Genomic DNA, 60,948 nt, shown 5'->3' with positions numbered 1-60,948 from the left:
AAATAAAAACATATTATGAAATATGAGTACTATGTGTCTAATAATATAGACTGATGAGTGACGAATATTTCTGTTCAAAATTGTTTTTTGTATATAATGCAATTGTATCATTGAAATTTGAATTCAAATTTAACGCACCCATAAAGTAGTGACCCACTTGTCTACCAATGCTTGACTTAATAATTTTTGATTATTGTTATTTTTACAATTATTCCTATTATATATGTTTATGTTAATATGATTTATTTTTATACATTTATGTTGCACATAATCACAAACCATACGCTAAGTAAAAAAAAGTACAATTTAGTGAAATGTCAAATTCTATATTATGGAAAACTGGATTATTTTTGCAAGTTTAAAACAAGATTGATTTAAATTTTTTCTTCGTTAGAATTTGTTAGTAGATTCTTAAAGTTTTCCTATAGTTTATTGTTTATTGGTATTTTATTGATTTAATATGATTTTAAGATGTTATACATTTTTTGAACTATTTATACTCGTATAAATGCTGTAATTGATTATCATTGCTGATGAGTGGTAATCATACTAAAAAACTAATAAATATACTATAGGGATTCTATTTATAACTTGTATACCTATATTGTTAAATAAAAACTGACTTTAATCTACAGATTTCAGAATCATAATAAATAGGTAAGTACTATAATATTCAATTTCAAACAGTCGTGAAAAGTAAATAATAATACATAAATATCCTATAATACAATAAAAATGATAATAGGTATATAGCCACTTGGTACAAACTCAGAGTTACAAATAAATAACGATAAACAATATTTTAATAATTGAAAAAAAAAACAATACCGGAGTATAATATATAATTTTTTCTAAATGATATTAAATAACAATAACAACAATAGTAAAATTAAAACGAGTAAAATAATTTTCGTATAATCGGAGGTCTTAAGTATAAAACATAATAATATGTAATTAATATCTTTCACAAAGTATACCAAACCTACTCATAATTTGATTTTCATTTTTGGAGTTGCAAACTTTCATCCACATCCTTCTCTTCTGCCGTTTAATCCTCTAACACAAAGTACGAACGAAAGGGGGTGGTAGATTAGAAGTTATGCGATGGAACGTTAAAAATGAAGCTTTATTGACAGCGGGCAGGTATTTTAAAATCTGATTGAAAAGTATATTTTTGGAAACCAATGTAGAATTTGAGTTTTAAGACAATTCGAAGGATTTTAGATGGTTAATACATTTTGGTATTGGAAACATTGGCATAACAATAATAATATTATTTCATTACAAAAATAAAATGTATTTGTTGGTTTTGGTGAATTTGTTTTTATTTGAGGATAATTTTATTCAGGTTACACCGAATAAAATTTATGATGAGTTGGTTATTTTAAGGTTTTTAATAACTTTCTTTAACAGTTTAACTAATAAATAGAATTTTGATTTTGCAGCGAAATAAACCGTTAAAGAGCTATTTAATTTAAATTTAAAAAAAATAAAAAAACGATAAAATAATTTTTTTTAAAGGTCACCGAAACGAAATAATTTAACCAGAAGTTATAAAATAGTAGGTAATAACCTAGCCAGTATAACATAAATTACATTTTCATGAAAATTATTTAAAAATCATCAAAAAATGTATTCAGGAGATAAAGTCAAAATTTAATAACTTAAAGTTTATTTCATAGTTCATTACAATATTACAAGGAAGATAAAATACGGATTTATAAATACCTATAGTCTTTTTAATCACTTTACTCAAAATGAATTTGCTGCAAAATTCTAGTTTTATATATAGTATTATTTATGTGATATCCCGTTACCTACGTTTTCGAAATCGAATATAATTAGCTGTCAATAAGTGCACATTACAAACCATAAATTTATAGATAGGTATTTAATAAAAATAAATAGTCATATTACGTATACAGTTTAGGCGAAATTGAATTTAAGTAAAATAAGTAAATATATAACAATACATATTGAAGAAAATATGACGAAACCACCAAAATAAGTAAATAACTAATATTTGACGTCATTGCGATGACGAGAATGGTTTGGTAGCGTGGTTGTGCTAGAGAGGGTCTGAACATTTCAAACGGGAATGTGTCGATTAAAGTCTTTTCTTTTAGAGGAAATCACCTAATTAGAAATATAATATAATATAAAGATAACAACTAACCACATTCTAAATAGGATGAGGGACTATTTATTATTTTTTATATCTATAATAATATAGGTATATTATAATATTAAACTGCACGACGTAACATCACTAAAATGTACATTCCATCGTAACAACAACAACAACAACAAAAATAATAATAATAAAATGTATAATATTATGTTTTAGGTAAGTGTAATATTATGGGTTTCTCATTGGTTGTCGTCAAATCGACTAACAGGAGTGAGATCGTTGTGATCCGTTGTGGTTGTGGTGTTGCGCTCGTTCAACGTGGACCAAGCGCAATGGATTTGAAAATGCAGTCTCGTCTCCAGCGAATAACCGGAGTAATTTTTTCTGCAAAAAAAAAAAAAATTGCCAAATAAGATAGAAAATACAATAAAATTCTAAAATGTTGAGGAAAACAATTTTTTAAAAAGCTTAAAAAAGTTAACATTTAAAATAAGTATAGATAACAATTTCCCCACATTTTTTAGTATATAGAAACCATTTTTAGCGGATCTAAATAATAATAATAATTATATGAGATCAAATATGATGTATTATGTTATTATATTGTCTATCATAACTACTACCATTTGTCACTTTCACGACATGGACATACAGTCTCAGATTGTAGTCATTTGTCATCAGACGTCTACCATCGATCGCTACTTACATTTTCTTATTAATAACTGTTAGTCCGTAGCAACCGTACTGTATTAAATACATACAGTTGCCATGTCTATCACTTTGTACTATAAATGAAATACATATACCACCAAATAATTGCAAATTATGTTTCGCTAATTGTAAATCTTCCAGCTTGGAATAAAAATTAATTTTTTTAGGGAAGGGGTAACTTTATGTATCTGACAACGCTGTCTAATCCACTTAAAAATATTACAGAATAATTAAAATTATTTTCACTAATTTTAAATATATTTTTATATATTTTATATCGCCGTTTATTAGCAAACTTTGTCTGATTGACAATTTACTTGTATATTCAAAAAAAATATAAATTTACATATGTATATATTTTGAACTGCACTTTAGTGAAACAAATATTGATTAATGAATGATAAAAATATTGAAACTACTTAGGAAAAATTCAGAAAATATTTTATTACGTGCCTGACTTTATCTATAACGGAAGGATTGAAGTCGCTTGCTACGCACCAGACGAGTCGTAATTTAGTTGTTTTTCATGTTACTTGCATTCACTGAATAAAAAGTCGCATTTGAATTATTATTTAGGATACTTTTATATGACACACGCTTTTTGCTGTATAAAAATGTAATAAATTGATTTTTCTGTTTCATGTTTAATGTATCAGTATGCTCATGCTTAACCGTTTTACAACCCCACATGCCTATTGCTAACCATTAAACAATAAGGGTTGTCGGGCTGCATAGAAAATGTATTAATTTAATGGTTCACTAAATTTTAATGGACCAATTTTAAATTTTAGTAAGTTACTAAATCATGTTTAAGGGAACATTAGCTCACTGTAATTCATTAAATGTTTATTGATCGTTTGTGCAACCCCGAATTAGTACTTATTTAATTTATTTAATCATTAATATTGTGTCACTTTTATCCACCCACTACCGAGATCATAATTGCATATCTGTAAAATTCCTTAATTGCTTACAATTATGCTTATGGTAAATAAAATAATTCCTATTGATTATATTGTGTATATTTTTCACTTTTACATTTTTTTTTTCTATTAAGAAAATATCTGGATGAGTCTAATAAAATTCTAAATTAAGTTTCCCGTCAAAAGATTCACAACAATTTGTAGTTTGTTCTAAAGCAAATGACAATTTTTGATAGAAAATTATATCAAATCGTAATAATATTATCTATTCGTACGAATGAGAATCAATTTGAAAAATAGATAAGTCATCATTATCAGAAACGATAGAAACAGTCTAGGTACAGTTTATTTGTGCTTAAATAAAAAAGTATGTTTTCCGTTCGCGCTAATTAACTTGCTTAAAAATTTTACAAAAACGACTTGGCGTAATTCATATTTTAAAGCATGTTTTACTCAAGTTATTTTTAAAAAGTGTATAGGTATGTTTAAAGTTTTGTGTATTATTGCGTAGACAGATTAATAACAAGTTTTATATCAGTATTATTTGTTGTACAATGAATAGGTACTGCGTTATCGGATATCGTTATTCGTCAAATCACCTCACAATAATGACTACAGTGTGATTTTATTAAAATATTTGTTACGTTACATATTTATCGTTTAAAACAATTATTTAGCAATATTTTTGTCTGTATTGGTTTTTTTTATTTTAAATTATAAAAATAAAGTTAACATCAAGTATAAGAGGGAAAAATACTTGTGCAAAATGGTTCACAAGTTTATATTGGCATATATTTCTTTTAAAAATTTTGAAATGTTGAACGGTGGTGTTGTTCGAATAAAATATGGCCAGCATAAATATTTATTTAAGATAAACATTATTAAAAGACATGGTATATGTTGCAAACATTTATTTTAATTTTTATAAAATATATAAATATTAATAAACTTACCTAGTACCTAATATACAAAACACAAATTAATTGTTTTCGCAATATTAAATTTTAATTTTATAGATGTAGACACATAGTCACGAATTGCGTAAAATCATTATAATACAATATATAGATTTAATTTTCTACATCATGTAAGCGTAAGGATTACACAATAATAACGATTATAACAATGTTATGTTATGTTATAGACATAAGTATGCGTCCTAGAAAAATTATTTTATCAGTAATGAATAATCACATAATTAATTCAAATTTTATTGTATCTGATGTCACCACAATACAAAAAAATATTTACCATATTACCATGCTCATAAAAATCTCTTCCTTTAAATGCTATATCTGTGTCTGATATTCATAAAATATTAAACTAAATAGATTTGACTACTTCTATACAAATGAAGATTTTTTATCGATTAACGACAAATTATTTATTTACTTGCCATGAAATTTATAATTTGTGTTTAGGTAGGAAATGATATATATTAATAGAACTTTTTCATATTGTCCAAAATATTTTATTCAGTTATTTGTAATTCACTGATTGATTAATAAACATTATATAACGTTAGTATTTTGTACTTTAAATGAGAAATCGACAGAAACATAACAATATGAACTTTCTTTATTGTATAAAGCAATGTAAAATATCAGTTTAATGTTGAAACCAAAATATATTATTGCTGATTTCGAATTAGCTATACCTGAATCATGTTACAAAAATGATATGATCATTTTCAGAAATTATAGGCTGTCGTTTTTTCTTGTCTCAAGCTTGGTACAGAAAAACTTCTAGCACTATGGTTAATATCAACTTATAAAGATAATAGGTAAGTGGTTAAGATATAAATTTGGCTTAACTTTTTTTAATCCAAATAAAGTTTCCGATTGTTTTTTTGATAATTCAATGTTGGAAATTCCTGACGATTCAAAACTTCAAGAATATGCAGTTTATTTAATAGATAACAATTTACATTGGAGAAAATGCCAATACTTCCCTCCAAAAATGTTGGTAATTTGTATTTTGTAACTCATTGAACTTGACCCGACAATAACTATGAATCTTTTCATACCATTTCAATAAATAATTTTATAAATCGCATTCTAATATTTTTACATTTACAAAGTAGTTTAAATAGATGTTTATATATTAAAACTAATCGTATTGTTAAAATTATTTTTAATATTCTGAAATATTTACAGATTAAAAAAAAAATTAAAAAGCAATTATTGATAATTATAAAAACCAAAAATTAACACGTTATGAATGTGTAAAAATGGTTGCATTTAATCATAATACAAATAAGGATGTTTTGAACAAAAAAATCTTAATTTATTTAAAATAAAATCTGTGAGATTGATTATTATTTAATATAATGTGTATCAGTGACAATAATTTTCAGAAAATTGGTGACAATGATTTAAAAAAAAAAATTTATCCGAAAAATATATTATTATACTAGTGTAACGTTAAAAATAAAAATTGATTATTATTATAATGTAAAATTTAATATCTTGTTAATAACAATTATTTAATTTTGATTTTTAAATTCAAATTTTAACGCATACCTATCATATTTTTAATTATAAATTACAGTAGTCAGTAAGTCGTTATTGTAAAATGTAAACAAACAACGCAAGAAAATTTGGAGCAAATAGGCTGTATTAAAATGAATTAATTTTGTTGATGCAAATGAATTATTTTTGAGTACACTGTATACTTTTTTATTAGGTAAGTAGCTGTAATTTATTATTGTTAAATTTGAAAGTAATAATTAATTATTACGTATGAAATACGATTTTGAGCGAAGATAGATCAAAAAAGCCAGTAGCTTGATTACATTTTTTTTAATATTAATTATTTTTTTTTTTTATATTTTATTTAAAATATTTGTAGAATTACAGTTGACTTTTTTTTTTAATTTCAGCGATAATAATATATGGATAGAAATATTTCTAGCTTTTTTCAGTTTCAATTAAGTCAATTTGCTACCAGAAACTTCTATTGATGATAATAGAATTAACTCAATCAATAAAGTACAAATTATTATTAAATATTTTAAAATAGCACTTTAATAGTTATAGCGTAATAATAATATATATATAGTTTTTAGTTTTTTATGTACTAGTGTACCTAGTTATCTCGGCTCAATCGCCAATAATCTCTATTTACCTATATATAGCCTTGCTCTATGATCAAATAAATATAGATTTTTATTTAATTATATCTATATGATTCCGTTAAGAACACACTATTTGTTTTCTCTTCCTGAGCTACGCACATTATAGTACATTTGAGTTCAGAAAAACTAATACCTATCGACATATTGGTTTTAAGATTTTTTACCTATTATAAACTTAAAAATAAGAATATTAATTTAGGTATCTCTAAAGCTTTTATTAATATTTTGATTTAAACTGAATTATAGCTAAGTAAGTAATTTATAATAACTGAAATATTCATAAACTTTTGCTTTTAAAATCTATTAAAACAAATTAGGATCAGATAAACGCCAATTGCTATGTTGCGGGTAAGTCAAAGAGAAAAAATAAATATAGAACTGATATTTTCTCCATGAAATTGTACCCAGACACCCAGTATGTAAATTATAAAAAAATAAAAATTTCTTTTCACTCGTACATTATACTAATAGAAAGTACCTATGTATAGCCATATAGATTAGGTTAGGTAGATCTATTACATCTAATAACAGTATTCTAAAATAAAGTAAATTAATTTGGGATTTTTGTTTTTGTAAAGTGTTTCATCAAAAATGGATTTGAGATTTTAGTTTTCATGATAGGTACCTATAATATTTCGATAACGTGGGGTTGGAATAACGTTAACATTATAGAGACAATACGAGATTATTTGCTATAACATCTATAACACTATACCGAGGTAGGTATATACTATATAAGGTTATAAAAGACCGTACTTTGCTATATCGAGGTAATACGCCGCTTTTTCCGGGTTGCCCTTAACTTTGTACAAAAACGCAAGCTCCACGTGCGCGTATGGTACCAGAAAACGGTCCTCTTTGATTTTCTTCTCCATCGATATGACAGACTTCAGACACTCTTCGGCGTGCAGAGGGCTGTTCATGATGCGTAGACACACGCCTTTCAGCAGACATCCAAGTGCCTTGTTATCGTACTCATATTCGCTGCTATATTGCCCTGTGCAGAAAAATAAACAAACATTAATATTACAGTATAATGGTGCTAGACTTTTTTTTTATAGTAAGAGAGAATAATTTTTTTCCAATATTCGTTGGGGAAGGAAGATATAATATTTCAATATCATCGTAATTCTTTACTTTAATTAAACATATTTTCTTATACATTACAATGATGCCCAACCTTTTTTCTTCGGCGGGCCACTTAGATAAACAATTATCTTCAAGCGGGCTACCAAATATAAAAGTACGAATAATCTTAATTTTAATCTAATGATATAATTTTGTTTTACATACTATATAGTAGTGTGCAATATATATATAAATACATTTTGTACTTATTTTCATATATTTTATTAACTAATCAAAAAAATTACAGATTGAAGTGCATATTGTACATATTAGGTATAGTTATTAATTTGTACGCTCTTTGTGCACGAGTGATATCGATATCAAATCGTAAAATGTATATTTGAAAATGTCCGACAGAAAAAATCGCTAATATAATGAGATAAAAATTCGTTTTTTAAAAATGTTCTCTTATTTTAAACATTTGTAACGGGCCACCTTTTTTAACTTCGCGGACCACATGTGGCCCGCGGGCCGTGGATTGGGCACCACGACTGTTGAACTACAAAACATCAAGAACCGAGGATATCGCTCTGTTGTATACTTGTATATAAGTACTAAGTAGTAATAGTATTAACACTATTAACTATAATAACTGACAATTTTACCTCAGATTGAAAAATTCAAATTTAACATTTGAATTCAATTTTAATCCGTTGGACACGAAAAATAATTTTTTAAATTTCTTTTTCTAATATTAATATGGTACTTTGGTTGAATTAATTTTGGTTAAAAATATACCGGCTAGTAATTATCTATAATAATAATAATAATAATTATTATTAATATTATTATTATTGTATATGATATTATCTATAATATTACTTTACTAATGTAAATTTTTATTATATTTTACGCGCTACGCGTATATAATAAAATTGTTGTCTATATATTTTTGAATTCTGCAGAAGTCTTTATAGTTATTATTTTTTGAATTACAAAATAAAAATTAAAAAAAGAAAACGATACCTAGATGTTTTCAAAAATAATGTTGATTATAAATTTCCGTTTTCTCCAATATACCTACCTATATGAATTGTCATAACTCATAATATATAATATGAGTAGTTACATCGTACATGACAGTGTTTACTTGCAATATAAGATTTTATAAATACACGAGCAGTTACGTTATAAAAATGATGTATTTTTGTATATCATTGCAAAATCTTGTTTTTTCGTAATTGCAGTTTATAATTTTACATTTTTACCAATTAGGTATTCTGAAAAATGATTTTTACTCGAATCTCCAAGTATCAAATATATATTACTACTTATTATTTTATTTTATATATAATCAATATATATTCAATGCTTCGCTGAAAATCTAATACATAAAAAATTATAGGTAGTTATTAAGTTATTTATTAAAAATTCCTTGAATATACACCACGATTTAAGATATTAAGAAAAATATTATCTTATATCGTGTTCTATGTACACAAGTTTATGTTATATTATAATATACATAAATGAAAATGTTAAGTATAAACATAAATATTTAAATTTATCAAATTATAGGTAGGTTACCAATACGTGGGGAAAATTTAGGAAGAGACTTGATAAGAGCCTAAACGTCTCTTTCTTATGGTCACAGTGTAAGTATCTACCATCGGTTAATACTTAATATCATTAATAATAAGAATGAGTGTGCCAACAGTATTTAACGATTTCCAAGGAGTCCCAAATGCGTCATACATCAGTTTGATAAAGTTGTTTTTTTCATTACCTACATTATTTACAACTGCGTCTTTGTTTATCTGTTCGTTAGATGTTTTTGTTATTGTTTTAAAATCAGTGACTAAGTGAATGTTGTTTTTATAATTTTTATGTCCGCCGCACAATTCGTGTTTTATAAAAAATTTAGCTTACAACGCTTAAATGTTTAGAGGCCTATCACAATACACTATTAATGCCTATGCAGATATAAAAAAATGTCCAGACAAAAAATGTATAAAACTCATTTATTTTTATTTTTTCTCATTTATTTTTTATTTGTACACGATAATTTTACGACTTTACTGTCACGACGATATCGTACAGTCGTCAACGTGTTTTTACTGAACAATTTCACTGAATAATCTGTGTGATTATTTATACGAAGTGAAATATTCACATTACCGAATAAGTATAAGGGCATAAAGTATAAATTATTTACTGAAGTATCTACGAACATATTATTTGACTTGAATGCATCTCAATAATGAAATATGAAAATAAGAATGACTTTGACAAACTCGTTAACTATATTTTAAACGATAAGTTCGGGAAAGAACGTTGTGGCTTTTAACTTTAAAGTAATAAATTACATTTCACAAAATAAATATTAAATTGGATACTATGAAAATGGTTTTTGAACATGACATTAAAAATAAGGTTTGTGTATTCAGAATTATTCATTTTACAAGACTTTAGAGTGGTAAAACATAAAGTTTGAGCTATTCCTTAGGTTGATTGAACGGTTCAGACAGATGATACTTACTTAAGATGAATGCTTTATGTGAACTATCAGTAGCTCCAAGATAATTTTTAAACGAACAAAAAATATACAAGACAATAAATTATGTTGGAAAACTTGAAATTATTATAATATAGTTGAATTTAAATGAATTTTGTTAATTAGTTTTAATTAGTAGTGACATCGAAATGATTTTAAAAAGAGACCCACGGAAAGTAAAGGCATGGTGATTGCTCTTTTGCGTTTTCTGAAATAAATACGGCCTTGGCTTATTATATAATTAATGATTTCTCAACATCCTATTGTTGATCATTTTACATATTTTTAATTATAGTATTTAAATGTCTATACATTCCCGAATCCCTGAGTCACACATTTTATCAATATGTGGTTTTGTAAGTGGTTTTATCAAAAATGTCGTTTTATGTCATATTTAGTGGTATAAATAATATACTCTCTTTTAATTGTATTGTTTATTGTGACATGAGGGCACTAGAAAAGGGAACTAAAATGATCTTTTTAATCTTTTCTCTGTAAGAACTATTCTGAGCGCCATTATATGAGTGCAAATTAAAAAAATTCTCATTACTTACTTAAAAATTGTAATTTTATTACTTTGTTTGTGATTGATGGCCTTTTTTATGTTCATTATTAGTACTTTTTATCTCTAAATTAGCACTCCATACTAATAATTTAATTCATGTGTAAATTTCTTATTTTTATTATTACCTAATTTTAAAATTTAAGCTGTAGCCTGTAGCACCCATTTATCTAGAATTAAAATTGTAATTATTATTATATGATAAATTACTTAATTTTAAATAAAAAAAAATGTTTTTGAAATAAAACAATATAAATATAGGTAATAGATAAATTAATTATATACTATTGTTTAGGACGTACATTACACGTTATATTAGTGTTTTGTTATAAAATAACAAAGTAAAATATAATATAATAAAATAAAATATTTATGTTTTAATTGAGAAAATTATTTTGATTAAACTAAAAAGCTTGGACGTACCAGCGTATATTAAAAAGAAAATTTCAAAGAGGACATGGTTTAAATGTGGTAGGATGACTGAATCTGTTTGTGTCCTCATATACGTTATCTACGTTGACCTTATATTTATATTAACTACAAATTGTTTTCAATGACAAACTGATTTGCACGTTATTTAGGATTTCAGGATAGTTGTTTTTACGCAGTTATAAAGTTAACTATAGAATTTTTAAGGGACAATTCTCTTGAACCTTGAAGTTCAAATAAATCTAAATTGTAATCAGTTTTAATGTAGTATCCAAATTATCAATATATATTATTATCTAAGGGATGTAGTGAATATATATTCATATATTTAATTAAAACATATCATATTAATTATTTTATGGAATTAAAATAAATACCGATTTGGCAGTTAAATAAATATACAATGCACTTAATGGAATTACAACGTGTTAGAAAAAAATTAAGGTATACTCTATTCATACATTTTTATAACCTACTGAGATACTATTTGATTTGAATTATAGGTAGAAAATGAATGGTAATAAAATATATCCTAAATAGATAGTTCTATTGTTGTATATTGCCTACTCAAGTAACATGAATGGATAACTTATACCTATATGAGTTGTCTCCTGATTTACCCTATGTATTATAATATTTTACTGTTAGCAAGAGGAGTGAAAAACCTAATATATTTAAATATATCTTTTACCTATATAGTAAACAGTACCTATACAGTTGCATACCATCTGGGAGTGGTTCTAAACTTCTAAAAACACTCATGGCTATACAATTTGCTTACAATTTTTAAATGTAGAAATAAAAATCCAAATATAGTTAAGTACATTGATACAATATCTATACTTAAAATGAATATAATATAATATACTACAAGTAAAATAGTAAATTGCATTCAAAAAGAAGAATTTAAATTTTAGTGCCTAGATATGTATACTTATAAAATTGAATTATTTAATGGATACATTCAAGTAAAATAAATATTAACTTAGCTTGAATAAACTTAACTTGACTATTTGAATACTTTCTATGATACGATTGATACAGTTGCTTTAGAAGAAATAATTTTAAGATATTATCATATGACGTAATATATTTAGATATTCTGTATATTACATTAAAAATAAATAAATAAATAAAACGAAGAAAAACAGTTTATATTGTTTCTAATTCTAAGTGATGAATATGATTGTGTTAGAATATTCTAAATCAGAATGCATTAAAAAATAATACACTGTGTTTTTTAAGAAATTCTGATTATTTGATACAGAATAACTAAACCTTAAAATGTATAATTTTATTTGTGCCTTATTGTTTTTGATTTAATCAATATGATAGGTAATTTAATTTAATTCAATTTAATTTTACGTCAAAATAGACACATAAATCATTTATAACGGATACTCGTTGTATATAAGTATTATGTAAAGAATATTTAAAGATTTTATTCAATTTTTTGTATGAAAATGAAATTATTATAGCAATATAGCACATTTATTAATATTAATAACGTAATTTTCAATGTTTAAGGATAATTATTGTGTTAGACTTCAAGATAATAGTTTTGAAAATATTTGCAATATCGCCTAATAGTTGCAATGTTATATAATATTTAAATTTTGTTTCACTGAAAATACATCATTATAAAAATATATAAAAAATAAGGTAGGTGATAAATAATCTCCTTGAGAAACACCAGAATACAAAGAAATAGAATCTGAGTACAAATTTTCATAATTTACTATTTGAAACCAATTTTTTTTTTTTGAGAATAATTTTATCATAAAAGAAGAAGGTTAATTATATAATAATACCATGATGTTTTAGTTTTCAATAGTAAATATTATTGTCAACTCAGTCGAAATCCTTTCAAAAAAGACTGTGTAGTGTGTATACTACATAATTAGATTGAGCATTTATAGAAAATATGTCAAATAAATGTGGTTTGGAAATTAGAATTGGCTAGGTTTGTCTTTCCCTGAAGCAAATTTATCAACAATTTAATTATTTGATTAGTGCATAATTTTACTGACTTATTAATCCATAAGTAAAGCCATATTAATTTTTTATACACTTTGAATTTAAACCGTTGAGAAAATTTATTAAAATCTTAAATTATTTTTTACAATGATGAGATTACGGGTTTTGTTAATTTGCATAAAAAAAAGTTTCGTTTATATCCAAAACACTTTTATTGCGCTAGAACGTAGGTATTATGTACGTGTTACTCTAAATTATATCTAGCTATAGCACAAGTTTTATGCAATTATATATTACTTTTTTATGTACATATATCGTTTTGGATAAAATAATCTTTATAAAAAAAGTTTTGCATATTTGATGATTATTCCATATTTTGATAACAAAATTTGACATTTATTGAAGTGGAATTAAATTACATTTTCAAAACTTAATAAATGTATAAAATAATATTTCATCTTGTTGAAAAGTCTAATATATATAACATTTTTTAGTTTATGAACCTATTATTGATTTATTTTTTTTTTATATAAACTAATATCAATATTATCGTTTTTAACGGGAAGTTAAAATTTTTTTCATAAGTATGTTAATCAATTTCACTAAAACATTTGTTTTGTAGAAAAAAAAATATATAATATACATAGTAATTAAGTTACTAAGCTTAATAAATAATAGTTAATCGTATAGGTAGGTAAAGGCGTGGCCCGGTAAAAAAAAAAGTACGGGATGCTACTTAATTTAAAGGGTAAATAACAAAAACGTTTGAAGCAAATTTAAAATATTGAAAATACGTTAAAAACGTACCTAAATAGATTAGGTTAAAATTGTACAATATTAGATTACTTAAAGTTTTAAAGTTGTATGGTGTAAGCCAAAAGGTAAAAAAAAAATTTGATGGTCTGTGATTACACATTTAAGTATTATATTTATTTACTGTATAAATATCGTAAATCCGATTTAACGATTGCAATATTGGTATAGTATTTGCACTGTGGTAAGTGTATGACTAAATACAAATACTAAGATATACCAGCTACTTAAGTGCAACACTCATATATTTATGTATCTCAGTTAGGTATACATTTTTATGTTCACCTCCAGTACAAAACTATAATATTAATAAAAAAATAAAAAATTACCAAGACAAATTAAAATATTCAAAAATTAAACCTTGAAAACTATTGAATTCAAGCAAAAAATATATTGTGCTATGTATTATTATAGATATTATATTATAATACCTATTATTATTATTATTGATACATAATAAAAGTAAAACTTGTATCATATACGATGAACTTACATGACATACTTTGTATTATGTTAATGTTACAATATGACTGAATGTAGAACATTTAAAGCATAATAGATTGAGGTATACCTACCAAATGTATAATATTTTATCAAGCAAGTCTGAACATTCGGATATTTTTTTTATGATATAATTAGTATAGCTTTTAATACTTTAATTTTGTTACAGGAAAATTTTTACTTCAACATGCCTGCTGGAAATTTCATTATTTGCTACAGTTGAAAGTCAGGTATAGGATATCTACCTTGTATAATCAATGATGTTTATCAGAAGTATAAAAACATTTGAGCTGGATAATTACTGAAGCGTTTATTTCTGTAGGTATACATTTTTAATTTATAATAACTATAAGAAGAACATTTTATGAATGTACACGGTCCGATGGTCAAAACCAGTCATACTCAACCTAGTCGACCTGTGAGCCAACAACATTTTTATAAGTCACAATAACACAAAATCAAATTTTACGCCAATAAAAAAATACGGTTATTGTTATTTGTCATTCATAAATCAACTATACGTCGTTTAGTAAAACGTATAGGTACATATACGTCGTTTAATTTAATTAATTTTTATTCTTCTTGAGTCATCTCCACTCAGGTTCCTTCATTTCTTAATAATGCGACATGAGCAATACATAATATTTAGATGGCCTGCGTAAAAAAAGTGTGACTGTTCAAAACATTTCGAATCGTTCAACGTTCAAGATGTCACTTTAAAGACAAAAAAGGCTGATCGATTATAGAACACGATATCATACACCCGGTCGTTGTATCGGGATTCAGCTGACGTGATTAATTCCACCACTAATTGACTTTGGACTTATTTAGTGACCGTATTTATTTAGCGCGGAACATAAATCGGTTACATTATACGCACGCGATGGTTAGAAACTCTAGAAGCTCTCGAAGCTCTAGAAAATGTAAAAATAAAAATCTATAATGACTAGTCCTGGCAAAAATTCTTAAGAAATGTCTACGCTCACTTGGTTTTACAACCATAATACGTCGAATGTCAATATTAGTATTATATTAGTAATACTATACAGTTTCGATAGAATGCAAACATAATATTATGCGTAGCATATTACTTTGTTTGACCAGTCTCTTTGTTACTTTGTTTGTAAAATCGCGATCGTCTTAAGATCGCGAATACACATTATAATTTATAATATAGTGCAGTAAAATTAATCGATACGTTAACACATGTCCATTGCATAATTTATAAACAAATAATAATAAATTGGTTAATAACACTGTACCAGGATTTTTCTCAAGGTCCTTCGTGTTTTTGTCAATGAGCCTGTACAGATTGTCGCACAGTGACTTGCGTTTGCCAAACACATTGAACAAGTTCCACAAGTACAGCAATTCAATGGCGGGCATGAACAGCCGGTTGTTTTGATTGGTAAACCTTTGAGATCTTTTCACGGCAAATTTTTCCATTGGTAACGATTTTCCCGCGATCCTCTGTTTGTATTTGGGCACGTCACTGCAGTGCACACAGGAATAATATGTGTTATAAACATTTACGAATATAATGACATCGTCTGAAGCTTTGACTTAACACGATAATATTAAATTAAACTAAAATAGTACCCAGGTAGTAATTACAGTATCTTTTATAAAAATAGAATGATTTGACGTTAAAAGCTACCGGTTTTTTCATAATGTTCGGATTTTTTTCAGTTCAAAGCCTCAACAATGATATATATATATATATAAAAAAACTTTAGCTCCAATATTATCATGTCGTGTAAAGTACTCGCTTACGCCATTAACTGGTTGACCGTATTGAGTTCGTCGCGGGACAGACAATTGTATCCTCGCATGAGCATGATACACGCGCGTTGATAGTTGTATGTAGTGCGTGACCACTTGCTCTGCTCCGCCAATTTGGCAGCGTACGTTTCTGCCCGTTTCCAATTTAATGCAACGCTAAAATGTATTGCATTATTATATATTCATAATAAATCAAAATATAATAAACATAACTGTCCATCATATTGTGTCGCAGGGTCAAATCACAAAATATGATAAATATTTTTCGTTTTTTATTACAGTATGCCGAAATCGAGTTTGATTAGCTGTTCTTTCGTTTCAAACTATTTAATGATGTTAAAACATTAATATAGATTATAACTCTTTTATCAGTAAACGCATAATCGTCTCGAAAACGAAAAGTATAAATATTTTTGAAAAATAGGTGATCTTTTATTTTTTACAGTTATTTTTTCCAGTTTTCTACTTTTTTAAAATATGACAAAACACATTTTCAATTTTTTAATCGTAAGCAGTATGATTCTAATCTAAAATAATATGATTATACGAACCAATTGGCCCAGCATAATTCCCAGTAGCATATGTGATGGAATTGAGGCCACGAGTCTTGGGAATCCACCGAAGTTGTGTACCACTTGATCGCGTCATCTACATTACCGCGCATAAACTCCAGACGCCCTTTAAAGTACAAGAACCACGCGCCGTTGGGATATAGCTGCACGCACGATCATGTAAATGTACAAAAATACAGCATAAAACGTCAGTTAAGTATTGATAGATATTATTTCACAAAATAATATGATTATTGATTAGGTACTATAAATAAACCTCAACAGCTAGGTTGCTAGATTTTTATATGTATCATGTATGTAAACCCTATGTTTAAGGTTTCCGGATTATAAAATTTAAGAATTATTTTAATTTAAATAATAATAAAAAATTTAATTTACATTTTATAACAAATGAGTGGCAACTGGCAAAGTATAAAAATTTTTTTAAGGAATCTAGTCAAATGACTAAATTTTATGAAATCTCTAATGTGGGGGGGGGGGGGGGTGGGGGCATTTCAATATACACTGAATTACTGTCTCTAGTGGTGACATAAACTTTCTTTGTTCCAAATGAGAACTTACCCTTTTCACTGTAAATTGTAAATCAGATAATATTTTTAAAATTTTAATATAACTAAATCGATTATTATTCAAGTTATAAAATAGTTCTTTATTTTTTTTTTATGGAAAAATAAAAAAAAATAATGTTTGATCTAGTACTTCTTACACTATAAATATTCTTATATATTTTTAATATACTAATACTAATTACTAAAATATCTCTCAACTCCATTATATTGAAGACCTATAAGATCATTAATTATAGGTTTAATTTAAATAACTCAAAAACTAATCGTTTAAATTTCGATTTAAATACATGCCGTGTGGATCATTATTATAAATTATAGGAGTATTAAATTTGAATCTAATGATAGGCATCAGTGTATACGAAAAACGATTCTGAACGAAGATGATTTGTCAGCGTAGGATATAATTTCCAGTGGTTGGTTATAAAGGTGGTTTATGTTTTAATGGCCTGAATACACTAAAATTTAAGTTCTTTTGTAATTCTTGTAAGCTAAATTTATGAAAAATCTTGTATTAAATTTTCAACTCTTAGCTACTTATGCAAAATTATTTATGAATTATACCTACAAAATAATTTGCAAATATTCATGATTTTGACTAATTTTTGTCAATATTTGAACTTCAAATGCTAATAAAATAAAAATTGTGCCTATGTATTCTTATAATTTTTTAATCAATATAAGAATAACTTATGAGAAACTTTTTACTAAATTTTCAAGTATTTTTATAGGGCCAATAAAATTTTATCGACACTTCAAAAAAAATTTTTCAAAAAAATTGAAAATTTCAGTTGTCTATAAATAGCTCAAAAAAATTCAAAATATTTTGAAAATTAAATCATGTAAAGAAAATGTCAATCTAAATAACTAGTGAAATTTTCAAGTATCTACGACTTACACTTTTTGAATAATAACAAATATTTAAAATCGTTAGAGGATAAATCGTTATCGTTACGCTATTTCGTAAAAATTTAAAATTCAAACGCACTTAAATTTTTTCCTATAATGATGCTTCGAATTTTCTCTATAGCTACTTGAAGAAAAACTTATGGAAAACTAAGAGTTGAAGTTTTTATTCTTAGATATAGACACGACAATTTTTATGATTTTTCAACTTCAAAATTACTCGCAAATTTTCGCGATTTTGACGTATTTCGTAAGAATTTGAACTATAAACGCTTATAAAAAAAATTGTGACTAACGATTTTTAAATTTTTTTAGCTACAATAAGAACAATTCATAAGGAACTTTATATTAAATTTTCAAGTTTTGTTGGTTATCCAAAATTTTTTTATTGACACTTCAAAAAATAATTCTCATAAAAATCTAAAATTTCAGTGGTCTATAAATAACTCAAAAAAAGTTGGAATTATTTGAAAATTTAACTGTATATAGTTAACACTAACATAAAAATTTGGTGAAAATTTCAAGTATTTACAGTTATAATTTTGTCTAAAACTGGTTTTGCGTATAAATTCCTGTTTTTCTGTTGCTTTTTTAGGGTTTTTCCTGACGCTTTTGAAAACTATTGGAAATTTGACCTCCTAAAGTACTAACTAGATTCACTTTCCTATAAGAAACGGGGCTAAGTTTAAAAATCGAAACACACTTTTACTGCTCCAAAACGTGGTGAAAGATAAAAAAAAAAATACACACATCATTGTAAAATCAATACATTCATCACTCCTTTCAGAATCTAAAAAATATGACCCTTAAGTTACTGAAAATTTCAAAAACCTTAATTTGACTAAATTCATTATTTGAACGAATTTAATTGTTATACTACTGTAGTCGGCGGTGGCAACCGAGAAAATACCTATTCCATAATTCTGTTATCGTACTTTATCACACTGTTTTTATATAAGAAAGCATTGGGTTGTTACAATTATACTTTAATTATTTTATAAAACAATGACTTAAAATATAAGCATAAATTAACATATAAGTATTGAATATTAATTTTTAAATAAATACGAATTGTACGATATCAATATATAAATATAAAATTAAAATATTTATGAAGGATGCATGAATTTAACAATATTTATCATACTCTTAATTTGAATACATAAATATTGTGATTGCTTAAATGTTTTTATCACCAGAGAAATGCATGTATTATAGACAATCCTGTTTACAGTATTGGTATACCAACACGATAATAGTTAAGTTTCAACGTAATTAATGTTTTAAATCATTATTTTATATAAAATCAAGAAAATATAGTATTGTAACACCGGACAATTAAATAATTTAAAAACATCGCGGAGTACAATAACGGAATCGCGGTATTTCCTGATCGTCGCCACCGCCCACCTGCGGCCACTGGGCACGAAATAAAAAAGTACTAAGGAAAATCTGGCAGTGAATAATTCTGTATAATATGACGTGTAAAATACAAGTACGTACTAACGTACTATGGTTAATAATTTGTACCTTAAGTTCGATTTAATTCGATAACCAAATTATTTTGTTTTGTTTGAAGAACTGTCACACTAATCTGTCTACCGGAAATATATAGGTACGTATACACTATACGTCAATACATATTTTCATAGCAGTATATTATACTTTAATAAATGAGTCACAGTGGCGTAATTATGTGGGGGAATTTGTGTATCATATCCCCTCTCTCTATGACCTTTTTTTTGTTTAAGACTGATTAACTACATTTATGTACTGATTTAACTAGGTATAAATATTATTATATATAGTCTATATTTTATAGAAATAACACAAAAATATTCGAAAGACTCATGCTAGCTGTACATAAATACTTTGTAGTAAACGCAAATGCATATAGGTATCATTATTGCAATGTTGCACAAATATACCTAGATGGTTATAAATTGCCGTAGTATTACCTACAAAAATAAACCATCGAGCAGTCAAGTATTACTTTATCGCCGATTGACGAATAAATAAAATGTAAGTCACTCCACCATCAAAAAAAAAAGACCAAAGTACGTCACTGGTAAGTCGTAAGATAATATATTCAGCAATGGAAACGAAACCTTACCGTTAGTTGTTGGCGCAGCGCTGCGTCGCAAAACTCCAAGTCACCCTCCTCTTGACTAAAAACGTACACCACGACCAGATGATAGGTGAGCATGGTAAGAACACATAGAACGTGTCGTAGTCCATGTGGCACTTGGTAACACAATTCAAGTTCGCCGAGGCCTTGTTCCTGCGGTTAGATTTTATTCTTAATATATAATATTTACATTCAGAAAAACAACACGTAGACTTTACGGTACTATTATTAATGGATAATTCAGGAAAAGATAGAACGTCAGTTTCTACATTTTTCTGATTAAATTTGGCGCATGATTAAAAAATAATAGTCAATATCAGTATTTTTCAGGAATCACGCATAAATAGTCTCATTTCTGTATTGGGTAGGTATAATAATGTTTTATAAATAATAATAAAAAAAGATTAAATTGATTTATTCCATTTACACACACACTTTCCAATAAAAGCACACAAAATAAAAATTAAGTCATCAGGGCATGGTAGCATGATAACCATCAAATAGTCGTTGGATTGATCATTTGCCTCTTTTGACTCCCATTACGATTACAGGGCTTCTCACTTGAATTTAGTGAGTAGGTGTTATGCATAACATGTTCTATTCATTCCTTAGTTATCCATAGTTAAATCTAATATAATTTTTAAAAATACGTTATCGCGGGTGTCCAACCAAAAGGCACCACTTATAGAACGGAAAAATGATTTTTTCGTTATAAATTAAATTTTACCTCGTTCATATATGTATATCATCAAAAACTATTATCTGTTAAACGCCCAGTTTTTGCCAGTGTACACGGATGAGAATCGAACAAGAGAGTGTGGTGCCTTTTAAGTTGTAATTGTAGAACTCTTAGTTCTCACGAATTATATTATGAAGTAAATTATATATAGATTATATATATATAATATATACGTTACGTGCAAAGAAGACTTTCGGGAAATCTAAACATTGCACGAATGTCTACTGTGCCCGTAACATATATTATATTATATACATGTTCTTATACGTATATTGTAAATAGCAATTCTTAGAAAACGTTACTTTGCTTCCAGAAAACCCGATGAATTCCAGTAATTTGATTATTTTTGATGGCAGTAATGAGATCATCTGTGCACATGGAGAAAAATAAAAATATACAATATAAATTAAAATTTGTGTTCATCGACGTCGTAGGTGTTACTTTATAGGTATGTACATTATAAGTAAATATATAAAAGTAAGTTTTAAAGGCATTACACATTACACAACATTTTCAAAAGTCATTTGGTTAGATATTTACTGAAAAAAGAGTGATTTCCAATTGAAAAAAAAAGTTGATACATTATAGGACACTCCTAAAATTATAGTAGAAACTAAATATTTGAAAATATGGCTCTTAAGTTCGTTAAGTTTTAAAAATTAAAATTTGAATACATTTATTATGTATTTATGCGAAAATGGAGGTGGGCATATACTTTATAAATCACTATGTATAATATAATCATCAATATTACTATACACTTATACTTATTTATGTATATTAATTAATTTTAAATAATACTTGCCAGATTAAAAGCTCCGATACCCAGGCGCACTCCGCTCTCGAAATGCTCTTTGTAAGACTTTTCGTTTTCGGACCACGAGCGCGAGCTCAGTATGACATTACATTCTCTAAAAATAACACCATCATACTAGGATTATATTATATAAGTGTGATGCGTGCTAAATATTTATTAATTTAAAACAAACACACACTACAATCATTCTCTGCTTAATACGTGTATACTAACTTATCAGTCTTTATTAGACCGTAAATATAACCAGTTTTGTGTAAAACCCGAAATCTTGTGTAAATTACTAAACCAGAACCCTTGTTTTAAATTATTTTAATAACTAATAAAGTAATAACAGTCTAAAACCAGAACCATAATATTTTAATAGTTATATCATTCATTAAAAATTTGAAATACATTGATTTTATAAGTTCAGTTTTTGATTCTTATAGCGTTTTTTCTTCTTATATTATAACGTACGTACTACGTAAGTATACTTAAATGTAAAAATAGATCAGACAATCTGAGATTGGTTTATCTTTTTCTTTTTTTTAACTGGTTAAAAAGTCCCGTAGAGATCCCAAGTACAAATAGAACCGTATAAGTTATAAATAGAACTATAAAAAATTGTGGCAGTACCTATGCAAAAATAAATACAATCAATATTAACCGGAAATATTTGTGATGTCATATTGTCTAAATAAAAACTAATAATGTATATGTTCAATATGACATTACTAAACCGGTAGTAGCATTGGTATTTATTATAACTATTATAATATAACCATTTGGTAACTATAAAGTATAGTACCTTTTTGACTAAAATTAATAATTATAGATTTAAGCGTCTTGGTCGTATGATACGCGTTACGAAATGAATATAATAATACATACTTGTACGAATTGTAGCAAGATCGTATTTTAATGCCCGCCCGGATGAAACTGACTAATGTCTCATCTTCGATGAATGTCAACAGTGCTTTAAGTAACAGCGCTTCGGCAAAACACAGTTCGGCATGCAACTCGTCTGTACGGGCAATACAAATAATATTAATAAACAACAGGTGTTATACGTAAAACGTAAACGGTTCATTATATTATTATGTTAAATGTCATAATAATTTAATGGTATTGCGCATGCAACTGGATTAATATTATACAATGGATATTTAATAAACCCGCGTATAATTCGTATTATTTGCGAATGAGAGAGAGAGAGAGGGGGGTTACCTATATTATTAGGTATAATATAATAATATTTTTGTTCTAAAGGCAAGATAAAAAATGTAATTACTTGGAATTAAAAAAATGTCGATAAAAACAATTAAAAAAAAAAAAAACGCACCATTAGGAATCATTTAATGTCGAACTACTGTAATCCAACATCAACAATAATATAATAGATGTACATTGTTGATACACAATAATTGGTTTTATGCAAATAGGCATGACGATAAAATATGCCAACAAATGCAATGAATATATCGCAACAATAAATGGAGTTTTATCGCACATAATGTATTATACACCATTATTAGTGTATAATAGTTATATATTACGGTATATGTTTTGTTCGAATAATACATATTATAAAATGTATTAACATTATTCAAACATAACAAAAGTACTAAAAAGTACCCAATGGCTAATAGCTAACAGTGTTGTATGAATATAATTAACTGGATTCAGTCGATTTTTAAGTAAGACGTCTGATAGTAAACCGAAATTATCACTTAAAAGAAACCAAGAGTGTAAAAAGTATTAATTAATAATTTATCGACAGTATTTTTTACACAACTAATACTGTCTTATAGCTAAAAAATTTCACATACTGTTAATGTATTTCATAAGATCATTAAAATATTTATTTAATATTTTAATGTACCTTATATAAAATAGTAGGCAGATAGTTAAAAATAAACTGTTGCTTATTAATTGAAAACGTTTTATATAAAACCGAATAATTAATGCATATTATAATATTACAATTAGCTTATCATGTATGTATCATTATACGTGTTACATTGTAATTAGGTAAATACCATTTAATTTATAATTATAAGTTAGTTATAAATTAAAGTATAATAGGTTTCAACTTTTAATTAAACCAAATAATAAAATTGAATTTTTGCTTTTTTTCTCATTGTTAAGTTACAAAAGAGCAAATCAGTTTTGCGCTTTTGTACTGTCTAATAAATAATGCTTTTGAACAATATCGGGTGTAACATTTTTTTTTTTTTTGTAAATAAAACCATTATTATCGGTGTTTATTCTCATCAATTGCATTTCCTTGTATTGGTTGTGTAATAATTTATCGTAGACAAAAGGTGAAACTCAGTGGTTGTATTTTGCCTCTCAAAAATATACTGTTCAATAATAATAATAAAAAAAAATATTAGGAAGAATGTTTATTATTGATGAATAACTATATTATAACAGTTCTGTTAAATGGATTATAAAAATTATACCTTTTTTAATGTTTTAAAAATATTGGTTTTTAATTTGGTTTCGCTGAATTTTAAAGAACACATTATAGTGGCAAATCGTAGTAATTTGCTAAACTTAATTTTAAGAATTTTGCAATATAAGCAAATTGGTTGAAAATCACGTTCAATAATGTAATTACTATAATGGTTATTGCAAATAACTAACACAGTACATAATAATCGATACATTTTGAAAATTTCAAACGTTCTTATTGTATTAATGAAACGTGTAAATATATAGATAAAAATAGGAGCACTTATGTAAATACGTAGATACGCATCTAGATCGTTTCTTGGATTCAGAAATAATATTTTGAATAATAACAAAGGTATTAATAAATTGGTTTTAAGTAAATAATATATAATATGCGTCTATATCGTTTCTTGAATTTAGAACTTTTGAAGTAATATTTTTAGCAATAACAAAATATTAAATTGATTTTAAAATAGGTAGGTATTAAGAAATGTAATATTGTGTATTTTAGTATTTGTTATTTGGAAATATATACCTACATCTTACAATATTTGACAGGGTATAATTTACAGAACTTATAATGAATAAATGAAAGTCTGATTATGTTTAAATGTAAAATAGTCAGATCATAAATTCATAATCATAAAAACATCCTGTTTATAATACATGCCTTTTACAATTTTTGTGTTTCTTAAAATAAAGTTCCTATTTCACTATTATTTTATCCAAGTACCTATGTATATAATGGAAAATTACTAACCGTGTATTTTTTTTTTTTTTTTACAAATCTTCATGTATAATTTATATATATATATATATATATACATATCAAGTATCATATATTATACAATTATTTCCAGTTCAAAATAAAAATAAAATTTGAATAACGAATAGATAGTAATATATTTATTTTTATTTTTTATATCATAATTCAAATTCTTTATGAAATCTAGACATATATATATATTACAATATAGTAATCAATAGACAATTGTGACCGTTTTAGAAATTTTCAGGATCATGATCTTGAAACGCTCTGAATAATCTTGGAGTCAAGTTCAGATTAGAGTATTAAAGTGATTCCCTGAACTTAAATTTTTAGATAAAAAGTATTAAAAAAGTGTTAAAAAGTTTATTATTTTAATTAATTTATGAATAAAATATTGTAACCTATAAATATAATTTTTTTTAATAATTCCATCGTAATTATCTGAAAAACATATTTTTATTATATTGATATTGAAGAATCAATATCAATGTAGGAAAAATAGGTATTAACTAATCGATATAACTAGTGACACAAGATAAAAACCAGCTTCCTTAAGAAATATATAATAAATAGTTGCTAATTTAATATATTATCTATTCCCAAGTTTCAAACTTAGGCTAGTTTATAATTAACTAATAAAGTATTAACGATGAATTCTACGTTTTTAATTAATATTTAAACGTCATAGAAATATCAGTAATACAAACCCTATGGTGAAACATGTTATATTATAATTTATTATTCATTTAAATAGCGTACCCGGTGTATACGAGTCGTAGTTAGGCCTTTTCATTATGTTCCCGATGGACTGCGTCAGAGTGGTTTTTCTGCGATACGAATTGCATAAACGGATACTGGATTTCAGTGACGCGGACGCTTTTTGTATGCTTGTCTGCGTGCATTACATAAATTCATAAAAATAAAAAACATAAACACGATGTTGTTATTATTTTATGTAATATATTAATGTATAATATACATTATAATCTGTATTATTATTATACAAAATAATAAGTAATTAACCAAGCATGCTTATTTTTATTTATTTTTTTATAAATAGATGAAGAATTTAAGGAAGGAAACTAACAAAACATTTTTTATAAAATTCTTGAATTTTTATACCATTATAAGAAATACTTTGTGACGATACAAATTTGTACAGATCAACTGCTAATGGGATTTATACACACGTATTTAAAAAGTAATAACACTAATAACTCTAAGCTATTCTTTCAAATTTAGATTTAGATGCATATAGATTATTAGTATTCAAAAAAATTATCTACCTAACAAAAGGCATTAGTTCTCATTTGGAAAAAATAAGTTTGACCACAGGACACTTTTTATATGGTGTAAAAATTTTAATTATTTCAAAATGTGGTCCTTAAGTATACTTGACAATTCCAAAAATTAGAATTTGACTAATTTAACTATAAAAAAAAAAATGGAGGTGTTTAGCGAATCACTTTATATACGATGAGCTATTCCGTCCAATGTCATATTATGCGATATTAAGACCAACGTTATTAATCTGTTTTGTGTCTATATACATTTTTACCAGTTTCAACATTCTTAAAGTGCATTGTGTTTAGTGTATATAATTACAAGTATAGTAGGTATGAGAAAAAAATATTAAAATAATGATTGTACAAGCAGCATAATCATAATAATACAAATATTAATAAATACAACTAAATTATAATTGCATGGGATGAGACCTTGACACAAACTGGTCAAATCGCGGATTTATTTTTTTTTATGCACACAAGTCCTTGATAGATAAACAACACATTTAACAAAATTTCAATTAAAAGACAAATTAATAAAAATGTATAAAATGATATAGTAATGTATAATATAAAATTTAATGTAACATTAACCTGTTCGAATGTGAGTAAAGCTTCTAGAAACAGAAAAATCGATCTCCCAATGGTGTGATACATGCTCGTTCCGACCCTATAAAACCGTAATTATAATTGTTGATTAAACGATTGACAAACATATTAATTGATATAGCAAGTATATAATATAGTAAGTAGATAATAAAAATCATAATATTACAAAGAATAATTTTTATCTGATGTACATTATATACTTAATGATGCAATATATATATTATATGGTATGGTATAACACTTAATATTAAATAAATTAAAATTGATCGTGTTATACTAATATATTAATATTGGTACTATTATTGACATGGTGCAAAAACGACAAAAAAAATCTGAATATATTTTTCAAATTATTATTCAAATCTTTTTATTTATGTCGCATAATAATATATAGTATATAGATACCTATAAATAATGTAGTTTTTTTTAAATATTTATCAACCGTTTTCATTCAGTAAACAACCCGTTTAAGCTGAAATGCTGAATTTATATAATATTTATAAAGAACACTTAATTTTTAAGATACAATGTAATATTATTACTCGCGTAATATAACGTGTAATGTTCAGTGTTCTAAGTAGATTATTAGGTATTCTCTTTTTTTTTTTTTTGGTCTATTTACATAACTGATTTATTCAAAAATATTACAAATATTATGATGTACTTAATAATGTCAACGCTGTAACACTACAGCGTGCGCATACAAATTAAGTATTAAAATGGACTTTATATGGAAATTAGTGAAAACCCATTAAACTACTATTTTCCAAATAGAGTTGCATCAAGGGCCAAATACGGATGAGGGGAGTCTAACAAAATGTCTTGCTTTTTCATTCTAAAAGTTAAGTCTTGCAATAAAAGTACAAAAAACTAGTACGTAACAGTGACCTGCAAACCTAGCTCTCTTGGTACTCGATATTTTTTTTGAAAGCTCAGGCGTATAACGAGTAGGTGCATAACTTTACCTATACTTAAGAGTATAACGTAAGTGCAATCGGAACTAGTCGGTAAGGTTGCATAAAAATAGCAATATACAAGTCATGACTCAAAATGACTTTAAAATACTGTGTGGCATATGAATACTATATAAGTACTACTAATAAGTAGTATTAATTGAAAAATCTCTATTATTTGCGCTTTAAAAGTTGTAAGAAAAAATACTTATTTTGCGAAAGCAAATAAGTTATACCTAAATAATAATATTATACTTTTTATAAAAGTATTTAAGTACAAATTGTATGAATTTAATAAATATCAATATTGAAATGTATGTATGTGTAAAAATGGATATAGCAGCTGTGGAGTGTTAAAATATTAATTATAAATATTTAAATTTGTATCTAGATATTTGCTTTTTTTATGTATAATATATTATTATAGTGATGAATATAATATAATTTATAAGAATAAATTGATTCAGTTTTTAACTATGTTGGCCATAAAGTATAAGTAAATACATCGGTGCCTTAAATTATAAATAAAATATTATTTGTTTTTCGATAATCTATAAAGAGTGGCAACAATACATACATTTTTTCCTCCGATCGACAAATTTGATAAAACGTAATAGCTATATAGCAAAGTTATATATAATTATTATTTAGTATAATATGATCATTAGTTATTAGTTATTACTATATAGGTATACACTTTATATTGTAATTATAATCGAAATCTATGACGATAACTTTACTATATAAACTTAATTTATGTATGAAACTGTTAAAAAAAATTCTCTTTAAAAACGTTGTTCTAATTAATACTTTTAAAACTATTAACGCACCACAAAGCGCAATAATTTTATAAGTATATTTAGGTGAAAAAATTAAATTTTAGTTTTTGTGTTACTCATACATATAAACTTGAATACATATCAAGGAAATGTGCGTATAGAGTTAATTAGCTTAAATATTATAGAGATCAAACTGTTAATTTATATAAAATGTTAAAATATTAACAGTTTTATATATAGATATCATTAAAATATATTGGCGGGAAAGGTTATCAGCGATATTCGATAGACGATAGAAAACAGGAGCATATACCCTATGCATACAGAGCCACTAAATAAGCTCACCCTTTTTTTTCAATAATTGCTGTTATTCAAAATTAGATTTTTAGAATTTTTGAATATATATTTAAATTCTATTTTTTTCAAATTGTTGATGTTTTTATACTATTTTAAGGATATCTTATGGCGATATAAACTTCAACTTTTCAAATGAAAATCTCCCTTTTCAACTTCAAATTATTTAACAGATAATTTCTGAAAATATTGGGGTATCAAAATTAAATTTCAAATGAGTAGTTTTGAGTTATTTAACTTGGTGTACTGTAGCATAAAAAAATAATTTAAATAATTTTAAAATAATATGATCTTGGAGTGTATTTAAAAATTCCAAAAATCAAAATTTGAGTTAATTCATTAAAGAAAAAAATGAGGGTGAGCATACTTGGTACATCACCTTTTATAATTGTATATTATGCGGAACGAATTAAAAAAAGCACTATATCTATAATAACTGGAAAATAAACGGAATTAGGCACCGATGCATGATCATGTAAGTGAATGAAGAGGATGAATAATATCTATTTTTCTGTTTAACAAGGTCTACGAGTAGAATACAGTTTAATACAATTCTAAGTATAAATTTCTCTATGGAATGATTTACAAGGTAATTCAACTAGTTTTATAGATAAAAAAAGTACATATTATTAGTAAATAAATAATAAATATACGAGAACACGGTACCGTTTAGATATAAAACTCGTAACGAGTAACTCTTGTAACGATTTATATAATATGTGAACGATGTATGTAACGACTCTATTTTATCATACACATACAAGGTGATTCATCATTTACATGTCTGATTACAAATTACACTCAGACATAGATTATTTTGAAAATATTTTTTTGTTTTTAAGATGGGTGTATCTACCAATGAAAAAGTACAAAATGTTGATCCATTATTCCATTAATCACTACTTAAAATAAATGTTTATTGTAATTCAAAAATGGGAAAAACACAATAAATAGTAAAATTTATTATTTTGTTATTTTAAAATAATTTAACTTTCAAAAAAAAAATAAGTCTAAATACTCAAATGGATCAGTTTGTATATAAGTTATACTAGTGTATTTTATTGTAAATCGTAAATATCGTATGCGATGTGGAAAAGCGGGAAATCACAATAAGCGGTTCGTACTGCACGTTGATTATATAAGCGCATTGATCAAATATTTTATGTTAGTATACATAAATTATAATTTAAAAAAGCGCTAAAGTATTTAAAAAGATTAAATGCATCAGTTAAACACTATAAATCTATACGTTATTTACAACAAGTGCATGTAGGTATGATTTTAAAATACATATAAATATGTGTAATAATGTAATAAAGCTAATGATTGGGTAATAATATGTTTTTATAAATTGATTTAAATATAATATTCATGTATAACGTACCTATACCTATAATATAGCAAAGTAAAAAAAAATAACTACTATGTAAAATTATTCACGAACCGAAACATTTTAACTGTCGATTGCACAATGTCAAGGTCAACATTATAGAATATGTACCTATATACAATACATAAAATCATATTTTTGAGTAAAATAGAAAAAACTGCAATTTTATATAAACAGCATTTTCTACATATACTTATAACTACATTGATTATACAAGCATTTAAAATGATTAACAATTTTACATTTTTCTAAGTACCTACATTACATCGTCCAATATTAAATTTTTCATGCGGCACGGAGTATACGTTCATAATATAAATTATTGTTTTACGTTTTATCTAAAATTAATAATACACAATATTTGTAGAAACTAATTTTACGCATCCAACTACACAGTTGTACAATGTAGATATAAGTATCTTGTATGATGTATGATAAATAAGAGTAAAAACAGAATGAATCAATTACAGAAAAGCGATTTAACGCACTGCCCAAATAATAATATTTACCAGATAGTAATATAAGCACTTAAGAAATTTAAAAAATAATATCAAAATTGGTTAGTCTCATTGCCCCTAGTCAAACTACAAAAAAATAAGACCTCCTATTTAACCTATTTTAATTTTGTTATTAAATACTATTCATGTGCTAAGTACATTTTTCTACAAAAACCAATTAGTTTTTCTTAGTGTCTATTTAAAGTAGAAAATGTATCTATCTAGTATCTACAGACAATTAAAAAAAAATAAAAAATAAAAATAAAAAACTACCAAAATGCATATTTCTATAAGTATTTTCATGTTTAATATATGAAAGTTGTAGCAAATAAACATCACATACATTTCCATAGTACTTTGATAAATTTTTTTGAAAAGCCAATTAAAGTTCTAAAATCTGAATTAACACTATCTACAATGCAATGCACAAGTGATACGATTTGAACATTTTTCAAAGAGAGATAACATATGAGTCACGCGTGTGTTAAGACAAGTGAACTTGTATTGTTTAAGTTTGGAGGATTTTGAAGATTAATATAAAAAATTATCGAGTTATATGCATTTAAATAGTAAATATTATAAACCAAATGACAAATTGTTTAAAATATGTAAGCTAATAAAATGGTTAAGATAGATGAAAATATTCATATTGGTGATATTTTAAATTTAATTAACGATTAGCATAATATTGGTATATTATAATATAATATTAGATAATTATGATTTTTTATTTTATAATGTACTTAAGTATTCAATATAGTTTAGTAAAGTATTTGAGTAAAATTATTTAAAAACTTTTTGAGTAGATATCTACTATACACCAGTGCGGTCAAATTTTAGTCGAAGGCCATTTGGTCGACGGTTTAGTGATCGATAAAATATGATCGAAATATCATGTGATCGGATCGTTTTATAGTCGAAAAACGAATGGTCGAATATTTTATTAGTCGAAATTTTTTTTGACCAAATGGTTTTTTTGGTCGAAGTAAAGTTAATCATTAGATACCAGATTACTTTATCTAATATTTTTATAGATATGGCTCATATGTAAGTATCAGGCTGAATTATGATAATGATGCATTATTTATTATTCATATTTCATAATATTATTTAATATTAGTTGTCTTAAAAAATATTCGTTCTAATAATGAAAAATTTTAAATATATGATTTTTTGAAATATTTATTAGGTATTATATTATTTTTAGCTCAAAATGAATGGTTTTTTTACTATAATATATTTCGATTATATAACATTTCGATCGCTTGAACTTTTGATATTATATTTTTCGATAAAAAATGTGTTCGAATACATAACCCAGACTTTCAGCCACTACATTTTCGACCAAAATACCCCCACCCACTATAATACGTATTTTAAAGATATTTAAAAAATATCGCGTCACAATATTTTCTTAAAATACGTATCTGTATATTTTAAAATCAAATATTAGATTTTGAACGGAGTGATGAATGTATATAGATTCTATAATGATGGGTGTTTTTGTGCGTGTGTGTCTATATACATCATAATTTGTCGAAATAATGCTTCAATTTAAAACTTCAGGGGTTGTTTCCAGAGAAAAAATTGATGTATTATAGAGATCAAAAGTAGGAAGTTTCTAGTAGTTTTCAAAAAAATCGGGAAAAATTACCAAAAAGTGACGGCAAAACAGGAATTTTTTCTCGAAACCAGTTTTCGACAAAATCGATTTTTTTTATATATAGTAGTAACTAAAAATAAATCACTGTAAATATTTGAAATTTTTTACCAGATATTTATATCAGAGTTATCTAATACGAATAAATTTTCAAAATATTCTGCTTTTTTGAGCTATTTATGGACAACTGACATTTTAGATTATTCTAAGTATTTTTTTTTAAAAGTAAAATTCAGTAATTTGGATGCCCAAAAAAACTTGAAAATGTAATACAAGGTTTCTGAAAAGTTGTTCTTCTTATTATTATTTCTTCATTATTGTAGTTAAAAAGTCAAAATTTTATATTATAGGTAAGCGTATAAAGTTAAAATTTTTACAAAATACAAAATTCACTTGTAAAATAACGATTTACTTTCAAATAATTTTAGATTTTTGTTATAGTTAAAAAATATTAGTAAGTTTTTTATTTGAACTATGAATTAGTAACACTAATTTATAGGTACAAGCAATTTTCAACAAAATTGATATGAAAAAAATACAATAAAACCCTATTTAAAATTAATTTTTAAACATAATAGTTTTCCGTTTAAAAATACTTTACTTCTATGATAGTTCTATTGATTTTCTACAAAATATTTCGATGATCTTTTTCTACAACAACCAATAGAATGTACAATGAAATCGTAATCCATAACGTTTGTATATAAAATCCCTCCAAAAATGAATAATATTCTAATACAACTGTGGAATTTATAGTAAATCCTAGTATTAAGTCTAGTACAAGATCCGGCTTTGATGGTATATAATATGAGCACACTTAACACCCATAGAAAGAAATATATATAGCAGATCTATACATATATTTATTAACGAAATAGTACTTTTCTTACCCTAAATGCAATTAACTATATTATAATTATATTTTAATTTAGTTAACAATTAAAATCCATATTATAGTATCATTAATTATATTATACTATTATATAAGTATTAAAGGTACATACCATGGTTCCAGTATATGTTGAGCCTCATCGAATTTATTGTTGAAAAATAAATGTATAGCAATTTTCGAATCCGATAAAGCAGTATTCAAGTCCATTTTACAGTGCCTGAAAACAATAAAAATGATTTAAAAAATAATTGCATAAAAAATTAAAAAAATTATTTAGTAAATATACATAAAATTTCAAGTTTATTTTAACGTCATTTCTAATACTCTCGAATACCTAATAAAAAAAGTCCTTCGAAATTAATGAAACTGGAGTATAACGTTTTTTCAAAGTTACATTTTAATTCGTTAATATTTTGAACAAACGAAACTTTAAATGTAGTCATGATCAAAATGTATTTGATAAATATATTATAAATATATATTTTGTTTATAGCTACTACGGTGGTAATATTGTAGACCTATTACCCTATAATAATATGTAAACTATACGTTAACAAAATACAACTATAAAAAAATATTAAACCGCAAATTAATAAAAAAATAAAATAGATTCTTAGTTCTTAAATTACCTATATAATAATACGATTATTAGTTTAGTAATTAGTTGTATAAATAGACGTAGTTATTAATTATAAGCCACAAAATAATAAATTTAATATACATTTATTCATGATTTAAAATCAAAACTTTTCATTAAAAATGGTCAATATTTTTCGTTAATATCAACGAAATTTTATGTTAACCTATCATATTTCATCTTTTATATTATTTATTTATTAATATACTCGAATTTTATTTCATTTACCTATATTTTTTTTCAATTTAAATCTAGAGCTTAAAAAATTTGTTGTTTTTAAAATTTAAAATTTAATTTTGCTAGTTATCCCTTTGAATATTATTCAACGTGAAGTAATTTGTTCAGAATATAAAGTATGATTAAGTGTTAAAGAATAGAAAAATGTATATAATATTTAAATGAAATTTGCAAGATAGGTATCAAAACATTTATAAACATGTCATTATTTCTTTACATAACCGCCGTTGAGATAAATACATTTTTGAAGTATAGGGACCAGTTTTTGTTTACTTTCGTAGTATTTCTTCAGCACCATTTCTTTAAGACACTTTTCGACAACTTTTTGGATCTCTTTTGGATTTATCTTCGTATTGCTATACATCGCTAAGATATATGTTTTGTTTATTGTTTAATTTTAAGAAATTTTGTTTTTGTCTCATATTTTTATTTTAGATATAATATTTAACTATAATTATGCAATAAAAATTTCAAATAAAGTGACTTGGTATCAATTATTTTTCTAAAATGAGTAGGTACTACTTAAGAAGAATGTCAACAATGTTTATTGTTTACTATCACCTAAAGTATTCCCAAGAAAAAACTCTATTTGCTTCCTGTTCTAAACAAAAAAAAACAATTTATAAAACAAATAACTACACTGAAAATATATAACTGTTGCTATATAAATACAACAAAGTCTATTTACTCTTGATTCACATAATACACCATTTATTTATTTTTGTCTTAAATCTTTTTTTTACTATTTGATTATAATATTTAAATTAGAACAAAGAACATAATTTAGATAAATATTATACAACAAATTAGTTTATAGGTAACATTCAATATTTATTCGACGAAAGCTAAAACTATAATTTCGGACATAACAAATCATAATAATAATACATAGATTTTTAGAAAAAAAAATTGATATCATTTGTAATGATAACAGTAAAAAATTCGCAAAAAATAATTTAAGTATCTATGAAAAACAATTAATTGACTAATATTGAGTTGTATTATAAGTAATTTTAATAACGACGAGAATAATATTAATTACGACTATTTACAGTAACAAAATACTTAAAACGAAGAACATTTAAATTAAACGTTTAAATATAATACAAAAGTGAAGATTTCATCATTATAGATTTTTATGTAATCCCTATTGTGTTGTTAGACATAGGTACATTCCAATATTAAATGAACCACAACACGTGTTGTTTATTTGTTTTAGGCGCAATAAAAGGAAATACTAAAAGTATTATGCATAATAACTACCTATCTGAAAACATTTGATTTATGCTTTTTTATACTTTATCAATAACAGGTCTGAACAATAAGTAGTTACCTACTTAACTAATTACTAAACAATGATGGTGTTTAACATTTATCGCATCAAACATGATAATTAACAAGTTAAATTTATTAAACGGATCATCTGCGTAACATTATTTTTTGAGAAGTATTTTATTATTAATGATAAATCAGAAAGTGGATAAAGAATAATATTATGGAAATTAGCAACATTCACCAAATATTTATATTATTATTTTCTAGACATCTTATAATTTTCAAAATATTTAAGCTCTTGAATTTGTTTGTTTTTAGACAAATAATACATATTTAAACTTCTTTTTAATATTTAAATTTAAATTAAATTTGTATTTGTATTTCAAACAATTTGAAAGTGTAATATAAAGTTCCTTATAAGTTGTTCTTTTAGCAATTTAAAAATATCAAAAATACACATGTATGTACCTAAATTTTTTTATAATTTAAAATTCAACAAAGTCGGATATTATTCAAACAAAAAATAACGAGTTTTATTCAAAAGTTTTTAACTAGTTAATCTAAGTAAGTAATATTTGCAATTTACAATATTTAAATTAATAATATTTTATATTAAAATATTCCAATTACTTTATACTACTATATAGAGTATGCTAATATAATGTATACGTCTTATAATTTCCAGGTTCTGTGTCATCCTATCATATGTGAGTAATAAAATATATATTATAGTACATATTTCGTGTATAAATTTATAGAAGGCGTTACATGAAATATTACAAAACAATTATTGTCATTTATTTTGAAAATAAGTTTATTCATCAATGTTAAATTACTTGCATAAAATATTTAAATAGATGTTTTAAATTTTATCAGTAAAATCTTTGTTGGTTATAAAATATAATAGGTAAAAATAGGTATTTAAAAACTTGGAATTTTGAAGAACTTATAAAATGGTTCCCTTTTTTAAGCAATGATGAGGGTTCCAACCACTTCCAATGTTAAACAAAAATAAGTTATAAAACATATGTTAATAATGTAATTAAAAAGAATTAAGATTAAAATTGAAAAACCATGAAAGGTGGACAAGTGGAAACTGCTCTACTGTACGTTAGATGTCGAGTGAGTCACTGTTAACTGTGTTAAATTTGAATTCAATAATATTGTTATAGTTATAGTTAGTAGTTACTATAACAAAACAATGAATATCTTTATTTAGTTTAAATATGTATTTTTGAATAAATTATAACTTAAAATATTTATGAAAAAAAAATTGTGTTGTAGGTATATTTTTGAGATATATTAGTTTAAGAAAAACAATTTTAAAAATATACATATCTATCTATAACTCAAAATAAAATATTTAAAAAAAAATTCAATGATGTTTGAAAATTAATCATAAAAATTTGGTTAAAATTTCAAGTATACGGTTATTCATTTTTTAATTACAAACAAAATATCAAAAATAGTTTGAGAAGAAATAGTTATTTTATGAGTGATTATAATGTAGTATCATAAAAATTTGAACTTCAAATACTTATCAAAAATTAATTTGACTTTTCGGTAACGTATGAAAGACATTTTAAAATTGTATACCTACCTATATATGTATAATATTTTATCGCAACATTTTTTCTGACTTCTATCATCAAACTTTCAAAGCATAGAAGATGGCTACATATATGAACTGAGTCCCAATATACCTAACCTTTTATGACGAATTAAGTTCCGAGTTGTTTTAGAGTATATACCAATTGAGTCCATGTTTTAATACTGAGTTCCATCAAATGTTTTTAAAAAAAAACTTTCCTTCCCACTTCCACACAGCATAAAAATATTTCCTAATTATGGCAAAAATATTTTTCAGGAAAATTATATAGTTGTCAAAATATTTTTTGATTATTGTTAAAAAGTTGCAAAATAATTAAAGAATATTTTAGTTATATTTTTTTATCTAAGAAGTTCATATTTAGAAAAAATTTTTATAAGAACATAGTTATTTTACAAAATGTTTTATTTTTAAATTTAAAAAAAATGATAGATATACATTGATGATAGAATAAAAATTTTTATACTGATAAAAATTGTTGAAATAAGCATTGTATACATTCAAATCTATTTATTGTGTTATGTATTGACGATATCAGTATATCACGTCCATACGTATATAATATTAAGGCACATTTAGACGAAGCGACTTTGACGTGTGGTACGGCTGTACGAGAATACAAAGAATAATATATTATATTTTAATGCTGAGCAATATAATTTCCTCTGTACCTGGACTCTAAACGACTGATTTTATATTTTCCTCAAAATAATCCTAGGACTGAATTCGTACTACTAGTTTCATAACCTCGGACTCGATTAGATAATAGATACATCCCGTTTGTATCTGGAACTTAATTAGTTTATTATTTTTTTCCCGTTCAGGTTAGAGACTCAATATTAGTATTCAGCGTAGGAAGTTATTAAGAAATGATTTTGTTATACCTAATCTTAAGATATAATTTTCAAAATATGCATTTATTTATAAAGATTTTGATACGTATATTCGTTATTCGTATACATATATAGGATATACTCGTACAGACACAATAACGTAATACATTATTGTTTTTTTTCTTTGAACGATTGTATCGGTTCCTTTCAATGCTTGTAGCACTAATAAAAAATAATGAATGAATGCTATCTAAAACGAATTATTGAAACATAGATGCATTTGCCATTGATGTCATTGTTTGTTATGTTACATTTATATTATGTTTGATTATAAATGGATTCGTTTTTTTTGTGTAATAGGAACAAACCCTATGCGGTATACCTACAAGTATAAATATTGTATAATATTTTCATTGTAAACAATCTATATATATATATATTATATATGTACATGTAATATGTATAGTATGTAAGTATAACTACTTTTTATTTATATTGTATATGTATACGTATACTGATGATATTCAGAAAGGTTAAAGGTCACTTATTTGGCAGAAAATAAGTGGACTAATTTCATACGAGAATACTGTAAATAGAATTTATATACTAATAATTGTAATATATTTTGTATGGCAGTACCATCAGTAATCATTAGAATCTATTTTATTTTATTTTAATATTGTATAGAAATGTAGATAGTGGACGTCTGGACATGACTATATTATATGCAAATACTATTTCTGAAATTAATTGACTTCAGACATAGTGTTGACATCAATGTTTTCTGTAAAAACTAAAAATTAATTGAACTCTAATATAACACTAATTATAAAATAATTGTTTTAATATAAATATCAATATATTTATCATAAAATATACTTAGTAACATAGGCTAGTAGTATTCACTTACAAACATTTTTCGTAATCAATGTTTTATTATTAAATTAAAATTTAACACACACATTACAGTGACATATATTTCTCCATGATGGATATATTTTACACAGTTTACTCGACTCCAACAACCTACTGTACAATAAAGCAGTTACCAACTTTCTCTCTTTTTAAACTTAAATTTTAAAAAGTAAATGAAAAATGAAAATTCGTAAGAGTAATAAATTAAAGACAAATGTAAGCTTATACTTTCAACAATATGATTTTCGAATAAAAAGATTTGAATGGTAGGTATATTGTGTATTATTTTTCATTACAATTTAAAGTAGATATACTAAACATTTTAAATATTTATCGCTAGTCATACAAAACTCATATTATAAAGTATCTAAAACCTTATTTTTGTACATTATTTAATTTTAATAGGTATCATTTTTCATTATTATTGTTAAATTCAAATACTGTAAATTGGGTACCTAGTGTGGAAACTACTGTTGAAAATCTGAAATAAGACGAAATAGTACGAAAAATAACACAAAAATACTTTTAACGTATATTTTATATGATTTTTATTATATTATTATTTTTATTTTCTTGAACATATGTATAGTATAAGACTATACATGTTGCTATTGTACATGTACCTACATTATTTGTATGAATTTCTTAAAATACTGGGAATCCTAATTAAAAATAACTAAGTACGAATAATTGAGAGTTAAATGTATTAATAATTAAACAACTAAAGAGACTTGGCAATCACCGCTAGATCATGGTTAATTTATGGAATAATAATATGCCGGGTAACTAGAGCTATTACTCTGTGGTTTATCTATCGAATGACGTTAAACGCATATTTAAATATTGTTTATATTATGCGTTATTAGTTATTACAACATTATTTAATACTTGCTATAGTAATATATTATAATTTATAATCATTGGTATTATCTATTAATTCTATTACTATGACTATATTAAAACAGTAATCGTGGATATTGCTTACAAACATTAAATTGTAATTAAGTACAAGTTACGTCATAACATAATAGTTATTATAAGAATTTTCGGGTGAAATAGACTTTTTTATTTCAATTAAATACACAAATAGATTTAGATTACCGTATACGTCAGGTTATCAAACATATAATTTAATATGAATCAAATACGTATTGAATTTTTAAATAATAATGATATGAATGTTTAGGAATATTTATATACATTATTTTATAATAATAAAATATTATATTATTATATTATTGATATACACAACTAATATCTAAATGTTTTCTTCTATTCCTATATTAGATTATACGTATATGTATAGTAGTATGCACTTGCAGAACTTTTCTTAATAAGCTTATAGGGTTTCTTTATACTCTGTCATAAATATTACCAACAGCTGTGTAACGCTGTATGCCGTATGGGCTTCAAACATAAAACTTATGTAGGTATAGACGGCATAGTTATATCAAAATCATTGACCATCATGAGTTTTTACTTTTTAAGTACCTAGTTCATTACTTGTTTGTTAATATAATCATTGGCCATTACATTCATTTTTTTAAACAATATTCTCAGATATTATTACCTTTCTTGCTAGCTGTCACACACACAGATGCAAGTGTTGAAGTGTACAATTGTATATTCGTGTTTAATAACACATTATATAATGGTAAATAAATCAACAATTATTTAAATTTAAAACATTAATTCCCCTACACTTCAAACGAATTATGTATCTACCTAATATTACAAGTCACAGTATTAATATTACCCAAGTAATTTCTTACTATTTTTAATTTTTATTCAAATTAGTTAGATAAAAATGTAACTATTCGTGTAACTGTTATACGTTTAAAACACATGCGCACCTATTTACATTGTATTAATTCATTTAATTTTTAATGAAGAATTACCCATATAATTAAATAGTTATATTTATTGCTTGTAATATATAGTTACGTTATAAAATTACTATAATAATTTTACTCGTCAATTCGTTACACTTATAAACCTTTTAGCCGTAAGATTAATTTTTTTCTTCTATCCAAATAATAAGTAAATATAATGTAGAAATCTTCTAAATTGAAACGTCTATCTAATTGGTAACAATAATTATATATATTATATTAATTGACAGTTTAAACTCCATTCACTAGAAGTGTTATGGTTCAGTAAGATGTAGCTGTATTATTGTGATATACCTAGCTGGTAAGTATACCTACCTACATAAAATGTTATAACTTAATAATAAATATATGAATTTACTAGGTCAGAAAGTATAAATATTTTATTAACTCATAATTTATAAAAATATCGAGTAAGTTTGATAAAAAAAAATAATATATTATATTTGTAGTGTGTTATACTCACGCCGGAATCACCTCCAGTGCGTCTTCAAACTGTAATACAATAACAATAATACTGGTGTTAATATTATTGATCTCAGTAAAGTTCATATAAGCATTAATACGTGTATCGTGTACACGTATTAAGTAAAAAAAGACATCATAACCAAGATCTATATTTATTAATTATGAATACACTACTAAGTATGGCTTAAGACGTTTAAGTACATGCTGTGCTTTTAATATTCTAATCTTAGCATTTCAACAATTTTTGATCGAATTCGATTATTTAATGGTAAAGACTGTATATTTTACCTCGTCTTCGGCATCGCCGCAGTCACCCATCTCGACTAAGTGTTTTGGCGAGAATACTCAGCGCGGGAAGTTGCAGAATGCAGATAATATTATTGTGTTATCATCTGGTGGGAAAAAGTTGCACGTTATACAAATAGAGTATAGGCAAGATTTACGATGACGAAATCGCTAAAAATGCGATCAGATTTCTACGATAAACGATAGGAAATCAATACGATATAATATTATATTAAAACGTACAGCGATTGTTAGACCGGACGACGGAGCGACACAAACGTGCGCGCGACCCGGCAAACTGCAACTGACGTCCGACTACCAAGTACCAAGTAGGTACCAACGCGGCGCGGCACGAGCAGCTGCTCCGCTCTCTGAATGATACGATGCGCGCCGACGCACTGACGTATAAAAATCATTATTATTATTATTACTAATAATAATAATATTATGATTATCGCGACCCACGTTCGTGCAAGTGCGACAATAATATTATAAATATTTATAATAATATTGTGTTGCCCGTTCATAAGATTTCATTTTTTTTAAGCAAAACCCCTCCCCTCTACAAAAACACACGACGCGACCAAAACTCGGTCTAAGTCGCGTAAAAAAGAACCGCGACAGCCTTGACCCGGTTCAGCGGCGTGAAAGCAGTACGGCGGCTGATAATGATATTAAATAGTATTATACAATTATTATATTGTTTTAATATATTTGATCAGAAAAAACAATAACATTAAAACGTCGGAAAATTATGTATCCATCGATATCCATATCGTATATCGTAGGCTGGATGGTGGCGTAGCACACTCATGTCGAGGCGACATGTTATCAATGCGACGACGTTACGCGCGTTCACGAACTTGCCCATCAACGCTGCGATTATGATAATTTTATACTTCGTTACCTCCTGTCCGTATGTCCCAGTGGCGTATATTTGAGAAAGTTACATTTTTTCTAAGGTTCAAAAACACAATTCTCAAAAGTTACTTTAAAAAACCTTTAAAATATTAATGTCTTATCACACTACTGACAATACAGTTCAATAAACAACAATATTGTTTTAATAAATAATAAAATAATCGAATTGATTATTTGATTGACTGACGAAATCTATTTTAAAATTATTTTTTCAGCTCAGTGATAACAATTTTTGATGAATGCGTTCATTATTTTCTTGTTCACCGGTGAATTTTTTTTTCAACATTTAGTCTATTTTCTTAACTGCACGAGATTGTTATGCTAAAAGGCCTATAAGTTATAGGCTATACTGCTATAGCTATAATAATAATACAGTTATAAAATATTGCATATAATATGCAATACATATTATACATAAGAATGTCTTGTGTTTAATTTCTGAGAACCAATATTGGGCATTTGAACGTAAATGATTATTATATTACGCCAATTGCCGTAAACGCGTGTTTTTCAGTACTATAAAAATACCCATCTATGAATTAATATTATTTTAGAATACAGAAAATTATTTAAAATAAAATAAAGTTAAGATAAATACATCACATATACTTTTTAATAGTACTAATAGCAGTAATTAATTGTCAATATTTCACTATTACAATAAATTATTATTATAATATTTGGCATTTGTATACTGACTGTGTTTTATACAATTTAGATGGATTTTCGGACTTTGTGTGCTTTTACTTGAATGTAGACGATTTCATATTCATGCACGTTATAGGTTTAGACTATAGCCTCGATATAACAGGCGCCATCTACGAACGGTGTATTCACTACTGTAATGATAGCCATATTATATTAACATGGCCATCTATAATTTAATTGTTATTTCTTTGATATTCATTGATTCAACAATGATAAGGAAGAGTGGTTGAAAGTTATGGATAGATGATGGCTTTATGGAGATCGATCAATACCGAGACAATCGAGGCAAATTTATTCATTAAGAATATTAAGATCTACACTTATTTGATACTAGATTCGTTGTCATGAAATGGAGCACGGAATTAAAACTTTACATTTCGGACCGAATATTAAGTCTGTTCCAATTTTGATTCTGAGTTCGAGAACAAAGGACTTATTTACTATTTAGTGTCTTTGATCCAAAATGTAAAATTATTATCATTTTTTTTTTTTTTAATAAATTGTGTTATCGATTTATAGATGGAAATTTAAAAATATTAGTATCTTAAGACAATTCGTGTATTAGTTGGTTGGTATTATTATGGTAGTCTATAAAATCTATTTTTATACGAAAAATTCCTCGAAAAACTGATTACTGCTTTACGCAGAACGTAGACCAAAGCTAGCGTAATTCAGTAATGTTATAGTTGTAATTTGGTAACAATACGAATATAGCGCCATAATATTACATTAAGTGCAATAAAATATTATATTCTGAGCATTTATAATCATCAGTATTATTACTAGTAGTGTAAGACCGTTAAACACGCATGTATGAATGGTGTTATTATATTATTATTGCAATATTATTAAATACAAGTAAGGTATTAATATTATACTTTTATGTATTTATAATATTTATTTGTTAAACACAAGACAGAATTTAAAAGTGTGGTGGAATTTTATATAGGTATGTTTCGGAGTATCAACATTCTAAATACGGCCATGCAGTGACATAATAATATAAAGCAATAAATACCTAATATAAGTTTAAAAAAGCTGAATATTATGGTTTAAAATATTTTTTTATATAAATAAATTGATAATAGTAAATAGTGGAAAAACATAAAACTATAGGTAATTTTAAATCAAAGTTTAAAGAAAATACATTTCTTTGGGTTTTTAAGTATACTAAAAATATTCTCTAATAACATACCTAAATAGTTTTTTTTTAATGTCAAAATGTTCGATAATATTGTTCAACATATTTTTTTTTTTATAAATTATTTAAAATAGTAAAACAAATCAAAGAACTCACATTGATGTATAGTAATGGATATATTAAATTCGAATTCAATTTCTATAGGTATATGATTATAGATTGAACAAATTTTTGGCAAAAATAAATCCCTAATAAATGTTAGTAATATATTACAATAATATGTATAGTAGTTTTCTAATATTAATTCATTTTCATGTAATACTACTAGCTATTTTTAACTTTTAAGTCAATACCGATGTAGAGGTAGACTGATAGTAGACAAGTGTAAGTAGGTTTAGATATTTTTTCGTATTTTAATTAATTAATAATCATACATTAATACTGCAAATGAATTAAATGTAGCTATTTATATATAATGTATATATTATGTCTTACATTATGTCGTCTTTTCGGGTGGTTCAAAATTTTGGATTTGAAATGTATTGATTTATACATAAATTTCTTAAAAATAATATGGGGGCTTATAAAATCTAGTACACAGACACAATAAAAAAAAAAATTAAAAAACACACATCATTGTAAAAATCATTCCATTCAGAATCTATAAAACACACATTATTGATAACTCTATATTATATTCCTCGCTCCACTGAAAATCGAGTTTAATCAACCATACCACTAATGAAAAAATAAATTATTAGATATTGATAATATAAAATATATAATAATAATATTATATACTTTATAGAAAATAGAAATATTAACTGGCATAATGTGTTAGCTTAGAATCGTTTTTCGTATATATTAAGTTATATAGGTAGTACTATCATTAGATTCAAATTTAACATAATATCCATTACGTCATCAATTAAATGACGAGGTAGTCAAAATAACTATATAGCTTAGCGGCTATTGAGGTCCCCAAGTTTTTTTAACAACAAGTGCTTTCATCGAAAAATTAATCAAATGTTTCTTAATTTAAAATTATAGACACAAATTCATAATGAATCAGATAATTTCTCTTATTTACTACTATCTAAATAAAAAATAGGTATATATATTATATATAAGGTCCTAGGCCCTGGCTCAATGACTAATGACTATGCCATATCATTATAGTGCATGACGTAAGTATGTCGTAATCCCTATTTTAACTATTCTATGTTACGTGTTGTACAGATAGCAGATAACTAATGGCTAATGGTTAATCGTAATAATTGTATTAAAGTATTATAGGTATAGTGTTTTAATTTTTTTACTCAAGCAATAAACAAGTCTTACTGCAATACTTCTCTAACTATCGATTATTTCTTCAAATACCATTGTTTAGTAATATTATAGCTTTTTAATATGCCTCATTTCAAATTTGAGATAAGCACAGACAGAACATATAATAGCTATTATTGTTGAAGTTCTCTGCTAGTCAAAAATATTAACATACACGCAGCAATATACTTATAATTTAACACAGTAGCAAATATTAATCGACATGAATATCATAAACTGTTTTTGTTCATGACTTTATTTTTGAACAGTTTTTGCTAAAAATAAAAAAAAAACAAATATTATTATTAATTTAAAATATATCAATAGTTCAATATAATATTTTGGTGTTTATATGTCATATCTTAGGAACTTGGTGGTTATTTCAATATTTCTATGAACATATTAATTTATATTAAAATGCATAAACTACAATATTATTAAATATCACATTTTTTATACTTTGAAATTTTTCGATTTTCCATCATACAAAATAATATATGAGTTCTTAGAATAAAAGATTATAGTTAAATTTATTCCCATCATCTCCTTCGTTAACTTCGCCATAACTTATAAGTTAATAATTGTTGCTTCGCTTCCAGTCTTCAGAAATGTGTAGTCTTATGGTTATTAACAATGACAGTCTGTCAGTCAAATGTGCAATGTATCGCGAAATTATTATTCAAAAATTCATACCTATTACATAAATAATCGACATTTATTGTTTGATGAATATGGTAATACATATTAATAATAATAATAACTGATAATCATTGTAATTTATTGAATACCTACCAGCTTAGTGTAGGTAAAATAAAATATATTTTTCATTTAAAAAAAGTTAATAATATTTTAAGGTATTATATGTGCAGGTAAAGATTTGAGGGGTTTATATTATATTTTTTTCTTGGAAGTAAGAAACAATTTTTTCATTTAATAATCCACACGGACTTTGACTCCACACCATCAATTATATATGAATAAATATTAGACATTGAAAAAATAAACATTAATAATAAATAATAATAACTAATATTACCTATTCTTTTCGCCATATTAGCTGACAACACAAAGAATACTTGTTTCAATTTAGTTGAAGCCTTCAAATAATAATATTCTGATATCGCATCATATGATTTTCAATTATATCAAAATACAATTGAGTTATAGGTCAGAAACTGTAAAATTAAAATTCATTATGAAAATTCGCTTAGGTTTTTTCCATAAATAGAAAGAAATATTTCTTCCACTCAAATTTAAATTTAATAACAAGAAATATTCTACTTCATCAGTCAACAAAATTCCTTGGTAATTTGGCATCACTCTAGATAAAAGGATAACTGGTCAAATCACACCATACAAAAAAATAAAAATGAAAATAACTTAGCTCACGTTTTCACTTACTTTGATCTATACTAAATTTTAAAACAAGTCTAATGATAAACTATATTTGTATACAAATCAATCATTATACCATTAAAATTTAATGCATTTAATCTGGTCCCCTGATAACCTACAAATATTCACTCTGTGTATTCAAGCCTTCCAGTCAATTACTTTAAGACTTAGGTACTCCATGGTATATTAATACATTATATTATTTAATATATTTTATAATGTAATGGTTATTATAATAAACATAATATAATTTGATAAAATATATCTATTTTAGATTCTATAATTTTATTGTTAAGATATGAATTCAAAATCTTTTATATGCATAGTATTTATACATACGAATTTACACTTCTTTTGTAAGTTTGTAACATAACTGTACGTAGTCCAATAATGGACTATCAATAAAACTAATAATAAAATATAAAAAATGTTGTTATTTTTTGAGATCAAGTCAATTGTTGTAAAATATAAGTATTTTTTACTCTGAATAGTCAATGAGGTATACATAAATTTAAAGTGGAAGGAGGATTTGAAATTATTTTGATTCTCCAACTACTAAGCATCAATCGATATACATTTATAATTACACATTTTATTGTTATTTGTTTCGTATTTAATTTTATTTTATTATTCTATACACAGTTATTCAATCTTACTGTACATAACTTTGTATGATACGTGACGTCGTCATCAGAGGTCGCGGTATGAGTTATATTACGATCGAATGGTTTTAACTTTAATCCATACTAAATAATTAAATAAAATTGATTTTTATTTCCACGAATGATTCAAATAATGGAAATAATAACAAACAATAATTAAATTATCAAAGAAAAAAAAATCATCAGTTTTTCACAATCGTTATTAAAAATTTAAATTAAATTAATTAAACACATTTCTTTCTTTGTATTTAATACTATATCGATACAAATTAATAATAAATAGTAATAACTGTATGAGTCTCGTATTATCCAGTTCATAAAGCATTTTGAGCTATTAAGAAGACGCTAATACGTTACACTCACACGTGTTGTGTCCGCCTTATAAACATACAATACAGCAATTAATATGTGTTCAGTGGTAACTGATTGTGCATGTGCAGTTACCTTTAATATTAGAGTGATCTGACCTATTATCAAAGTTAAAGGTGAAGATATTATCTGTGATTAACCATTGATTTTTTTTTTTTTTAATATTTTAATTTTCAAGCTAAACATGAATACAAATAGTTTTAAAATATAAAACTAATATAAATAAATCCTCTAAAAAATTACATTCAATAATTTTTGTAATATGTGTTTTAAGATTTTATTCTAAAATTACACAAAAATCATAAAACAACGAATTTACATGAATTCGTTTTATCTATATTTAATGTTGTGCGTGGGTTTGAGAGAGAAAACAAAGACATCCTTTTTATATTATGTAGATAATTATTAATGTTGCTTTACTATATGAATCCCGGAAATTAGTTAACCTATAAAATGTACGTAAAGGAGTATACGGATAAACCAACATAATGTTTAAAAAGGTAATTAATAAATATTTAAGTACCTATTATTTTGTTCTTACTGGACAAGGGTTAAAGTAGGGTGATAAAATAAAATGAACAAAGTATAATTTATATAATATAATATGTTTATCAAATTGAAGTACCTATATTAAATAAAATAACTTGATAGGTATAAGGTTAAAATGAAACAAATACAACAAATAGTTATTTTTAATAGAAGAAATTATTTTGTTTGAATTTAAAGTATATATTGAGAAGAAAATTTTAAATTGGACTCAGTTCATCAACTTCTATCCATGTTAAAAAATACACGCCCATTGTTCTCTTAAAAAAATTTATATTAAAATACTACCAAGTATTTGTATTTGTTCTTAATAGTATTTTAAATGTATTCATTGTTTCAAATAGTTTTTGTGCAGGTGATACTTATCTGCATTAAATACATTTTTAAAAGTTTTTTTAAACATTGTAGTTACCTTACTAGGCTTACTATAATATAGTATAACTATTTTATACATAGGTTTACTTACTATAAGTACCTACTTTTGAACAATTTGAATTTATATATTATCACTGAAATATTATTAATTTATACTACTATTGATATTAGTGTTGTTAATTTGATTTTGAGAGTCGTAATTAAAGTGATCTAAGGTTATAGGTAGGTACTATATTCTGTTTAATTAAATAGTTGAGTGTCGATTCAGTTAATTACATTATTCAGAACACATACGATATGAGTATCTACAATACTTGTGTACCTATTAGAAAATTCATTTTTTTTTTTAATACAGTTAATAGATCATTCTATATTTAATTGGGTTTTTCGCTCCATGTTCTTCTTTATAGAATCCAATACATTTATAGTTACGTTAATCATCTACATTATAATCAAAAATTATTATCTCGTGAAATATTTAAGTATTTCATTTTAGTCTTGAAACTAGAAAAAGTTTAAAAGTATAAGATCACATATTCACATGGGATATGTGAAATATTAAAATCTACTCTCCATGTATGGATAGGGATCACTAACTAATATTTTTATAGGGTACTAGGGTCACTTTAGGAATTAAGGAAGTTTTAATGTATCTATATATTTATCCAAAGAAAGTAGTCAAAATTAAAAAAATCAAATAAAAATTTATTGAAAATCTTTTTTAATACATCATAAAAAAAATTTTCTGTTCGCGAGCTAGATATAAAGTTCATCCATGGGCTGAGTGTGACTACCTGTGACCAGATATTTAATTACCGCTGCTCCATGATGTAATATAATAGTAGGTTTAAAATAATTATTTAATTACTAAAAACAGTTTTATTACGAACTTAGGATATATATTATATTGTATATACAATTATTTAACTTTTTTTTTTGTTGGTATTATTGCCTAAAAGTAAGTAAATTAAAAATTAAGTTATAAATAGAATTATTAAGTTAAAATTTAAAATTGATTCAGTAAAACAAATAATGTCAACATTATGTAATATGTACAACATCGTCGATTAAAAATATCAGGTATTGGGTAGGTACTACACGGGTTATGAGTAATATGAGTGTGTATACTAAGTATTTTATAATATTTCAATACTCAATTTAAGTAATGACAATTCACTATTGTTTACTAGCTTTTTCTTATAACCCATGATACCACGAAACAATTACTAATTTAAATGATTTAGTAGTAGTGAACGTATAGAATTTTTATCATCTTATAGTTTATACTAATTATATATGTGTATATATATTATATATATGTGTGTGTGTGTATATACAAGCTACAAATTTTATTTTTCTTACTACATACACAATTCAAAGTAGCTACCTAATAATAATAATAATAATGAATGAAGAACGTTATAAAGTAAAATAATGAAATTAATTTTATTGATAATCTTAAATCTATAATATGATGACTGATTATGATTGTTGTTACATAATATTTCTGATTGTGTTATGATTTCAGATAAGCTATAACGAGCTTAACACATTTAATCGGTTTCGTTGCCATTGTATTAGTTTTGATATAGAATTATTGAAGCAACAGTTGAAAATATTTTTTTCATAGGGCAAAATTGTTGAAAAAGCTAAACATTTTTTATTGAGTTCAAGAAAAGCTACTGGCATTCGTTAAAATAAGCTGCTTAGTTACACACTAAATAATAATCTACTCATATAACCGGAAATAGGTATGATATGTTTTTCGTAGGTTTCGTCAAACTAGTTCAATCATTAAGTTTTTAAGAACTGTAAGCCATATAAAGTCCAAATTTTTTATAGAAATAAGAAAAAGATGTCATATTTTTTTTATTAAATTCTACCCATCTGAAATATAGAGTACTAAAACATATCAATACTTCCATTTTCTATTTAATTTTTGTAGCTGTATATTATTTAATGTTAAAAATGATTGAAAATTGTTTGTTTGTATTATGAATTTAAATTATTGATTTAATTCAAAATATTTTTAAATTATTTCAATGTATAAGTACATACAATTAATAATATTAATTGTCAAAAAAATAGTTTTTAAAATCAGGATTCATCAATAATAACTTAATATCTTTAAATTTTAACAGGTAAAATTATTCTAAAGTAAAATGTATGATATACCTATATATATATATATATATATATATAATACCTATATATTTACATTTTTAGTTGGCAAAGATAGTTTAGTATTTTAATCGATAGAATTTCAGAACCTTTAGGTTAGAGAACCCCGTTTTAATATATAAATATTTTAAATTTGAAACAAAAAATGTTTAGGTATGTTTTAATTTTACAGTTACTGTAAAATGTTGAACGTTGGTCCCTCGGGCTTTCAATAGTTTCTCCCGGTTTCGGACATTTTTGAATTCCAGTAGTTTAACTAAATGTCAGGTAAAATATGCGTACACGGTATTTATAAATATTTTAAACTTTCAAAGTATAAATAGTTTATTTTTATAATGCTATTGGAATTTTATTTGCAATACTTAGTTATTAAAAATATTTTAGTATTTGATTATTTCATATTTGTGTATCAATTGATATACTAATGGTAAAATCCAATAAGACTCCTTTTGAATCCGGGAATTAGATTGTATTGTTATATATTATATATATATATATATATATGGTTTGTAAATTTAGTATTCTGCTATAAAATGTACTTAAAATATATTTATGTGTGTATATATATTCAATAAGCTATATAATTACACCTTTTCCAGAAAATCTCGATTATTATAAAACAATAATATGCTAATAGTCTCAAAACAATTAGTAAAGTGTTGTGCAGAAACCATTTATAGGTGGCACTTGGCAAGTACATGTAACATGGGGGTGTAAATATTTATCACAATTTATAAGCATGTAGGTACCTATGGAGTGGGTAAGGGCTTCGCAAACAAACAATACTTCGTTAATCATTCTACAATTAAAATTTTTTTGTTTTCTGAGCAACTAGATAACTGTAAATGTGTAAAATATAGTCATTAATTTGCAGTTTAATCATAGAATTACAAAAGTTATTCATGCATATTTCATTAAATTAATTAAACCTAAATTAAATTTTAATATAAACATTAATTTCAATTACATGTTTGACAAACAAATTTGAATTTTATATTTTTATACCAATAATATGAACACAAAATAAACTAATGTATTGCATCAAAATGGCATATGATAGTAAAATATATTTTTTTGTCGCTATTGTTTTCAATAATTATTTATTGAATAAGTTTTAACGGAGTATAAACACTATATAAACTCCGTTCAATTGAAGTTAATACATCTTTATGTAGGTATAGCCTAACCTATAACCTAACCGTCCTAACCCGTGAGAACATTATCAGTATTTCTTCGATGGATTATATTTATGATAGTTCAATTTTTAAGTAAATTATTATTAGGTAGGTATATAAAATATAAAAATTAAAAACGATTCATACCTATAACTCGCTTGAAAATTAAAATTTCACGAAAAACTTATGTGCAAACACTGATAATGTTTTTATTCTACCAATGTGTTTGATAAATATCTAAGGGCTAATAGGTCAATACGTTCTAATATTAAAGCAAGTAACATAAAATAATTACTGCCGAACGAAAATTAACTGGTGTACGTTAAGAGGACGGAGATAACAACATATATTATACGTACACGCTCGTGGCGTCCTCTTAACATGAATGAATGAAATATATGATAAAATATAATATATGATTAAATGTTCGACTTCCGATTATTCAGTATTATATTGTAGCAAAGCCAAAAAATGATTAGGTATTTTATATTTGCTTATATAATTTATTGTGTTGATGTGAAGAAAACTATATTATATATTACTTTTCATTACTATTTATTTATTGTTATTATTAATTGTAATCACGTGTTCTTATCTTTTCCAAATTTTTAATAACTGTAAGTTAATGGTTTTAAATGTTTTTATATAATAATATTAATTGGTTATTAAATCACACTCAAGTGGAAATTTTTTAAGTATAGAGTCACTATAAGTTATATTTCTATAAACGTTATTACTGCTATTTTGAACAAGGGAGTTTAGCAGAAATAACTATATTTTTTCACGCGGAGGCGGTGATGTAATTGGGATTTGATTGTGTGTACCTATGTCGTTTTGGTGTGTGGGCGATGGGGAGAGGGTAGGTAATGAAATCCATTATATTCCTACTGTGTATACATTTTTCATGTTACGTGGGTAGCTTGAAAAGATGTTTGGCTTCGCTTATATTATATCATGATCTTATTTCACATCCAAGCTTCCAATAATATTATATCTTTTTCTTTTAGCTTCACCTTCTCCAAACCACCCTCATGTATACAAAATATCACACATTTTATTAAATATATACCCACTTATTCACCATGCATTCTTGTCTCGTATTTCTCTACAATAATAAATTTATTCGAATTCTATTTTGTGGAATTTTCAATTTCAACTAAAAACTATATTTTCAGTTATTATCTTACACAACATAAGTGGTTAAGTTCTTACAAAATAAATAAAACATGTATAATTAAATAGATGTAGAATAAGGGGAGTAGTCAAGTGGCGTGGTTGGGGTATCGCCCAGTGGTGTCATCCCGGTGAAGTACACAAAGTTGAATAATTAAAAAAAGACCACACTTATTCAAATTTCGATTGAGATAAATCAACATACATTTTCAAATAGAACAATAATCTTCCAAGCAATTCATAGTAAAAAAAAGATTGATTTTCATTTGTAAAACAAAGAAGTTTGTATCGCCACAGGACGCTCTTTAAACGTAATAAAAATCAAAGATCTAAATAATTGAAATTATGTTTTTTAAGTATTCTTAAAATTTTCTAAAATAAAAATTAGTATAAATTAAATATATAAATACAAAGTGTTGGAAATATTTTACAAATTAAAGTAAACTCTACGCAAATACCTATATGGCTATATGACGTGTTATATTGCTCTTGTTATAAAAAAGTGTACTTATATAGTTATATGCATAACTAAAGTTCCACTTTGCAACGCGTACTTTCAGTTACCAATTGCCGATTGGAATAATTTACGTGGTGAAAAAATATGGTCGTGAAGGGATACAACACCCATCATACATTAGACAGTTTAGTAAATGTGTCGTACTTAACTATAGATATATTTAATATTTTCAGGTAGTAGCTCTCAAATTTTCAAACGAGGACTTAAGGCGACAAATATATTTGTTTTTTGTTCAAGTGTATAGTGAATAGACTATAGCGTGTTGCATTTGTACATATTTTATTTCGTATTTTTATGTTTTTTCTTTGTCGGAACTGTACCATAAGGTACACGTGTTAAACAGTAACATTACGTCATACACACTACAAATAAATATCAATAATGTCAACATATCATTTAGTATCTATTTAGTATCTGCTGAGAGATTCAATACCAAAACAAATATTATAAGTACTTACCTCATAATTGATTACGGTTGACCGAAAAAAATACTAAGAGTATAACGTAAATATATATATTAAAGTTGATGTCTTAAAATAGGAAAGATTGGTAACCGCTCTGCTGTATAGTAATTTGTAGATGTCGAGTTGATTTCGTTAAATAGTAGTTGTTGCAATATGTGTGTTTTTTAAAATCATGAAATTATTGTGAAAACTGTATTTTAATAGTAACAAGAATATTAGAAAATTTATTGGTAAAATCCCAATTTGTTTGTTCAAAAATGTCCATTTCACTAAACATGTTTTTAGTCTTTGAAAGTATATTTTATATACCTATTTGACTAGGTCATAAACAATACCTTAATATTAAAAGTCAAATCATAAATACTTAATAAGATTTATTAACGGGATTTTTCTTTGTGAAATTTATTTTAAAATACAACTTACAAAATGAAGCTTAATTTTTCATGTTCATTATTGATTCTATAAAATAATATAGGTACACCAAAAATAAATAATATTAAAAGTAATAGTTTTTATTTAATATTTACATATATTGAAATGAAATTCTACCTAAAAAGTTTATCAAAATTAATTTCATAATATAATTTTAATATACATTTAATGAATATGTTAACCTAACTAAATGTGATTTATTTTGTATCTAAGCAATTAACAAAGTAAATATTATACTCCTCCATGTTTACTTTGGACTTCTCAAAATAAATGAATCATCTAAAAAAGAAATTAGAATAGCTATATAAATATTAATAAAATAATAATCTTAGCAGTTCGAAAAATACTACAAAAACAAGTCTGAAAATGATTGTTCAATATTTATGAGCTTCGTGGATTAATATATGTTATTAAATTTAAATAATTGACTGTCTGTAATGTGTGCAGAACTCGAATGCAGCAACGTAATCAGAATTGTTCTCTATTGGTGTTAATTTTTTCACCGCCCACTTCTAAGGTTAGGACGGTTAGGTAAATTAATTATTTTGTACATTTTTTACGAAAAAAATTAATTTCTCATTACAAGGAAATTAAATCAGAACATGATCCATGTTAAATAATAATTATATTAATATTAATAGTTATGATAATTATTAAAATCGTATTATATTATAATAAGTGTATACTGGTATATCACTATAACTATCTGGATATAAAAATGTACCACGAGGAGCGATCGCTTGAACTTTTAACACCTTCTTAAACATGTCACTGAACATCTAGAATCTACACATTTTTACTCAATATTATAAGATAGGTATCTAATATCTACTGACTACTATCTAGGTATTATCATTTCGACGATAAATTTTTACGATACAGTTCATTTTTCAGGAATAATCCAGTTCATTTGCCCATGTTATAAAGTATTCTGTTCAAAAAATAATATATTACACACGTTATCGTGAAAACGAGATTAACATGCTTATCATACGGCAAAAACAAACACACCTGTATCAAATACGCAGTGCTCAAAGTACTTCCACGTTTTCCCCCAACAAAATTAACAAAAAAAAATGGTTTCCCTAAACAATAATAATCATCTTTTTGAAATATTATAATTTGTAATTTATATTATAATAATATTATACCGTATTATTTATATATAAGTAAAATTATATCACAGAATAATATTATTCAAATACCTATCATATATTTTTTTTATTATTTAAATTATTGTCATTCATCAGAAATTATTGTCCGCAGTGGGAAAATCCCAATGTTTAATAATTTAATAAAGTAAAAAAATAAAACAATAAAATAAAATATAGGTACAATGTAAAATATATGTTACAAAATAATTTTTTTAAATAATGATTTTATGCCAGTTTAATATAAGTGTGTCTTTTGATTTTTTGATTTGTATTATCGTCACCAGTTTTTGTTATACATTTTTTTAAATTCATATAATTTTTATTTAATTTCTTTTATACGAATCAGTTTGTATTTTTAAATTCAATTCGTGTGAAAATGATGTATTAGGGTGTGCATTAGTGAACTATTGTTTATTTAGTTTTATTTTTGTGCTCTATAATAATTACAATTTTGAAATTCGTTTTAAGACGACTTAACCTACGTACTTCCGATAATTGCACCACTGAACGTAGCTAGCATAAAACGAGAACAATAATACAATCGCAAATCACTAAACGTCAAGTGAATCTAATAGTGGTATTTTAACATATTAAGACGTATTGAAAAATTTAAGAATATGATCAATAAGACTTGTATTTTTATTTCCGATTGTATCGGTGTATACGTCTAATTAGTCTTTTTTCGTTAAAACTTACATAATATTAATTATTATAATACCTAAAAAAAAAAAAAAAATATACAAATTACGATACGTGATCTCCGCTGATATATATATAGTATAATAGTATACGCTTTCCAGCAACTGTTATCGAAAAACGAATACAAATTTGTATTTACATAACTTACGTTTTATATCTAAATCAGTTAAGTGTAATATAATACAAAGTTGATAAAGACACATAATATTATTATGTGATAAAATATTACACGGTCTGGTCATATTATTATTCTCTCTCCATATTTCCAATGAAAAACACAATTGTCCATGTTTATAAAATATTACAAAGAATGTAGGTAGGTACCTACCATAAATAACAAAGTTTTAAATAATTTTTTTTTTATTATATATTTACTGAATTCAATTTAAAAATTGTGTTATGAAATTATATTTACTTAGTATCTACTTAGTTTAAGAGGGGTTAATTTTGGGAAAAGGTCTTGGCAGAGATTTTGAGCTCTAAGTTACTCAAGCACCTCCCTCTTTATTTGGCTCAATGGTTATTATTTAGCGATTATAATTGTATTATAATAAATATTTTCGGAATTCGGTAGGTTAAACTTACTAATTGTTGCCAAAAAATATCGCATATAATTAATTATAAGTCGATACCGTGACGTACCATAGAAAAGTGTAGATAAGTTCTTGGTATATAAATAGCTTAAAATGAGTAAAATTTTGGAAATTCCGTTGTGTGTATAGAAATTATCATATAAAATCATATAAGTAATAGTAAGTTATGTAATGTGAATATTTATAAGCACAATTTTTATGCTTTAGATATCTCAAACATGGTTTAGAAAACTTTTATAAAAAAAAAAGAGCATATTATAATATGTACCAAAATAAATAATAAATTTCAATGCCTGGGTTATTTTAATAAAATTTTTTTAAAAGTATTCTTATTGACCATCGATAAGGTTGAATAGGAATATCATATAAGAACACAATTTTCCTTTTTTGAATACGCACTTAGTATCTACCTATTGTGAATGTATGAACATTATGAATAATAATTATAAATTTATTTAAATAATTCAATATATAAATTTATATCAGTTTTAAGGTACCTAAACATTAAACATGATTCTTAACAATAATACATTTTATATTTAGGTAACTTCCTTTTTTAAAAGGAAGTTACCTACCTATTTAACATTGTCAGAATAATCGAATACAAAAGTATATTATAATACCAAAATATATGATGCAATTTTTACATAAAAAAAAAATAATCCTCAATCTAATAAAATATAATGTTAAAAAAATTTATCTAGAGAAGGGGGACTTCAAACTACTTCAAAGTGGCTTTTCGAATGAAGATGAATAATCTAAAAATATTTATTATATCTCAAATCGTTATCGTATGTACTTCTTAGTTTTTACAATGTGTAGCATGATACGTGTGTCAGGGATACAATATTATCATCTGTTTCATAATAATATATATTTTAAAATTAGAAAACATACCTATATATGGATTTATATAATTTTGGTTCACTAAGAACTAAAAATTTTTTTATAGCTATAAAATAAAAAAAAATTGAAACCTCTGTTCTAAAGTCTTTGTATAATAAGACGTTTGTAGACATACCGTTTTTTGATAATGAGTAGTGAGTCAGTGGTAAAAATGTGGTTTAACAAAATGTCAAAATATTCTATAATCGTTGCAATATACTCTGAATTTCATCAAAAATGATATTATTCTCTCGCGATAAATTATCATCAAAACAAATCATTAGCACTACATTCAAAAATATCACCTTAGGGAAGGATTCATTTGAATGTACGTCATACAAATATTTATCTTGTACCTCCATTTTTTAAATATATTATGTTAATATATGTAAGTATCAAATCCATCACTTTAAGCATTTAGAAATATGATATAATATAAATAAATAAATAAAAATATCACAATAGTTTAAAATTGTCCTTATTTTTATATACTTACTTAATTTATTAAAAGTGTGCAAATAATTTATTAAATGATAAAAATCTAATCGTTTTTAATAGTTACATTTATTACAACAACTGTTCCCAATCACGCCCACTTGACCAATAAACATATAGTAATAAATAATAATATAATGATAATATGCACCGCGTGGTTTAATATTTTTATTTATACCTATCATCGTTATCAACTACAAAATACTTAAATATAGTTTTTATTTTAGGTATATTTACTTGGATTTTTTTTTTTTAACTTATTCGATTACTCATAATAATCAAGTAAATTATTAGATTAAATATTTCATTGAAAAAATAATGTTGACTTACGTAGTTATGTGTACATTATATGTGTGTGGTATGACCTCTGGAGAGGGACTAGCCTCTTGTCTTCTCCTTCCCTTGGGTCCTTCCCTGAGTAGAGTATCATATACAGAAAGTATTTGTTGGTTTGTCTCTATTGGACATTTGGACGCATCTTGTGAATGTATCCATTTTCCCCAAAATGACGATAGGTAGGTACTCGATTTTATTTCATCAGTGCGTTTCATCGGTAAACGCCCGAAAAACGTACTACCTATATGATATAGTTAAATCAATAGACGACGTATAGTTAAGGGTACGCGAAATTAAATTATACATGTTTTCTACTCGGCGAATTTCCGATCGGATAAATAATTATTATTATCGACGTCGATGTATTAATATTATATAGTGAACCGTTTTGAAGTGGACTATGTACCTACCTATGTAGGCAATTTTATATATTATGCTGCGTGTATATGGCTCGTGTGCGTGCGCGAAAAGTAAATAATTATTAGTGCCAGTTGATGCGCCCAGGACAATCAGCCGCGTATAGTATCTGTCGACTGTCGGCCGTGTACGCCCATCATGCATAATATTAATATATATTTGACTATTACGTCGCGTCGTATTATAATATTTCGAATAAACGAAAACGCTTTATTTCAAAAACCTAACCGATTGTCATAATATTATGTACCCGCTACCGGTCTAGAATACCTACGAAGATTATATTTTATAGTAATCATCGGATCTTATTACTCGTATAATTACGAATAATATTCTGTTTAAAACCATTATTGCTGATAATATTTTGGTCTCGATAGAGGTTATAAGACAGTTAGGTATTACATATTACAATGGTTGATTTCGTTCGACAAATTTTCTCATTCGATATGCATTTTATTACGATGAAAATCCATTTTGAATTGATTATTAAATATATATTATGTAGTATATTCTCGCTATAGAATAAAATATCAAAATATACAGCATCATTTTAATTACAGAAATATAATAATCGCGCGTCGTCGAATCTAACTTAAAAACGTTATTCAGTATGGTAACTCATAATGAAAAATATTCGATACATTCAAATATTGTTATATTATGATGTACATTGTATATAGTATTAGCACTTAAAATATACATACATATAAATGCAGAATTAAAATCGGAGTGATTTTGTTTATAAGTAGGTAACTAATACTTACCAAAACGAATTGTTTAAAATGTTTAAATAATTATTTCTTCATTTAAAATTACGATCGGATTATGGGGGGCTGATTGTTTTATTAATTCTACTACCTACCCAGACTAATATATAGATGTTTGAAGATGTTTAA

The 60,948-nt window shown here is 25.2% G+C and overlaps 1 protein-coding gene across 1 annotated transcript; it reads right to left on the bottom strand.

Annotated features, from left to right (window-relative positions):
- Positions 1-2,313: 2,313 nt before the first annotated feature.
- LOC114132952 (tetratricopeptide repeat protein 39B-like) lies at positions 2,314-42,436 on the bottom strand. The gene is made up of 14 exons (XM_027998562.2): positions 42,092-42,436; positions 41,802-41,830; positions 34,053-34,157; positions 27,401-27,476; positions 26,280-26,412; positions 23,186-23,318; positions 22,304-22,409; positions 21,801-21,866; positions 20,745-20,912; positions 17,139-17,302; positions 16,579-16,743; positions 16,068-16,297; positions 7,658-7,898; positions 2,314-2,515 (listed from the first exon to the last, which is right to left on the bottom strand). Exons 1-14 carry the CDS (start codon positions 42,119-42,121, stop codon positions 2,371-2,373), a joined length of 1,791 nt encoding a protein of 596 aa, XP_027854363.2. The 5' UTR covers positions 42,122-42,436; the 3' UTR covers positions 2,314-2,370.
- Positions 42,437-60,948: the final 18,512 nt, after the last annotated feature.

This window comes from Aphis gossypii, chromosome X (genome assembly GCF_020184175.1).
Source record: "Aphis gossypii isolate Hap1 chromosome X, ASM2018417v2, whole genome shotgun sequence".
In the NCBI taxonomy this organism is placed as follows: domain Eukaryota; kingdom Metazoa; phylum Arthropoda; class Insecta; order Hemiptera; family Aphididae; genus Aphis; species Aphis gossypii.
The sequence above is the reverse complement of the archived record's forward strand: the minus strand, read 5'-3'. Positions and strand labels throughout refer to the sequence as shown.

What these genes read in the sequence shown, in the direction of transcription:
- LOC114132952 (XM_027998562.2), bottom strand. Translation starts at nt 42,121, where the DNA reads ATGGGTGACTGCGGCGATGCCGAAGACGAG. An exon ending in GCACTGGAGGTGATTCCGGC is followed by an intron (nt 34,158 to 41,801) that starts GTGAGTATAACA and finishes TATTGTTTTCAG; the next exon opens with GCACTGTAAAATGGACTTGA. An exon ending in CTACGACTCGTATACACCGG is followed by an intron (nt 23,319 to 26,279) that starts GTACGCTATTTA and finishes TTGCCCGTACAG; the next exon opens with ACGAGTTGCATGCCGAACTG.